General features: G+C 46.4%; 1 protein-coding gene across 3 annotated transcripts; it reads right to left on the reverse strand.

The window, feature by feature from the left end:
- Window positions 1-506: 506 nt before the first annotated feature.
- On the reverse strand, window positions 507-39,095 carry SYNM (synemin). Of its 3 annotated transcripts, none has more exons than XM_084817397.1 (4): window positions 38,143-39,095; window positions 23,073-23,197; window positions 13,623-13,696; window positions 507-8,960 (listed from the first exon to the last, which is right to left on the reverse strand). In XM_084817397.1, exons 1-4 carry the CDS (start codon window positions 38,908-38,910, stop codon window positions 5,026-5,028), a joined length of 4,902 nt encoding a protein of 1,633 aa, XP_084673523.1. In that variant the 5' UTR covers window positions 38,911-39,095; the 3' UTR covers window positions 507-5,025. The 3 variants fall into 3 exon arrangements, with proteins under 3 accessions (XP_084673523.1, XP_084673524.1, XP_084673525.1); XM_084817398.1 differs by lacking the exon at window positions 38,143-39,095 and adding an exon at window positions 25,503-37,909; XM_084817399.1 differs by lacking the exons at window positions 23,073-23,197; window positions 38,143-39,095 and adding an exon at window positions 19,453-19,625.
- Window positions 39,096-63,890: the final 24,795 nt, after the last annotated feature.

Raw genomic sequence — 63,890 nt, forward strand, 5'->3', positions numbered from 1 at the left:
GAAAAGGAGGACAGGGCTCCTTCATCTTTAGTAGCTGTGCAAAAGAGGGAATTCCAGCAGGTGTCGCTTGTCATTCTGCTATTAAAGGTGTAGGAGGAGCCCTGTCCTTTTTTTCACCTGACCATCCCACCCGCAGGGTTGTTGTGAAGCTAAAAGGAGGGAAGGGAGAAAATGCCATTCTATGGTCTTTGGAGGAAGGGCAGGATATTTTTTTAAAATTGCTATTAATACAGTTAAAGCAACAAAACACTGAATCTGTTATAGCCACAGTCTGACAGGTGGGCACACCAAAACTCACAGAGTTCAGCAAGCATAAGCACACCTGTGTGCTGAACTGTGGCATTTAAGTGCTTGCAGAACTGTTCCCCACTTATCCAAACAAAGAGTCTCAGAGCAGATATAAAACCTGTTTTTGTTGTTGTTCTGTAATTGATCTTTTAATGACGTTTTTTTAAAACAGACAAATATGCTGACATTTCTCAAGAGAGCCAGTGAAACAGTCTCAGTCATTTTCAATGTTTTAATAGTTGACAGAAGAAAAGTGCAAAGTCACAACAGCTTTTTTAAAACCATCACAGAAGCACACACTGCATTATAACTAACCAGGACAGAAACAGTCTACAAAATTCCACCTTACATTAATCCACCCAGTTTCAACATGTCTACAGCCTTTGAAAACACCTACTGTAGCAATCTTATAGAGTTGCAGCTTTCATACTAGAATTCGAATGAATTCCCTCTCCATTTCACTTGCATGGATATCATATACTTCAAGACTATGGGTAGTATCCAATGTTAGTCCTATGTAGAGTAGACCCACTGAAATGAATGGGGCAAGTCAGTCATGACTAACTTAGGCTTCATTCATTTCAATGGCTCTACTTTACGTAAGGCTAACATTGGATACTACCCTATGGCCCCAAACCAGTAGTTTCAGCTAACTCAGCTCCCATTGCTTTCAATGGAACTTAGTGCCAACTATGCTCGGCTGGATCAGGGCCTGTGTTATACTAACACATATTAAAAGCATTTCCTTGGAAGAAACCCTCACTTGAAAGGGAATTTGCTTTCAAAATGTGCTTAGGTTTGCAGCACTAAGAAGGGGAAAAAGTGCCCCACTTTTGAGGTAAATTACCTCAGGCATATATATTGAATAAAATATTTCCCCCCCAAAACTCCACGCTATTCATCTTCAATTAAAGAAAAAAAAAGTTTGAATAAACTGCCTATGAGTACCATTGCCTGAAGCAATGTTATTAATCTTTCTAGCTCCATGCTATTAAAATACAACTTTTAAATAAAACAGATTAGCATATATTCTGATATGTATAAAGACGGGTTAGACCCTAGTGAGTTGCATTCTCTCTGGACAAAAAAACCCCAACATCAAGCAAGTGCCAGATTGTGTTAATAGAGCTATATGAAAGCATTTTCAGTTATAGGTGTAGAAAATCTAAAATGAAATATGGTTACATCCAGTGGAGGCTGGTGGCTCCGGTTTCAGTGGGGCTGTGTATCCATTTTGGGTTTCAGTCAGAGCCAGCCAGAACTCTAAAGGAGCTATCCAAGGTTCTGCACCTATCTGAGGGATAGGAGCCAGAACTTTGGACAGCTCCTTTAGAGTTCTGACTGAAACCCAAAATGGATTCACAGACCCACCAAAATCGGAGCCACCAGCCTCCACTGTTTATACCCTAAATTTAAATCCGTAAGTTCATGTTCAGCTTTAAACAGCCCACTGTAAAATTCCTCTTGGGGGAGCCATAGCTTGCTCAGTGGTAGAGCGCATGCTTTGCATTCACAAGGTCCCAGGTTCAATCCCCAGTGTCTCCAGGTAGGGCTAAGACCCTTGTCTGAGACCGTGGAGAGCGATTGCCTGTTAGAATAGACAATACCAGGCTAGAGAGACCGGTGATATTACTGAGTCTATAAAGTAAAAACAAAAAGAGGAGATAGATTTGCATACAAGTTGCATATGCTAATTCACACGTATAGATGCAAATTTAGAAATAATTACTGTAATTAAAATAGAAATACAGTACACCCCAATGTTGTGGGGAATACGGTGACTAGATAGACTGTGCGCCTGCTGTCCAGGTGTTAATTCTGGATGGGCAATTTCAAGGGCCAGCTCTCCCTCCTTAGGGTTATCTCTAAGCTGGATTTGGACTGGACAGCCCTTCCAATAGTGGTAGGCGGCAGTAATGCAACCGAGACTCTCTCCCCACGACCTGAGTTCGATCCCAGCAGAAGCTGGTTTTCAGGTAGCCCGCTCAGGTCGACTCAGCCCTCCATCCTTCCGAGGTCGGTAAAATGAGTACCCAGCTTGCTGGGGGAAAGGTAGTTAGGACTGGGGAAGGCAATGGCAAACCACCCCACTATACAGTCTGCCAGGAAAATGCCGGGGAAAAACGGCGTCCCTCTAAGGGTCAGTAATGACTCGGTGCTTGCACAAGAGGAACCTTTCCTTTCCTTTCCTTTCTTCAAACAGAGCTGTCCTCTCACAGCCTTTCAAAGAGTACCATCCTCTGTAAAGTAGGGCATCGGGCCACCCTATATGGCAACCCAATGTAAAAAATATATCACTTTATTCCTTGAAGTAGCCCTAGAGCTATATATATGAATTTATTTATTTTTTAACATCGAGACTTTGTCTCTTTTTTCCACCAGGTTATTTTGGATGTTCTTTTTTTGTCTGACCCTGTACTCTGTAAGGCAGCCATATCAAGTCATGAGCCTGGCTCCTTCCTTGGTGCGTTTACTCTCTCGTAAAAAGTCAGCATTTCACTGGCTTAAATGGATTTAAAATGAAGGTTAGACAAATTCAGGAAGCTTAGCCCCGACTCAACATTCACTGACAACCAGTTGCTGGAGGCAAGAGGGGAACAGCACTATTCTCTTTATCCCCTATGTGTGGGCTTTCTGGAGGCATCTGGTTGGAAAGAGGAGGCAGGACTAAATGGACTGTTGGTCCAATCCAGCAGGACTGTTCCTAATTTACAAGCGATGCTGTAGCTTTGTGTTGGATTTTCTCTTTTCTCCCCTAACAAATTCCAAGCCAGGCTGTCACAGAGAGGAAGGCCAGGATCTCTTCTCCATCATCCCAAAGTGCAGGAGACAAAATCATGGGCTCAAGTGACAGGAAGCCAGATTCTGGCTGGACGTCAGGAAAAACTCCCTAACTGTTGGAGCAATATGACAATGGAGCCCATGACCGAGGGAGGTGGTGGGCTCTCCCACACTGGAGGCATTCAAGGCGAGGCTGGACAGCCACCTGTCAGGGATGCTCTGACTTGGATTCCTGCATTGAGCAGGGGGTTGGACTCGATGGCCTTGTAGGCCCCTTCCAACCCTACTATTCTATGATTCTATGAATGCATCTCACTACTCCTTGCATATTAATGGAATTAGAAATTTATATAAGAAAACATTCACATTTGGGCTGCAGTTTCTGTGATGATTCATGTTTATTTGCCACCACCAAATGCAGCTGCTCTTATGGATCGCGTTTGTTTTCTTCTAGTGAGGAAGCTCTAACCTCCAGCACTCTTATCACAATGATGTGCGTTATGGCAACTGGATACAAGACATTTAGTGCAGGTTAATGGTGAATGCTCCAAACTTGGCTACACCCATTTCAGCGAACGGGAGTTGTGCGGGGGTAGTGCTCAGTGGAATACACTTTGAACAGGGAGCCCACCTTTTTTACTGGCCCTGCTCCTGCCTTTAAGAGCAGCCTGGCCCACGAATTTAACAGATGCACTTTAATTCTATTTCTGTGGAAATGTATAAAGGTCCTAATAATGAAATGGGCATTACCAGTAAAATATGCCGACTATAATCTGTTTTGGCAAAGTGTGTGTGTCACTTTGTGTGTGTGTGTGTGTGTGTGTGTGTGAGAGAGAGATCGAGCGAGAAAGAGAAATAAGGTATTTCACCTCTGTCAACTCACCAAGTTTTCACTCCCCCTCTCTTATCCTGCATTAATTTGGTCTAGTGAAGGGTTGTAGCCAGAGGCAGCTCTATATTTGGGGTGAATGGGGCAGCGACCACCCCCTGCCTGTCCCCCATGCACTTGTGGCAGAGAGATCCCCCCTCCCCCTCAGGTATATTTGCTCCAATGCACGGCGTGCAGCTTCTGGGTGCCATCCATGATCTCCCATCCCCGTCTGACAGTAGAATATTAAGCATCTGCCTTGTTCTCTGCCCCACCAGCCCCAATCGGTATCAGCCGCCACTGGTTGTGACTTAGTGGTAGGGCACCTGCTTTGCATGCAACCGATCCCAGGTTCAATCCCTGGAATCTCCAGGTAGGGCTGGGAAAGACCCCCTGTCTGAAACTCTGGAGATCCACTGTCAGTCAGTACAGACCACAGTGAGCTACATGAACAAATGGTCTGACTTGACCTAAGGGAGCTTCCTGTATTCCTTTTGGTCACTTCCTTCTGAAAGGCATATTTGACACAGGAGTGATTACTTGGGTAGCCTGGCAACACAGTTGTGCTAGATATCTTTTAGAACCACCTTTGCGTAACTTGCAATCATAATGAGTTATCTCCAAAATAAGTATAATCTGTTGTATTTGAGTATCTGGAAATTAAACTAGCCTGTCTGCATGGTGTAGGCTGCAACACACTTACTCCAGACCAGTCCCAAGTAAGTAGGTTTCTCCAATCTGCTGCGGCCACTGATATTTCTAAACTTAAATGAGATACTCAAATACTCTCTCAAACCAAGAAAACATGTGTGTGTGTGTTTTTAAAAAAGGGCAGCCTTTCAGACTCTACAGCATTAGCCCAAAGAAATCTAATGTCATGGTTTAACAAGTGAACACACGTGCATTCAAGAGCTCCTGCTAAAAAACCCATACTGCTGTATAAGAAAACTTATGTTCAAAACCACAAGTTCATTGTTGATGGCCAAAGTGTAAAAGTATCCCCTTGCTTTTTTTTTTTTTTAAAGACAACTATATATGAATGGTATTTAAGCTCCTAGATTTAAAAAAAAAACACTTGAAAATCTTTTTTAGAACCAAGGTCCATCATCCTCATCTTCCCCCTCATTCTCATTCAAGTAGAGAAGGGCAATCTTCTTCTCATCAGAAATAACCGATCTTTGGTCTACCATCCTTTGCAGCTGAACAGTTTGATCAAATGTCGACTCCTCCGATATTTGTTCAATTCCAGTGTCTTTCTGGCCATCCTTCATGGCGCCCTCCAACTGATAGGTATCTGCTCCTTTCCTGTTCGGTACGAGAATTGTAGCTTCTTGTCCTCCCCCTACCACGTTAGTTACATCCATCTGAAAGGTAAAGGATGCTTCCTTAGGTCCTATCTTTATATGCCCAACAGACTGGCTGTTTTCAGAGGGCCCATCTGTCGGGGAAAGATCTGCAGTGCCAAAACTCAGTGTTTCAGAGACAGGACCGTGGAATACAATCTGCTCGGTTACAGTTTCACTGGGGCTCAGCTGGATGTGCTGCATTGATCTACTGATCTCTGTGGGACCTCCTTCTTCCAAAATGTCTTCCCCTGAAGAACTGACACCTGAAGATTCCAAAACAGAACCTTGGTACATGACATTCTTGCTACTCCGAACTTCCTTCTGCCCTAATTTAATGTGGCTTACTGACCCTTCAGAAGAGAAAATCTGTCCCTGTTCACTGAACTCCAGCTGCTGCTCAGAAGTGGGCCCTGTAAAAACAATCTGCTCAGTTACAAATTCCTTTGGACTTATCTTAATGTGCCTGAAAGTAGTATTAGTATCCCGCACCCCCTCCTTGCAAAGACCAGGTTCAGTTGTCTTGTGGGAAGATTCTTCATATACAGTTTGGTCAGATATTTGGGTGTCTTTCTGTCCTAGCCTAATATGCCTTAAAGACTCTTCAGTAGGAATAAAGTCTTCAGCGCTGCTGAGCTCCGCATGTCCAAAAATGGGCCCTTCATATACAACTTGTTCAGTATGTATTTCTTTGGGATCTATTTGAATGCGCCTTATCGATCTGCTGGTTTCTGCAGGCCCCTTCATCTGCAAAAGAGCCTCACAGCTCTTAACTGATGACAAGTCTGAAGCCTGCCCCTCAAAAACAATTTCTTCAACAATTTGGTTTGAACCCAATGTGATGTGTTTAGAGGACCTAATATCAGTTGAAAACTGTGCCTGAGCAGGACTTTCAGAACTGCTCAGTTCCACAGTTTTATGAACAGGCCCTCTATAAATTACTTTTTCCATGGTCTGAATTTCTTCAGGGCCGAGTTTGAATTCCTTTATGGACTGACTGACATCTGCTGATGCTCCTGTCCCAAACTCCAGTGTTTCAGACATAGGACCTTCATATAGGATGTGCTCAGTTCTGCGAATTTCTGTTGGACCGACTACAATTTGCCGTATATGTCTGTTAATATCGAAGGACCCTTCTGAAGGATATTCTTCTTCTCTGCTATTAGCTTTCACACTTTTGAGAGCTGGGCCTTGATGGATAACTTGTTCATCAGAAAGATATTCCATCCTATCACTGCTGCTTAGTTTGGCTGAGCTAGAAACCTCTTCTATAGTCCAAGGTGTGGAAGAAACATCTATTCCAATTTTATTTTTACCATCACCACAGCTTTCCGACTCTTGCTTCCTGTATTCATCAAAACCACCTTCACTTCGTGACTGTGTTGGCAACTTTAGCTCATCAGCCACATCTTTGCCAAGAAATTCCATGTTGAACTGGTCAGAGTCAAGGGTCTGGGACAGATTGACTTCTGCAACTATAGTAACCAATCCACCTTTTTTGGCATGCTCCACTTTTTTAATATCCACTTCCAAGCTACTTGAATCAGCCTGGCTCTCTTTTGTTAATGCAGAGAGTTCCTGTTTTACACTTTCTGGGAGAGTGTCTTCAAGCTTTTCCAATGCCTCCTTCAACTGATGTTTAGGGTCCTTTGACTCCTGAGAAAAGAGACCCTTTATTGACTTATGAAATTCAGGCGGGATTTTTATCTCTTTCTCAATAACAATGGATTCAGCATGCGCCACCTGTTCCTGCAGAGGGTCCTCCTTTGAAATAAAAGCACTTTCCTTTCCTCCCATCACTTCGTAAATCAGCTCTGGTGAACCCATACTTTCATTTATCCTTGTTTGAGATCCCTGCAGAAATTCATCTTGCCAGGAATACTTAACGGTTGATTCTTCTTCAATATGGATTTGACCATAGATGGAGCCTTCATCTTGCTCATGACCCATGGGGTATTCATCTGGAGTCGACACAAAGTACTTTTCTTCATCAACTACATCATCCCCCTCGGATACTTCTTCCACATGAGACACAACCACACTAGGTTGTTTTTGTTTAACATCCTTGGCAGCACTCATGGCAGCTTTCTCTTCATCACCATAGTATCGATGTCCTTCCATAATGGGTAATGTATCTTCTGCTTCCTCTACTTCAAACGGTGTTGAAAATTCCATTTTTTCGTCAGCTGTAGTTCCTAGCTGTTCCTCAACTATCTCAACTTGAACAGTCCTTTTTCCTTTGCCTTCCATTCCTTTCACCCCAGCGTTAATGATATCTTCTATTACACCTTCAGCTAGAGTTCCTTTATTTTCTTCCAGCACTTTTTTAACATCTCTCTTTAAGACACTTCCCAGATCAAGCTCATCAGAAACATCCAAGTCATCTTGAACTGTGGACTGTATAGTGATCTCAGTCTTCACTTTTCCATCCTCAGAAACTTCTTTCTTTTCAAAGGAGGAGTCTTTGGTCTCAGGGGGAGGTTCTGCAACAGAAGATTTCTGCACAAAACCTTTAAGAATGTCAGAAACTATGTTTTCTGCTATACTTTCTGTAAGCAAGTTACCCACTTTAGAGCTTTCTTCTTCATTCACTCCATCTTGATTAGGTTCTCTGGTGAGTTTAGATGCAGCTTCATTCTTCTGTTTTCCAGAAGGTTTCAAGTCTTGTAATGTTATTTCTACATTATTGTTCTTCAATATTTGGCCATGAGTATACACTTCTGCATGGATGGGGATCTCAGCCGCTTGGTTTCGTCTTCCCATGCTCACATTTTTCTCTCTTTGAAAAGCACGACTTTCCTCCAACTTTACATCTGCTGGAAGATTTTTTCCTGATGTATCCACTCTAATCTGTTCTTCCCATCTTAAATAACTTCCTTCCTTGGGTGTTTTATCACCCATAAACCTGTCTTCCTTTCTGTTATCTTTAATGGTAAATTCTTCCACTGTATGCTTTTTTTCATCCATGCCTTTAATGTCAGTCTTCTTTTGAAAGTTAACATTTATTTCGGCTCCAGCCAATTTCTCAGTAATCTGAACTGCAGAAGCTGTCCTTTTCTCGGCCAATATTTCTTTTCTCTCTCTTCCTTCTAGGAAAGTAGGTTTTTCCTCTTTCGTTGACTTACTGTCTTTGATTTGTTCATTCACTCTAGTATGAATACCTTCTGTGGTTCTCTCATTTTTAGTTTCTTTAGAACTGGAGCTTAGGCTGTAAGATGGTAATGTAGAAATACCCACTTTTGCTTTCACATTTTCGGAGATATTTGCCATGTGTTTCTGGCCTGCTGTTGATTCTTTTGAAAAAGTCACAATACTCCCAGCTCCAGCTCTCTTTCTTTCAGGAAATGTTCTTTGTAGAACTTCACTGTCTCGGCTAATAAGATAGGGTGGAATAAAGGTTCGAATCTCCCTCTGTTCTGTCAGAGTTCTCTCACGAGTTACATCTTTTTTGGTAGCTGCTGAAGGCCTGAAGGTGTCTCTTCTTAATATTTTCCCAGGAGCAGCTGCCTGCATTCCACCACTTTTTGTCCTTGATAAATAAGCTTCAGAGCTGCTAATATTTGTCAGAGGAAATTTATATCTTCTGTCAACATTTTGGATTGCAGGAAAAGTTCTCTTGCCTTTCTCTTGTTGATAAGCTGAGTGGCGGTTGTTGTACTCATAAAGCATGTTCCGGACACCTGCCAGTAGATAAAACAAATGAAAACCAGGGCTTTTAACATAATATACTTAAGTAATGTTCAAACACGGCAACACACAATTGGCTTAAAGCTAATCACAACATTAACATATCTAAAAATGTTAAAAAATGGATGCTGTTTTGTGGTCAAACCCATTCATTCTTGTGTATCTTCAGAAAACATAGATGACAAATATGAACAACTATATAATCTTGGGAGGTTCCATTTCTATACACTTTGTTACAAGGCCCTTCATTCATTGACCACCAAAGCAAATGAGATTTGCACCTGCAGAGCAACAACCAAATGATATTTGTATGCATGCAGGGTAATGGAACCACAAGGCAAATACCAAATTCGTAATTATCAACAGCAATTTGCTAGGAAGCCCTGGTATTATGTGCTACCAACTGCTAATCCTAAGCACACATTTCCTGTGGCTTTCACAGTCAGCTGTGACAGTGAAAGCAATCAGTCAAGACTTTACAAACTAAAATAAGGTCAGAATTCTGCACCAATGTGACCAGAAAAAAAACTGTGGCAAGAAAAGCTGAATTGTACAAATTTGCATGATTTCTCTTTATTTTGCGTAGTGAATCCTGCAACAGATACTGTTTTCATCAATAATAAACGTATGCTAATTCATTCTACCCACCCTTATCCCTGGATACACCCTGCTCATGATCAGCACTCCTTCACATCCACCACCCTCAAGGGTCCGAAAGCCTCCTGCTGCCTTCAGCCAACCTTGGCCTTTCTCCCTTACTGATCTTTGTTCCTGGAACTCCTCCTTCAGCCTCTCCTCTCACTCTTCCTCAAAACACAACTTCTCCATGAGTTCCTTGGGTGACCCCTGACCCCCAGACCCCTTACTCTACTGAAACTGAGCCCAAACCCTAGAGTTTGTGCATAACCTTCAACTCTTCCCCTCACCCCTGGCATCCTGCCCTCCATCTGCTGTTTCCCTCTCTATTAAAATATAGATGGTAAGCTCGTTAGGGAAGGGATCTATCAACCTGATGTTACTTTGTAAGGTGCCCATCTACATATATGGACATGATGCTGTACAGGGGGCACTAAGCCCCTCCCTCTCACCCCTGTAAATGTCATAAAGGCAACTTTTTTTTTTTTTTGCTTCCCAGACTTCACCAAGCATCGCCTATACACATTCAAACATATCTTCACAAGCATAAGAACTAGTAACTTGATTTTTTAAAAAAACTGAAAGTAGGAATTCTCAGGGACGGGAACAGGTCCAACCCTGTGCTGCTCAGTGATTGGTATAATCCCCAATATTTTTGTGTTTAGGGCATGAAAGAACAAGTGACTGCAATTATGAGATATTACTGCAGCTGCCAGGGAGGGAAAGTGCAAAACCCAACTGAGACTGTACACTCTTAGGGCTTAGAGCAGGGATGCCTGGGTTCCCCATCTGGCTCAGCAGCTTCTTCCACTGGCCCCACCCTCTCTGCCACAGAGGGAGAAGCTCTTACCTCCAATCAGCATCTGATCAGAGATAAGAGCTTTTCCCTGCTTAGCCCTGAAAAAGGCTCCCTTAGCAGAGGAAAGCACTTATCTCTCATCAGCAAAGGCTTCAAGGAAAAGTTCAGTTTTGAGGAGAGGTTGTGAGGAAGAGAGAGGGGAGAGGTTCAAGGCGGAGTTCCAAGCACAAAGATTAGGGACAAGAGCTTTTCCCTGTGGAGCAGAGGGGATGGAGCCAGAGGAGAAAGCTGCTGAGTGATTAAATCCTCCTTCCTTCTGAGCCTTGTCCTGAGGAGGTGTGTCCTGCTTGCTTCTGATAAGTCATGATGCTCATCCTTACTTCTGATTAGAAATGCTGTTTGAAAGTGCTACGGAGTGATTCCATCCTTCTTCTTTCTGAGCCATGTCCTCCAGAGGCTTGCCCTACTTACATATGAGTAGGTGTGCTGCTCATGCTTACTTCTGAGTAGACATGCTTCTGACTATAAATTGGTAACACTGGCATTTCTGGGCTTTAAACGCTTTTTTTGTTCCTGCCCAGCACTGGAAAAGCAGCCCCCGAGAGCTTCTTCAAAATGTAATCTGGCTGTTGGGCTGAAAAAGGTTTCCCGCCCCTGTCTTAGAGGCTGTTTTCTCAAGTCCAGATCCCCAAAGTGTGTTTCTGTCAAGGGCTCCTTGGAGGCCTCTCTCAGTCTAATCCAGTAGCCAAGTCCAGACACAGACAAAGGGATTCCTTTCAAAGCTTTATTCTTCTTTTACAACTTAACAACTCTACCGTTTGCAACTAGATCGGAGCAGCACAGTACCTATGCCCTAAGTTGGAACAGTTGGTCCCCGTTTGAAAAGGAATTACTGGCAGACCCCTGAACTTAAGGACTAGGGAGAGTCCCTCCCCTTTTTCCTTGGATCCTCTGGGCACAGCCGTTGTTTGCGTGCCAACCGGGCACTACGCCTCCTTTCTGCGCCCTCCGTTTGGCGCCGCTCTCTGCGTTGGCATCGTGTGTCCACCAAGTCTGCTATCCGCGCTCTGTCACTCCCTGGACTGCTATCTAAGCTAGGAATGCTGGTGGGAGGAATCTCCGTCAGCTGTTGGCCCTGGGAAAGAGGAGCGTGCTCCTCTCCCAGGAGTGACTGCTCTTCCTCAGAATCAGAACTACTCTGGGATTCTATGGGCTCAGTGTCCACCCTGACAATTTCTAGAGTGGGAAAATCTGGGGAATCAGGAGCCTGAACTACAGCAGGCAGAAAGCACTGCTTTGCTGACCAGACAAACGCAGAACGCCAGAGCCTTTGCATTTAGTACCAGGCCTAGCCAACCCACAGGCTTCATCCTGCCATCCAATAGCAAGCATTGGAGTTGCACCCCCACACCCATTCCCTTCTGTGCCTGAAGAGGGCTTTGTGTTTGGCGCGCAAACCACCCCGGCAGCTCACCAGGGCAGTCGCCAGCCTCAGACCATGAGCCCCCGATGGAATGTATCATGACCGCCATCATCCTCTGAGAGATCTGCACTGAGCGGTCCAGGGAATGCATATACCCCTTTGCGATTTAGGAATCTTCCATTCGGATGTTAGGGACGGAGATGGCATTAAGCCATTTAAGAAACAAACAGGAAATGGCCCCTAGAATTTCCATTTCACTCCACTGGCAAAGTTACAAAGATCAACTGAATCAAGGGCGAGGTCGGTCAGCATCCGGTTCCTAACAATGGCCAGCCAGATGCCACCGGGAAACACGCAAGCAGGCAGAGCCAGCTCCAGGTTTTCGATGGCCCTTGGGCAAGACACCCTCACCCGCCCCCTTCCCTCAGGGAGTTTCCCTCCTCACCTCCCTTCTCATCAGCTGCTGTTGCTCCTCACTCTCTGCCTCATCAATGCTTCCACTTGCTTGCTGGACAGGCAGAGAGCCTGGCGTCCGCTGCTCCTCCTCACCACCACCACTGGTTGTTGGGGCTGGTGGGGCAGAAGGCAGGGCAGAGATTGCGGGAGGAGTCCAGAAGACCACGTGTGGCCCTTCGAGCAAATGTACCTGGCCTGGTTGTGGAGGGATCTCTCTGCCACAAGTGGCTGGCGGACAGGCAGGAGATAACAGCCACATTTCCCCCAAATAAAGTGCTGCCTCTGCCACTGATGTCTGGGCCAGAGCAAGAGGCAGGTGAACAAGCAGGTTGCAAGGGTGAAGAGGAGGAAAAACTCCAGTGGACTCTTGTCAGTGGGTCCCTGCTGGGGTGTGGGCCGTAGGTAGGAGCCCAACTACGCCTACCCTTGGTGCTGGCCTTGCAAGCAGGGCTCGAAAGCAATAGCTCTTTCCTGCTGTTAATCTCCGGTAACCGGCATTTTAGTGGCCTCTGAGCACAGGGGTTCCATTTAGCGCTAATGGTTGATGGCCACTGATAGATCCCTCCTCCATGAATTTGTCTAATTTCCTCCTAAAGCCCTCTAAGCCACGTGTCACAGCACCATATTCCATTACATGAATTATGCACCTTGCAAAGAAGTACTTTATTTTGGCTGTCATGAATCTTCTGCCACTCAATGCCACTGGGCCACTCCAAGTTCTTCTAATGCAGCTTTTCCCAAGCTGGGGCCCTCCAGATGTGTTGGACTACAACCTCCATCACCCCCAACCAGCACACTGGGTTGGCGCCAGACGTAGTTATACTTAGAGAAGACCCACTGAAATCACATTACTATAAGTCCCATGGATTTCAATGAATCTGCTCCAGTCTCCCCCAACCTGGTGCCTTCCAGATGTGTGTTTATTATTTTATCTATTTATTACATTTCTATACTGCACAATCGCCGAAGCTCCCTGGGCAGTTCACTATAAAACGTAATACGCAAGTTTAAATGACGGTATAAAACGAAAATGAAAAAATAAAAACCAACATAAAACCTAGCAGCAGTGCAAAGAGTTAAAATACAGTAACGTATTTCAAAACAGAAACTGAAAGACTATGCTGGCTCGGGGATTATGGGAGTTGTAGTCCAACACATCTGGAGGGCACCAGGTTGAGGAAGTCCATCCTAGTATTATGAAGGAGGGGAGGGATCTCTATCCACTTTCTCTGTATCATACGTACTTGTATATAATATAATATGAAACACAATACAGTGATGCTGCCATGCTGTTCCCCTTCCCTGCTCTTAAATGCACAAATGCAAGCTAGCAACTCATACCTTGCGGTAATTTCCTTCCGTGCTCTTCATCCCACATAAGAATCCACTGACTGCTCTCTCCTTCTAGTAAAGCTCTGTAATGTACAAAAACAGGATTTTGTAAGAAAGAGAGAGAGAGTTGGCATTTCACATGGACTATGGTCCAAGGCAGACACATTATGTTCCTCATCTTCTAATCATCATTATGAATTCGGAAGAGTGCTGTGGACTCACATTCCTTCCGTTGCCCCCACCTCAAAAATACAATTTTACCACTTGTCTTCCCTCATCCGAGCAAAGTGTTATATCTGCGTCGCCATTAACACGAACCTTGTTGACCTTTGACCAGGGCCTTCTCTAACCATGTCTTTGAACTCTGATTTAAAGCTAACCATGGTTAGCTAATCGGGAATGTTTTAAAAATTGTAAGAGAGATGGAGGTTAGATTTCTAATGTTACTAGTATGAATGTTTGAATTTCAGCTATGTACTGCATTTACAATCTTTCACATTCAGTTTTTAATAAGCTGTTAATAAGAACAAAAATGTAGGATTCTAATACATCCACTTCTAGGAACATGCATGAATCTTTACAAGCTAGGAAGTACTGGAATTTCCCTTTTTAAAAAAGGCTGAATATACACTATTTATAATAAAAACTTCATTGTCACTGCTGCTACTGTCAGGATATTACAGTTGTTTTTTTTCAGACAGTGTTCTCTCACTTGCCAACACACACTGGACTCATGGTCTGGAACAATGGAAAAAAGTCTGTCTTTATGTCACTTTTTAACTGTCCCAATGGTGAATAAAAAAGTGTGCTTAAATAAGGCTAAAGGACAATAAATCTGCCAAAAATGATGGTGTGAATGCCCTCACAAGCTAAAACTAAAAACTGCAGCCATGTGGAAATTCTCCAAGAGCTGATGGTAAATGCAGAGTTCATTAAAGTCAACAAGAACTATAAGCTGCCCTGTTTCTCTTTCTCTGTTGTTTTCAGTTTCACTCTGCCAAATGTTCTGAACAGATAACACAGGATGGCTACTTAAGATCCATTAGTGGGTCATCTGGAAGAATCTGATAGCATGAGCTCCTAGTTCCTGGCAAGCAATATGAAATCCCAAGACATTTACCTTTTCAGAGATAAATAAACACACTCTGAAACATCATCATCAATTGCCATCCCTCTAAATCTGATTATTTTTAGGTTGCATAAAGAGGTATCGTAGCCACAGATCTTCATGAACTTGTAATCAATGTAATAGTGGCTGACTGAAAAACTGATGGGGCTAGAAAGTGGCAGTGGAAAGATCAAATGTATCTGAGTGGGGAATTAACAAGTGGGAAGTTCTGTTTATGATGAAATGGACACATCTGGTTGGCTCTCCTTTGCTAGAGATATTTAAGGAGAGACTGGAACTGGAAAGTCATCTGTCAGGAATGTCTGCGTCCTGCATTGCAGATCCTGCACTGAGCAGGGGCTTGGACTAGGTGACATCCAAGGTCCTTTCCAACTCTATGATTTTATTAGCAGGGTTGGTCCTACCATTACATAAGCTGATGCGCCCGCATAGGCAGCAGAGCGGTGAATTACACCACTCTCACCTGCCCCGCTCCTGCCAGGAGGGCCCACCACCACCTCCCCGCCGCCTTCAGTGGGTGCTCTGGAGAGGCCCGCCAGCTGTTCACCTGCTGTGGCATTTGCCACAGCAAGAGAGCAACTGGCGGGGCTCTCTAGGGCAACCTGCTGGGTGCACCATCAGCCACTGCTTCTTCTTACGATGGGCAGCCAACGCCACCATCTGCCCACCCTACCTTCTTGGCCAGGCAGCTGGCCGGCTGCGCCCACCCACCAAGCCACTCCCACTTTGTATCCCAGCTGCAAGGCTCCCGCGGGAGCTCGGACAACCACTGGTGATAGTTTGGCCCATCTGCTGCAGAAGCCCTGCAACTGGGACACAAGGTGGAAGCAGCTGCATGGGCAGGAGTGAGTGGCCAGCTGGCCAAGCAACTGAGGGAGCAGCTGGCCAGCTAAGCAGCCAGCCACTGCTGCCTCGCTTGAGCTGACAAAATATGTTGGGCCAGGCTTGTCTATTAAAACACACACCCTGTGAAATAGTTAATAGTGATGATATTTAAAACCATCAGATGTAGGTTATGGGTTAAACCACCTATTGAGACAGAAGCAAGGAACTCATTCAACACATTCAAACCTTATGGGATGTGCTTCACATCCCCTATGTAAAGTGATCTCTAAAAGCACGTACCAGCTTTTTCCAATAAAGGCTACCTTCCTAATGATAAGGAAGCACATATATCCAAGTCCCCCATGGCTTGTTTTAAAGTCAGCTAGATTTCCTCTCAACAGCAGCCAGAACAGGCAGCGGAGGATGGGGAGGCTTCTCAACTCTCTCCTGCACTCCAAAACATGGGGAAGGACAGGAAGCAAGGAAGCCCCTTTAAGGGCTCCTTCACACCAGGCTTTCATCTTGCTCTTTCACGGAAGTTTACGGGCTCTTTACATGACGCCATGACCCTCCAGGGTGTCTCCTGCGCTAAATGCCCTTTGTTTTGTTTTTAAATAGACTGCAGATAATGAGCTATCAAACGTGTTCCGCTTGAGTTCCCTCCATGAAAAGAGGGAAAGCGGCAAGAGGAGGAGTGAGATCAATGAAAGAGAATGGAAGACTCAGATACTGGGAGAAGGAGGGGGAAAGGGGAGGGTGGAAAGGAAGCCGGTGAAAAAGGGAGTCGTTGTGATCTTGCATTTAAAATGGAAGCAGAAAGCCCCGTTTTAAATGCAGGATTTTAGGCTGGCGTGGAGATGCCCTAGGTGTCACTGCCTGTGCCGGCCACCCTTGGAAGCCAAATCCTTTTATCTCAATTAGAGTCACTATGATGATGATGATTTTTATTTCTATGCCACCCAATAGCAGAAGCTCTCTGGGTGGTTCACAACAATCCACAAGATAATAAAATACAGCATAAAGTTTCAGTATATAAAATGTAAATCAATTTAAACAGCTAAAATCAATTTCAATAAAATACTGGACCTGTTAAGACAGCTGACGTAGATGCCCCATCACATGCCGTTAAATACCTGGGAGTTGAGAAAAGTCTTAACCTGGCGCCGAAAAGGTGATAGTGTTGGTGCCAGGTAGGCCTCAGTGGGGGGATCATCCCATAATCAGGGGCCACTACTGAAAAGGCCGACTCCCTTGTTGTCACCTTCTGAGCCTCCCTTGGAGGTGGCACTCAGAGGAAGAAAGGCACCCTTCGTATTAGCTTTTCATATGCATATCTGCACTATGGCTTAAACTCATTCCCCTTCCCTGTTTATTATTTATTTATTACATTTCTATACCAGCCAATAGCTGAAGCAACCTGGTGCCAATGGTCCGGAATTCTGGGAGTTGTAGTCCAAAACACCTGGAGGGCACCAGCTTGGGGAAGGCTACCCTAGGAGATTCTAAGGGCAGTTGTCCTGAAAGGGGTACGTGGGAAGCAAAGGATCTGCCACAGGTAATTCTCCGTACCCTCTCTCCACTGCAATTTCTAGGATTCTTCAGAGGAAGCCATGACAGTTAATCTGGTCTGAAAACTGGTATTAGTTTGGAGCGTCCATGTGCCTAGCTAGCCTAGTAAACATTCTTTAACTTATGCTTCTTTTCTCCTCTTCTTTCAGCAGCATCAAATATTATAATGGGACCCACAAAACATAAACCCAAAGCAAATTTTGGCCATTTATTCTGAGCCAAGAATTTTGGTTTATTTATTTGATTTGTACCCTGCCTTTCCACCAAGAAAATGGCACTCAAGGTGGTATTTTCAATAAAATTATGTATTTATTTTGTTACATTTATATTCCACCTTTTCTTCCAAAGAACCCAAGGTAGCCTCCTACATGGTCCTTCTCCTCTTCATTTTATCTTCACATCATGAGTTAGGATATGCTGAGAATCAATGACTGGCCCAAAGTCACCCAGTGAGCTTCCTGGCCAAGTGGGGATTAGAACCCAGGTCTCCGAAGTCCCAGTCTAACACTCTAACTGCTATACTACACTGGCATGTTTGAAGATTTTTTCCCCAAAATACACAAAAGAGCCCTTATAGCAGTTCTTGCAGTCATCTGCAAGCTCTGGGACAAAGCACACTTTAGAAATCTGCACTGAAGATTTTCCTTGCACTCTTTGATTTGTTTCATTTTTTAAAAAAAGTTTAAAGTAATACTGTGCCAAAAATTTAGATTCTTCCATTTTCAGCATTTCAGGCAGGGGATGAGGGAGAAACAAAAACTCTGGCGAAAGAGGCTGGGAGAGGTAAAAATTTCGAATAACTTTCTCCCTGGGGAGGAGGGCAAGATTTCAGCTTACCGTTTTAAGTGTAGGCAATGGCTGAGGGGTGTTCTTTCTATTTTTAATTAAAAACAGCAACACACACACACTCAACTTGTGGGAGCCCAGGACTCTTCTCCAGCCTGACAGCTCTTTCTGAACACCCAAGAGACCTCTCCCTCTCCAATGGGCATTCAAGAAAGGCTCTGGGGCTGCAGAAGCTTGAGCAATTGGGGATTTTAGAGCTGTAGAAGAATTCTGCTCTCCCTTGCAGCAACACAGAGCAAGCATGATAAGCATTTTTTCTAAAGCTTCAAAAGCCCAATTTGTTCTTTGCAAAGAAGCTTCTGCAACCTGGCATTCCTGAATGCCTCTTGGAGAGAGCAAGGTCACGGGGTCTCATGGGAGTTCAAGAAGTGCTCCTGGGCTGGAGAAGTCTCTCGTGCTGGAGGCGTTTTTCAAGTAAAAACACTCACACACCCACACCAAAACCAAAGAAAGATCTTTCAGCCACCTCCCACACTTAGAATGGTAAACCCAGTCCCCTGCCCCAAGGAGAAAATTCTTTAAAATTCTCTCCCTCCCTGTGAAAGAGGCAGAAAAAACAATGCCTCTTTTGCAAGGAGAGGGGAAAAAATCCCAAAAATATTTGGGGCAGGATTCGGCACACCACTGGTTTAAAGCATCCTGTTCTCTCGGGGTCAGAGAATCACAGAAGAGCAGGGTTGGAAGGGGCCTACAAGGCCATCAAGTCCAGCCCCCTGCTCAATGCAGGAATCCAAGTCAGAGCATTCCGGACAGATGGCTGTGCAGCCTTGTCTTGAATGCCTCCAGTGTGGGAGAGCCCACCACCTCCCAAGGTAGCTGGTCCCATCGTCATATTGCTCTAGCAGTCAGGAATTTTTTCCTGATGTCCAGCCAGAATCTGGCTTCCTGTCACTTGAGCCATGCTACTATTCCAAACCAAAGTCCCCAACACAGCACAGAAGACCTGTGTATATGGTGCTCCAGAAAAGATGAAATTATCTCCCCCACAGATGACGTCCCTGAAAGTGTTAACAGCGATGATGGAAAGTAGGAATGCGGGAAGTTTGACTAATGATTTTTGGCTGCCGATAAAACAACAGTTTGCTCAGTTGCTGGAGCAACGAATGAAGTCACTAAAAATAAGTTCCAAGCAATGCACTGTATATGGCAAAGGGCAGCAGCTCTCGGCAGCAAGCCGGGTCCCAAATCACGGCTGTTGAAAACAAGCTGTGCATTAAAATAAAGGCAAAACCTACTTAAATGTTTTGTTGGGGTTTTTTTAAGGGAGGAAAAAGGAAGGGACAGTGGCTCATTGTTTCTAACCGATGTGTCATTTTTGCCACCAATTCTTTCTCCTCACAGTCTTCATTGCTTACTCGCCTGCCCCAAGCCCCATGCCAAGTAAACCAGCTGTACGCTGGCTAGTTTTGAAGCAATTTCTTTAATCGTGGCAGAGCTTTTTGGAGGTGGTTAAATTGCTGCGAAGTGTACCTGCGTGTTGCCAATTCACACGGATGCGTTTCACCACGTGACTGCAAACCCAAGTGGAGAAACCAATCAAGACTGAGTGAACAGGCCGTTTGATGAAAACAGATAGCTCCATGAAGTCACTTCAGTGCTGCAGGATATTGTACTGCTAAAATGAACAACTCTCTAGTCCTCGTGACTGCTGAAAAACAAAACACCAACAGGCTAGCTATGTTCAGGAAAAGCTAAAGAGCTAGGACCACTTTTCAGGATCAAGCTTTACTATCAACGTCTTTTTTGGAATGTAATTACTAGGAGACTACATTAAATTTCAAGGGAAAAGAACCAAGCCAATACTGCAAATTCTCACTCCTCAGATTTTACAGGTTTTTTTTTAAATGACTATTATTAGGATTCTCCTAATAAATAGGGCATATTTCAGTAGCGGGCAGGGCCAAGGGCAAAGGGATGTGGCCAAAGGCAAAAAAGTGGGACCAAAGCCATAAAAAATACTCAGATTACCAACATATTTTAGTTTAAAGCTCTTACTGTCAGTAACGAAGCTTTCGGAGAGGCATTTCAACCTTTTCGAACTGGAAAAAAAACTGCGCAAAACCCTGGAAAACAAGTGGAGGCTGGGGAAAGGGGGTGTGGTCATTAGAGGAACCCCAGGTTGGGACCACGTGGGGCGGATGGGTCAGATTTGGCTCATGGACCTGAGCTTCCTCACCTCCGTATTAAATCATGGAGGGATTTTATTATTCAAAGAGGCCGGAGGCCTCTCCATGAAAGATTTTTATTTTCACCTCTATTCACAGAGATCATGGTGGATGCCAGCAGAGAGAAGGGGCCAAGGGAGAAAACTGCAGTCAATCAATTACCACTCTGAAAAATGTATGAGAGGGGCTGGTATCCTAACGAGATGATAAACGAACTTTTGGAAACTTCTCCCTCCCTTGCCCTTGTTAGGGAAAACAGAAAAACGTCACACACAATCAGCTATTCCAAAGTTGATTGGCAACACCAGCCCTGAATGGAAACCTCATTATTTAACATTCTGGTGGCGTTCATAAAAAATCAAGTTACAGCGGGTCCTGTTGATCTATTATCCATAATATATAAAACAGGTAGATATGTGGGCAGTCCCTTAAACCACCCTGATCAGAAAAAGGAATAAATAGCATACTATTTTACAAGTTAATTTTTCCATCTAAGGTGGAGTGTCCTGTTCAAAAACTAAGTCCGTGTAAACTTGACATGGAACCCACATCATAAGTGATGTTATTTCCAATCAATGAGATTACTTGGCTTCAACCATTCTTCCTAATACCACCTTTGTTACCTTGCAACTTTGCTGTGTATTTAATTGCTTATACTCCATTCAACCAAATGAAATAATCTATTAGGTCAGAAGCTAAAGTGCTTAATGAACTAACTTTATACTTCCTTATATATTACATCAGGGATGGAAAATGTTTCCTCACTGGAAACTTTGCCTTTTTTTCCTGCTGTGGAAGTAATTTATGACTACAGATGTGCAGAACCTGTCCAAGAAATTTCACTAGTCCTATTGAAATTTCACAGAATTTTCCTGCAAGCAAGAACCTCCACATTTGAGATTTTTAACTCAGGCAAACCTTGGCAACAACTTATGTTCGGTTTGTTAAGTCTAGTTTATTTATATCCCCTTTTCTGATAAAAATAACATTCAAAGCAGCGTATAAACGTAAAAAATGCAAGATCAAATACAACAATTCAAAAACAATACATCCATTAAAACTGTAAAACGGCTGCTCTTAAATATCAAAAGACAGCAGTGCTTAAACTTCCTGCAATTTTAAAATGATAAAACAGAGGATCACAGGTTACAGGCCAGTTAGAATAAAAGGGTCTTTATCAGCTATCTAAAGATAGGCAGAGAGGGCACCCAAAAAATCTCCCAGGAGGGAGTTCCATGACCATGGCCCACCACTGAAAAGGCACTGACTGTCTCTTATACCCACCTGCCTGATCTTATGTACGAGTGGCATACGGTGTACAGCCTCCATAGTTTATCTTAAGGATTCATATGGGTGCAAGAGGTTTCTAAGGCAGCCTAGTCCTAAGCCATTTAGGGCTTTCAAGGTTGATACCAGCCCTTTAAATTGGGCCTGGAAACAAATGGGCAACCAATGCCGATGGAATATGATCGGAGTCATACTCTCTAATCTTTGAGCACCAAATTACAAATGAACAGCACCATTAAGGATTCCAGACAGTTTTCAAAGGCAGCCCCACATAGAGAGCAGTGCAGCGATCTAGCCTGGAAGTAGCAGTGCATGGATAACTGACACCAGGTTCTTCTTCTCCAGGAAAGGATGAAGCCAGCAAAGGGCGTTCCTTGTCACTGTTTATGCATCCATGGAAAGTGACAGGTCCAAGAATACCCCCAACCTGCACACCTGCTGTTTCAGTGGGAATACATCTATGCCTGAAACAGATTGAATATCCTCACCCAGTTTCCCGGACTCTCAGCGTGACCGTCCCTCCATCTTATCAGGATTAAGTTTCAGCTTGTTCACACAGACCCCCAATCTGTTCCTGAACTGATTTCAAGCATCAGTTTGCCACCTTCAACTTAAGAAACTGCAGCCCCACATATAAACACACGGTATGTCATTTTGATACTTATCAGTGGTTTTTAAATGTGTTTTCTTCTAAATTTCTCAACTGTTTCCCCCAAGTAAGTTTGGGCCTCCAAACTTGCCCTGAATTTTTGCTTTATGTGAAATTAGGCTGAAACTCCCTTTACACCCCCCCTGCAGTGTAAAGGGCTGCATTCATTGTCAGTGGATTTCCGAGTCCATTTTAAAGTGCTGGTTTTAACCTTTAGAGTCTTAAATGGTTTGGTCCCAAGTTAGCTGAAGGACTGCCTTCTCCTGTACCAGTCTGCCTGCACTGTGAGGTCATCAACAGAGGCTCTTCTCACCTGCCTGCCTCCAAGGGAAGTTCGGCTGGTGAGTACAGGGGAGAGGGCCTTCTCAGTGGTGGCCCCACTCCTTTGGAATTAGTTTCCATCAGGGAAGGATGCCCCTTTGTCAGGCCTCTTCTTTGCCAGCCTTCAGAAAGGCTCTGAAGACTCACCTGTTTTCACTGGTCTTTGCATAATCAGTGTGCTGCAGGTTTTATTGGTATTATCTGTTTTTCTATGGATTTTATTAGCATTTTATTAAATATTTATTTATTGCTTTTCTATCTTCTTTGCATGTTCTGGTATTATTGGGTAATATCCAATGGGGTCATTCTGCAAACTCAAATAGCACTAACAGAGCTCCACCAAATCTTTCCATTGCCCAAGGAGCCCACAACTGGTTGCTCAACAGGTTGCACAACCATAACACACAACTGGTCACACAACCTCGTTTGTGCAAATGTCACTTTAGTTGGTCTCTCCTCTTGCATGATTCAGAACCTAGTCTCTGCTAGCGCAACATCATTTGCACTAGTGGAATGACAGAGTTGGGTACTGTCCTTGAACCCGTACACCGCCTTAAGGGTTCTACCTTTAAAGCCAGCCTAAAAGCCATTTTAAATTTCAAAAAATTAAAAAGGGAGAGGTTTCACATCCTTCTTAAAGGCACCACCCACCCATTTATGATCCTTACCTGTACGTTTCGATTTCAAGGCTGAGACCCGCTTTGACTTGCAGGAGTTCATGGTAGTCCTTCAGATACTCTGCGATGGACATAGTTAGGAAGTGCTTTTCTTCTTCAAGGGCTTCAATTATCATCTACACCAAAACACAAAGATTGCTATATAAACTGTAACATGAGTGAGCTTATGGGCTGGCTAGCTAAACCTCTTGCAATGGCCAGATTTGTATGGCTCAAAGACTGATCTGAAAAGATGATTGGGTATCTGGTCCTGTTTAAAATCTCCAGGGAAGGAGGTTCACCATTGACATCTGCTTAGAAGAACTGTCAGCAACAGTCCTGTGCCTGACTGTGTGAGAGTTAAAAGTGGGGAAGGGATATGGCCACGCAGGCTAGCCCTGCTCCAGAGGTCCTTCTCCCCTCAATTCCCAAACTTCTTGCACAATTAGGAACCCAACTTTTATCTGGGTTCTAGATACGGCTAGCCCTTTAGACAGAACACTGGCACATCTTGTATTTATTACATTCCTACTCCACTTTTTTTTCCAAGGAGCATCATTCTTCTCCTATTGTATCCTCATAACAACCTTATGAGGTAAGTGAGGCTGAGGGTTAGTGATTGGTAATCGGTGGCCCAGTGGATTTCATAGCTAAATGAAGATTTGACCCTGCATCTCCCCAGTCCTAGCTTGACACTCTAACCACTACACCACATGACCTCAGAGACTGCTGCCAGTTCTGGCTGGTATCAACTCTTAAACTCAAAAATTGGTTCTTCCCATCCAGTGATGTGAGATTCATTAACTGGAGATGACAGACTATTTTCTACATGAGGCTTTTTAACCCACTCCTTTACCAAGGCTTCTGCTTCCAGATTCTTTGTGGGATTAAGACCGACTCCTTTATGCATGTTTTTTTTCTGTGTGTTTTTTCCTCTTCCTTTCTATATGTTCCATTACACAGCCACTAGGTTGTACTGTGGTATAGAGGAATTGTACAATTACACTACATTTCTATAACACCCTTCAGAAAAAATACTAGACTTTCCTTGTTAGGAAGAAAAACACAATAATGTTTGCAAAGCACAGGAGAGGCTCCAGAGGATGACAACATCATGTAAAGGACCAGCAAACTACTGTGAGGGAGGAATCACAAGTGCACAATAAAGGCCTCGTATAGAAAGGCTCAGGATGGGTGACAATTTTGTTTGGTTCATTTTTTGATAAGAACATACCAAACTTTGCAAATGTCTTCGTAAATGGGATGGAAAGAACTTGAGATTTAAAAGAATGTGTGTGGAAGAAAGAGAAACTGACGGATTCGTCCATCCAGGCAGAGGCCTTTGAGTACTTAGCTCGTAAAAGTCTGGGTTTGAATCCCTGTGTATTCAGCCATGTTTGTGGTGCTGAATTACGGTTGCCACCTCTTTCCTTCCTGACAGGCTCCTCATCTTTAACAGTGACATGGTAGACAGGTCCAATAAAGTCCCCTCCATGCTGGGAATAGCTGCATCTATTGAATCTGGCTGTTGCAGATGGGTGTGAATTTCATTTTGGTTCTTTTTTGATAAGAATTTACCAACATTGCCAATGTCTTCAGAAATGGGACATAAAAAGCCTTTACTTGACTTAAACATTTTGAACATGGGAGAAAGTGAAACTGACAGATTCGTCCATCCCTGCTGCATGTGGCACACACCTTGTACATGCAACAGCAATAAATACTCTCTGGACTATAAGGAAGGCTGAGCGCCGAAGAGTTGATGCTTTCAAACTGTGGTGCTGGAGAAGACTCTTACGAGTCCCCTGGACTGCAAGGAGGTCAAATCAGTCCATCCTAAAGGAAATCAACCCTGACTGCTCATTGGAAGGACAGATACTGAAGCTGAGGCTCAAATATTTTGGCCACCTAATGCAAAGAGAAAACTCCCTGGAAAAGACCCTGATGCTGGGAAAGACTGAAGGCAAAAGGAGAAGGGGACGGCAGAGGATGAGATGGCTAGATAGCATCACGGATGCAATGAATATGAACCTGAGCACACTCTGGGAGAGAGCGGAGGACAGGAAGGCCTGGCGTGCTCTGGTCCATGGGGTCACGAAGAGTCGGACACGACTGAACGACTGAACAACAACAACCCAGTGATCTATGGTACCTCACACCAATATGTGGATCCTGGACAAGACAGACATATGCAGGACAGGACACATAACTGTGCCAGGAGCCACATCTTGTCCTCATGTTGTCTTCCTCTGCTGTTTACTAAGGCCTTTAGACTCCAGAGAGCACCAGTTAGTTTACTTATGGCACAATCCTATGCATGTTTAGACAGAGAAAAGGCCTACAATTCCCAGCATGCCCCAGCCAGCTCTGTAGGCCTTTTCTCTGTCTAAACATGTGTAGGATTGCACCCTTAATTCTGCAGCTGAAGTAAAACACACTCACACAGCTTCGCGAGAGGAAAATGCTTGTCTCCTGCTGGCTGGCTTGACGGGAATTCATGCAGTAATTCACTGTGATAGGCGAGTGTTGAAATGCAGATTTTACCCATCTCCTTTAGAACACTACTGAATAGATTCTCTAAGCTCACAGAAGAAGAAGAAAGAAAAGCAAGTCTCCAGTTGACTCCAAGGGAGAAAATATAGCAATGTTCAAACTACAGCAACTTGGGGTTTTGTTTTATATCCAAAAATCCAGGACACTCTTCCTTCAGTTCTCTCTGCTCTAATTTTTTCCCCCAGAGCGTTGAGGGTAGTTTGAAAGTGGGATCACCACTCATGGGGCATCTCTACACCAGCCTAAAATCCTGAATTTAAAACGGGAGCTTTCTGCTTCCATTTTAAATGCAGGATCATGACTCCCTTTTTCACCCGCTTCCTTCCCTGCTCCCCTTTCCCCCTCCTTCTCCCCGTATCTGAGTCCTCCATTATCTTTCACTGATCTCGCTCCTCTTCTTGCCGCTTTTCCTCTTTTCACGGAGGGAACTCAAGCGGAACTCAAAAGGGTAATTGGATAGCTCATTATCTACGATCTATTTAAAAATGGAACAACGGGCATTTAGTGCAGGAGACGCCTTGAATGATCACGGCGTCATGTAAACAGCCCACAAACTTTCATGAAGGGGCAATCTCAATCACAAGATAAAAGTTCCGTGTGAAGGAGTCCAAAAGCTCAGTGTGAAGGAGCCCATGGTGGATACATTCATCCCACTTTTACGTCTGGTTAACAGGTTTTGTTATTTGAAAATCCCTGTAATGCCTGTTTAACTAGAGGCAACATCAGAACAAAAGAAATGGGCAAACATACCACAGGAAGTAACACCTCTCTCTAACCACAGTCAAAACTCTTAGGGCGCATCCTACGCACGCTTTGGCAGAAAAAAGTCCTACAACTCCCAGCATGCCCCAGCATGACTGGCTGGGGCACACTGGGAGTTGTAGGACATTTTTCCTGCTTAAACGTGCATAGGATTGTGCCCTTAGAAACTCTTGTTTGTTTCTTGCCATAGAAATGTTGGCCACTGTGTGAACAGAATCCTGGACAGGAACAGCCCTTGGTCTGATCCAGCATGGCTCTTCTTACGTTGCCCCAGTGATGTCCTGGTAGTGTCATAAACATCATTCATCCATCTTGAACAATGTAAAGACCTGAATTTAAGTATAACATTAATCAAAGGCACAAGTACAGGACGGAGGAGACTTTGCTTGGCAAATCTAGGTCTCTTAGTTGAGCACAAGCTGAACATGAGCCAGCAGTGTGACGCAGCTGTTAAAAAAGCTAATGCAATTTTAGGCTGCATTAACAGATGTATAATGTCCAGATCACAGGAAGTAATTCTTTCACTCCATTCTGCACTAGTCAGGAGTACTGTGTCCTGGTCTGAGCACCACATTTTAAGGAGGACATTGACAAACTAGACCACATCCGGAGAAGGGTGACCAGGATGGTGAGGGATCTGGAAACCAAGTCCTATGAGAAATCGTTGAAAGAGCTGGGTATGTTTAGCCTGGAGAGAGAAAAAAAACTGAGGGGCGACATGATAACTCTCTTCAAATACATGAAGGACTGTCACACAGAATATGGCACACGCTTGTTTTCTGTTGCTCCACAGGGCAGAACTTGAAGCAATGGGTGAAAATAACAGGGAAGCAGATTTTGGCTAAATCATTAGGAGAAACTTCCTAACGGTACAAGCTTTTCAGCAGTGGAGCAGACTGCTTTGGGAGATGCTGGGCTCTCCTTCGCTGGAGGGATTCAAGCAGAGGCTGGAAAGCCACCTGTTAGGAATACATCCAGCACTATAGATCCTGGACTGAGTAACGGGTTGGACTAGTTGACCTCCAGGGTCCCTTCTAACTCCACGACTATCATCAGGAGAAAATAAAAATTACACCCTCTCCTTCCAATATGTGCTTTTATGCACATATGCAAATTTTGCAAAACACGGCCCCTCCAAGAAATTCCTGACTTGTGTTGCAGATAACTTCCTTCTACAGAAGGTGGAGGAAGGAACTAGAGTATTGGCTATCCTTGACTTGATCCTAACCAACAGAGATGGCTTAGTGGATAAAGCAGGAGTTACAAGAACTCTGGGGGGAAGTGACCATGTTATACTTGAATTCTTGGTTCTAAAGGAAGCAATAGCCGAGTGTAGCCAAACACATACCCTGGATTTTAGGAAAGCCAATTTTAATAAACTCAGAACAATAAGTAAGGCCCCATGGCAAGTGACTCTAATCAGAAAAGGAGTCCAAGATGGGAGGGAGATTTTTAAAAAGGAAATTCTCAAGGCATAATTACAAACAATTCCACCAAGAAGAAAAGGCAGAAGACAACAGAAGAAGCCAATGTGGCTTCACAAAAAGCTTAGAGATGACCTGAAAACAAAAAAGGACACATATAGGAAGTGGGAGGAAGGACAAGCTACAAAGGAAGAGTGCAGGCAGGTAGCACAGAATTTCAGGGATGGTGTCAGGAAGGCTGAAGCGGAGAACGAGCTGAGGTTAGTGAGGGATGCTAAAAGCAACAAAAAGGCTTTATTCAGATATGTGCATGGTGCTGGAGAAGACTCTTACGAGTCCCCTGGACTCAAGGAGGTCAGATCAGTCCATCCTAAAGGAAATCAACCCTGAGTGCTCATTGGAAGGACAGATACTGAAACTGAAGCTCAAATATTTCGGCCACCTAATGCAAAGAGAAAACTCTCTGGAAAAGACCCTGATGCTGGGAAAGACTGAGGGCAAAAGGAGAAGGGGATGGCAGAGGATGAGATGGCTAGATAGCATCACTGATGCAATGAATATGGACTTGAGCACGCTCCAGGAGAGAGTGCAGGACAGAAAGGCCTGGCGTGCTATAGTCCATGGGGTCACGAAGAGTCGGACACGACTGAACGACTGAACAACAACAACAACAACAAAAAGACAGAGGAAAGAAATGGTGGTTCAACTATTAAATAAGGATGGCAAAATGATAACAGATGACAAGAAAAAGACAGAAGTGTTCAATTCCTACTTTGGCTCAGTCTTCTCCCAAAAGAGGGTCTATGAGCCCCCTGGCAAAGGCGAAGTACAGGCTGAAGGGGCAGGATTGCAGTTTGAGATCGATAGGCATATGGTCAAGGAACACTTAATTACTTTGAATGAGTTCAAATCTCCAGGGCCAGATGAACTGCACCCTAGAGTAATAAAGGAACTGGCAGAAGAACTCTCAGAACCGCTGTCTATTCTCTTTGAGAAATCATGGAGGATGGGGCAAGTGCCAGATGACTGGAGGAGGGCTAATGTTGTCCCTATCTTCAAAAAGGGCAAAAAGGAGGAACCTGGGAACTACAGACCAGTCAGTCTGACATCAATCCCTGGGAAAATTCTGGAGCAGATGATAAAGCAACCCATCTGTAAGCACCTTGAAAACAATGCAGTGATTACTTGAAGCCAACATGGATTTGTCAAGAACAAATCCTGCCAGATGAATCTGATCTCATTTTTTGATCAGGTCACCTCCCTTGTGGACTGTGGGAATGCTGTGGACATAAATACCTCGACTTCAGCAAAGCTTTCGACAAAGTGCCCCATGATACCCTGATGAGCAAACTAGCTCAAAGTGGGCTAGATGAAACAAAGATCCAGTGGATCCACAGTTGGCTACAGAATCGGACTCAAAGAGTGCTTATCAATGGGATCTTCTCAAACTGGGGAGAAGTAACGAGCGGGGTACCGCAGGGCTCAGTCCTGGGCCCAGTGCTCTTCAACATTTTTATTAATGACTTGGAGGAAGCGGTGCAGGGAATGCTGATCAGATTTGCAGATGACATAAAACTAGGCAGGATAGCTAATACCCTGGAAGACAGAAACAAAATTTAAAGTGATCTTGATAGGCTGGAGTGCTGAGCTGAAAACAACAGAATGAAATTTAATAGGGATTAATGCCAGGTTCTGCACCTAGGGAAAAAAAACCCAAATGTACAGTTACAAGATGGGGGATATTTGGCTCAACAATACTACAAGCGAGAAAGATCTTGGAATTATTGTCGATCACAAGTGGAATATGAGCCAACAATGTGATGTGGCTGCAAAAAAGCCAAATGCTATTTTGAGCTGCATTAATAGAAGTATAGCTTCCAAATTCCAGGAAGTACTAGTTCCCCTCTACTCAGCACTGGTTAGGCCTCATCTGGAGTACTCTGTCCAGTTCTGGGCATCACACTTTAAGAAGAATGCAGACAAACTGGAAAAGGCTCAGAGGAAGGCAATGAAGATAATCAGGGGACTGGAAACAAAGCCCTATGAGGAGAGACTGAAAGAACTGGGCATGTTTAGCCTTGAGAAGAGAAGACTGAGGGGAGATAGGATAGTGCTCTTCAAGTACTTGAAAGGCTGTCACAGACAGAAAGGCCAGGATCTCTTCTCGATCATCCCAGAGTGCAGGACATGGAATAATGGGCTCAAGTGACAGGAAGCCAGATTCCGGCTGAACATTAGGAAAAACTCCCTGACTGTTAGAGCAGTACAATGGAACCAATTCCTTAGGGAGGTGTTGGGCTCTCCCACACTGGAGGCATTCAAGACGAGGCTGGACAGCCATCTGTCAGGGATGCTCTGACCTGGATTCCTGCACTGAGCAGGGGGTTGGACTCGATGGTCTTATAGGCCCCTTCCAACCCTACTATTCTATGATTCTATGTCTAATTCAGTTGGACTACAAGAGTGCAATCCTATGGCCCCTGGGAAAGCATCCCAGGGACCATAGGAATGTTCAGAAGAACACTTCCAAAGTCAGAGACAGTGCTCCAACCTCGGAAGGGGGAGTTGGAGATATGTCCCCACTCCCCCACCCCATCACAGCTGGCGTGGAAAGAACCAGACTGGCTGCCCTCCGAGGTTGTAAAATTGATCCTGGGTGTGGAGGAAAGGCAGTGTTCTGATGGGCATAGAGGGGAGGAATGTTCAGAAGTTATCCTGAGCCTCCTTCAGCCTCCTGCCCTCCCCCTCCAAAGCTGAAAAGCCCATCTGGCAAAAGTCAGGAAAGACGAAGAAAGGGAGGCGAAGATCGCCTCTGTTGCTCCTCCTGACCTGCCAGCTTCAACCTGGCAGGGCACAGGAATCTTGAAAGCCTCAAAGTTCGGAGGCTTCTGAGCAGCAAGGACACAATTGAAAGGATTGCACTCCCAATCTACCTTCTTTAGTAACAATCCTCAGTAGTGAGTGCAGAGAAGAAGAAGAAAAAATTATGCACACACAGATTTATTGGTAGTTCTTCACATTTTCTTTATCTTTGAGATGCATTTCATTTCTCATTTGTAAGCTGCACTGGATACCTTTGTAAGAAAGCAGGATCAAAATAATACACTAACCTAAACTAACACACATGCGACACAGGATAACTGTTAAATCTGATTCAAGGGAGAACAGCAATTAAATAAAAGCCAGATAAGCTTACTTGAACTTCCAGAAAAATACGTATTGATGAGCAAAGCCGCTGCACTTTCCCAATAAACAGCATTTATAGTCAACTGGCTCCTTATGAAGGCATAAATAAAAGTAAACTCTGGAACAAGCCATTAAAGCTCTTTCCTTCTTAGGGCATCCTTCCATGCAAAGTGCAGGGTTTATAAAAATGCAAATTGCATCAGCTGGTGGGGGTGTGGTAAAGGGATTGGAGCAGGCCTGGAGAGGGAATTTAACACTCTCCTCTGCTGCCTTGGTCCTGGGAAAAATCCCACTTCGTGCCAGTGGTGGTGAGGATTTGCTCCCAATGCAAATACTGGCCTTAGAAGAGGGATGTTCCTCAGGACAGAGGCAGCTGAGAAAAGGCTTACATTTCCCTGTAATTACACACCCAGCCACACACAGCTAATTTAAAAAACATGCACTTCAGCTACAAAGACATATTTAACGTCAGCTCTTGTATGGCTCTTAATCTTTAGGACAGTAGAATTGTAGACCAAAGGCCTAACTACTCAACCATTCTCTTCACACCGTAGCCAGCCAGATGCCCCAATGGGAAAGCCACAGGCAGGACATGAGTGCAATAGCACCCTCCCTCCCACGTTTCCCAGTGACTGGCCTGGAGAGGCATGCTGCTAGGAATGGATCACATGAAACGGGAAGTGAGCCAGGTAAACCCTGAGCAGATCTTGAAGTATTCTGTCCATGCCGAGTCCCATGATCCAAGAACTGATACTACTGGAGGTAGTCCTGAAGATAACAGATATATATAGCCATCATGACTAGTAGCTAGCCACAGGAGGCAGTTGGGGATTTCCATGCGATGGCTAAGGGGAGAGGAGAGGTATGTGTGAGTGTGAGAGAGAAAACAAGGCATCTTGGAGTTTTGGGAAAGAAAAGTGGAAGCAGAGAGAGAGAGAGAGAGAGAGAGAGAAGAGAGAGTTAGCTGATGGCACCTTAGAAGTGTGTGTCTCTCTTTCAAGATCTGATGTGGTTTTAGCCGTTTAAATTATTTATTGTTTTATACTGTTTAAACTGATTTTATCTGCACGCTGCCCTGAGATCTTAATGATATAGGGTGGAATACAAATGTTTTAAATAAATAAATAAATAATAAAATACATGTGGGCCAGCGTATCAGCTGCCTTGTAAGACTGCCTACAGTTTGCCTCTACTTATGCCAGCCTTATAACATTTCTGGAAATTTTTAAGCCACGGAGGGAAAAACCTAAGATCTTTTTGAAAAAACCCAGATTTTTTTTTGAAAAAAATGAAAAATATGCAATATGTCTTTTAAGCCCTCTTTACACATCTAAAGCCCTCTTTACACATCTTTACACATTTTATGTCCCTTTAGGGACATAAAATATATTAGGTATAACATGGTTTGCTCATAAAGTTATCATTAACATTAAAAACATTGAAAGTAAACTCAGTACACTAGTAATTATTGTCTGAATAAACTACACTTTCAAATGTAATATACCCAACACGACAGTGGTAGCAGAGATGCTTTATATGTGCCACAAAGTCCCTAGGTTTGGTCCACGGCAGATCCATATAAGTCTTCTTAAGTACCAGGTGCCGAGAAAGATCTCTGCCAAAGAGTGGATGCCAGCCACAGTAAACAATACTGGTTTAGATGTGGAGGAGAACGGGTAACAAAGAAAAGAGGGGTAGGCACCTGCCAGGGGACACTTCTTATCAGATCCAATCTCGGGGGCTTACAAGTCTGCTCTTCATAGGACGAAGACCAGCCACTGAAACTGAAGCCCATGGAAGCAGTGAAGGCATCATCTCCCAAGAACCACCAGGTGGATCCAGATGTGGTCTTGGCATCCAAAAATAAATACATAAGGTGTATTCCTTGGAATCAGATATTGGCCTAATGGAGTCATACCTCTTATCTATAAACAAATAAACATTGATGTTTTGTTTACTTTAACCATGTTTAGGAATTACATCTGAATAGCTGAACCATCATTGGCTGCAAACCAAGAGATAAAACCATGGTTTGAAGAGGGTTTGCAAGCCATCACTTGCAGAAACAACTGCTAACTTTATAGCTGCATCAAACAAATATGTGCAAGGTGGTTTTCCAGCCTCTGCTTCCAGGGTGACAAGAAGGTCCAGTTGATGTCCCCCTCTACAGTCCCACAGGGAGGACCAGGCCATACAGAACTTAGCAAAATAAATCATGGTTCCACTGTATCTTGATAAATCAGGGTTACAATAATGAAGCATTGTTGGTGCTAACCATGGTTAAGCGTTATGCTTAACCACTGGGCTATTTATTTATTTGATAGATTGTCATGCTTTGCATCTTTCAAAAGTAGACAGCTGGTTCTGTTAACAGTTTGCAACCTCAGCAGACCACTCACACAAGTGGCATTTTGAAAATCCAGGAACACAAAATCCCAATACATCGCATGCCCGTAACTCCAATGGCCTTTGTACACAAAGCATTAACGAGATGAGCACAGACAACAGAGATCTACCAGTGTGTGAATAAAAGGACCAATAGGAACAAAAGAAACGTCGCCTTCAGAAAACAGAGGGACAGTTCTGCATGCTGGATCAGTGAACTCTAATCACCTGCATATACTGATCTAACTACACACACACGCACAAAATAACACCAGTTGACTCAAGACGTTTTGCCACCCTAGGAAGGGTGGCTCACCTGAACACTGCAAAGCATTCTTGGACACATTCTCCATCTCAGCTGAGTGCTGGCCATACCAGGAGCAGCACAAGGATAGAGACTCGCAGGCTATTTCTGGGACGGGAAACGCCCCTTGCAAAGTACTGCCTGAAGCAGCTACCTAGTTTGCCTGCATGGCTGACCTGACCCTGCACAAGCATTAAGAAAAAGCAGCGTTTTAATGCTAAGGGACAGTAGGGATGTACTAATTCTGTTAAATCCATTCCTACCGTGTTTCACAGATTGTCAGCCAGCTTTCATCCCGCTGTCTGCTCATCGATATCATTGGAATTTTTTTCTACTTGCTCTACTTTGCAGTAGTCCTAACGCGCACTTGAGAAATGGGCTAGCGCTGATTAACTGATGTGCATTGGCACAACTGCACATTGGTGCAAGTGCACATTAGTGCTAATCCCCCCCCCCCGGTGAAAAACTGGTCCGCAGAATCCACACAACCTGGAAAAAGCTGGTCCACTGTAGAATCCGCAGGTCAGACTGATAGAAATCCGAACTCGTCTGAATTTGTTGCGGATTTCTTCGACATCCCTAAGTAAAAGGGTAGGGGAAGGTGGCCATAATCCAAAAGCATGTGGGGCCTTGCTCTTTTAAGACATTCAAGGGGGGGGGACACATTCTATAAGATGTAGCTTTCCCTTCATGCCACTTCAACTCTGCTTCAGAACTCCTAGGGCTGGGATCATATAAGTACATTCATCACTTGATGACTGTGGCATCAAGTGAGAACTTGCACGGAATAATACCTAGGGAGGTGGTGGGCTCTCCCACACTGGAGGCATTCAAGACGAGGCTGGACAGCCATCTGTCAGGGATGCTCTGACTTGGATTCCTGCATTGAGCAAGGGGTTGGACTTGATTTATTTATTTCATTTCTATACCGCCCAATAGCCGAAGCTCTCTGGGCAGTTCAATGGCCTTGTAGGCCCCTTCCAACCCTACTATTCTATGATTCTATAATGAGCTACCACAGATTATGTGACTAAGGCAGGGGTTGTTGAACCTCTTTCAGCCCAAGGGCCAAATTCCATTTTGGGGGCTGCATTCCAGTGGTGGGTGGGGCTGAAGGCAAAAGGGGTGTGGCCAAAAAGCAGCATATTGAAGCTCAAAGTTCAGCCTGCCAGTCACTAAGCCTCAGGAGAAGTATTTCAATGGTGTAGGATGGGGGCAGGGGCTGCACAACAGCAGGGAAACACCCAAATGATCACTGGTCAGGGGAAGGGGGCATTGCCAGCCGGGGAACCCCAGAGGGCCCTGGACTATGGCAACTAAAGTAGGATGTAGCAAAGATTTGTAAGATTATGAATGATGTGGAGAAAGTGGATAGAGAGGATTTTTCTCCCTCTCTCCTAATATTAGAACTCAGGGTCATCCAAAGAACTTGGCCAGCAGGGGATTCTGAACGTATAGAAGGAAGCACTTTTCACACAGTGGGTTGGCTCCAGACTCCATGGACAACTGGTTGGCCACTGTGTGAACAGCATGCTGGACTAGATGGACCTTGGTCTGATCCAGCAGGGCTCTTCACATATTCTTACCATGCTCTGCCGCCCCACGTTCCTGATTAGTGGCAGAGGTGTTGTAGCACCCCTCTTGCCACATTGCAGGCAACTGGCCCTCCACAGAACAGAAAGCTGCCATTCCATCCTGCCATTCCCCATACTTGCACTGTAGCCAAAAGCCCTGCAGGAACAACATGGCAAGATGCCGCTAACTGAAATTTAGACCTGGCTATGCTATTCTAGGCACCCTCGGGGAAGGAGTGTGAAAAGGGGTGGTGCTCGGTCTGTCTCGTTCTCCCCCCCACCCTGCAGAGGGAACATCATGTCCTGTGCTGGGACTCTGGAAGCCAAACATTTTCAGACCTCTGATCCTTTTGTTTTATAGCATCTTTCCCCAACCTGGTGCTGGCTGGAATGATGGGAGTTTTAGACCAAAATCTCTGAAGGGGATGTCAGACTGGGGGCGGCTGTTCTACAGGATGAGGAAGCAACATTTCCTGCCTTAGTTTGATTCTGCACCACTGCTTGAAAGTGTGCGCCACGGGGCATAGTGCGAAGACAGCCACAGGTGCAACCACCCACAACACGGTGAAATCCAAGAAAGACCAAAATGCGGTTATAAAATTGCAATGGTGACTTTTGCTCAAAAATGGAAAGGGGGTGCGGTGGAGAGAAGAACTGTCTTAAATGTCTGCCCAGAAATATCTCCGCACAACTGTGCATGCTTTTCACCCACCCCAGACTCGCACCAAAAACTGTCTTCAGCAATGCTGAAGCGAAGGTGGTGTGGGCCTGACGAGCAGCAGCGGCACAAGGTGTCCCGCCGACTGAGGCAAGAGGACACCCTGCCTCATGGGAGAGCTGGCCCTGCCCGTCAGCTCCTTGAATGGGAGAACACAGGGAGCCCCATGAAAGAATAGGATAATAAGTGTTTAAAACCTTCTTGCCCAGCTCCTCCCGCTGAAGATAAAGAGAGACCTGTACCACAGAAGCCCCTAATTAAAGGAAAACCAACGGATGCGTAAAGCGAGTCAAATTCCAAACAAAATCCTTGTGCATTAACTAAATATATAATTTAGTGGTTATCTACGGGAAACTTAACAGTGCAATCCTGTGCACGTTTATTCAGAATGAAGCCCCACAGTGTAAATGGGGCTTACTCCCAGGTAAGCAGGCGCACAATTGCAGCCTTACCTAACTATCCACTGACAAGTTTGGAGATGGTGGGAACTTCCAGATGAGGCTTTTACTGTGTAGGCGGCGGACGCCTCGTCCATGGAATTTCACAGAGGGACATCTTCGATTTGTAACCCTCCCACATTTTCCCACCGCTTCGTCCAACTTTTTTCTTACCACAATAAAAATCTGTTAAGCAGGGAAAGACTGAATAGCTCCACAAGGCCTTTTAGAGAGCAATCCTACCTGGATAGGTGGCCGCCTCCTAACTCAGAGGTGACCGCCTATCCAATGCAGGGCGGGTGGAGTGTGGAGGGGATCTTCTCCTCTGTGCTTTGGCCGACCTGCATTTGCGGCTACATGGCCGATTTTGGCTGTCTAGCCGCAGGGCTTCAGAGCGGGGTCAGGGAGGTCAGACGAAGCATAGAAAACCTCATACTGGCACTTCGGCACTCCCCGCCCCCAGAAATGCCCCCTTTTGCCCCGCTCTGCGCTGCTCTTCTGAGCCCGGAGCCCAGGGATGATCCGTGCCACCTATGAGGTGGTGAGGGAAGGGGTGGGGAGGCGGTTTTCCGGGAATTGGTTGGAGGTCGGCTCCCGAAAACCAAACAATCCTATGGCCGTCTAGCTGCTGTCTAGTGGCTGTAGGATTGCACCCTGAGACAAATAACTCTAGGAGTCCTCCCTCCGGAAGCACCCCATAGCAGCCTGCATGAACTGTAAGCTAAACGGATCTTGTTCGCTCTAGAAGCAGGAGCTACTGACTCTGAACTTGGCGAGGGTGTTTTGTTTGCCTTTAATGGCTATGTGATAAGCAGGACAGCCAGCTAGGATCTCCCCTATCACACCACCCTTACACTGAGAAAAGCCACACACGTCAATGCTGATATAGTGTAGGGGGCCAAAGTGTAAATTCAAATATCACTGAAGACATTCACTCGCCAGATAGCTTTGGACCAAATGTAATTCTCTCTCAGCCTCCCTCTGCTGCCATTTCGGGGTAAAACCCAACAAAAGCCCTACTTAGGGTAGACCCATTGAAATGAATGGGACTCGAAGTTAGTCATGACTAACTTAAGTCCCATTCATTTCAATGGGTCTACTCTAAGTATGGTTTATGTTGGGTTTTACCCTGGGAATGCTACTAACCTACCTGACAGAGTTGTTGTCAGGTTTACTAGGATAACGTATGCGGAGTGCTTTGGACCATTTGAAGCACTGGATGAATTCAAAATTACTACATAACTGTCTGGCATCAATTCAAGGCACAGGAGCTCTCTGCCACGAGGGAAGAAGAGCTGGCAACCCTATTGGAGCGGATGAGAAGCAGTAAATGAACTATCCCCTTCAGAACAGGATATGGAGAGGCTGAGCCCCATTGGATCAAGCCAAAGGTCTTATCTAGCCCACCATCCTGATTCCTACAAGGGCCAGACGGATGCTTACAAGCAGGCCTGGCAGAGGCTGGTGGCTCTGATGTCAGCGGGGTGGTGAATCTGCTCTGGGCTTCAGTCAGCACCAGTCAGTACTCTGAAGGTGCTGACTGAAACCCGGAGCGTATTCGCCCCACTGACACTGGAGCCAGCAGCCATCCTCTGAGCAAGGCATCCCCTTTGGCTTCTCTCCATCATGGCGACGAGGTATACTGCCATGGTACACGGAGGTTCCTTTCCTCTCCCTTGGCTGCTGGGCGCTGACAGCCCGGCCCCGCTGCACGAATTCGCCCTCCCCGGCCGCCCCACCTGGTACTCGGCCAGCTCCGCGCCCTGGCGCTCTTGCTGCGCCAGGCGCTCCTGCGCCAGGCGCTCGGCCAACGCGCTCAGCTCCCGGCAGCGGCGGCGCAGCTCGTCGAGGTGCCGGCGGCTGCGGTCGTTGCGGGCGCGCAGCTCCGCCGCGTTCTCCCGGCCGAGGCGCCCCTCGAGCTCCTGCGCAGCCCGCAGCTCGGCCTCGTAGCGCTCCAGGCTCTGGCCGCAGCTCCAGCTCAGCACCAGCGCGCAGGCGTCCTCCGGCTCCCGCCGGGCGACGCGCCCGGCCTGGGCGGGCGGCGGCAAGGCCGGCAGGGGCGCGGGCCGCCGCCGCGCCTCCCGCAGCCGCCCGTGCTCCAGCAGCAGGCGCTCCAGCAGCGCCTCCAGGGCGGCGCAGGCGGCCCGCAGGCGCTCCAGCCGCTGCCGCTGCTCGGCCAGCGCGGGCGCCAGGCGGCGGCGGCGCAGCTCCTCGCACCGCGCGCCCCAGCTCTCCAAGCGCGCCCGCTCGCGGCGCAGCGCGTCGCGCTCCAGCTCGGCCGCGCCCTTGGCCCGGCGCAGCTCGGCCACCGCCCGGCGCAGCGCGGCCACCTCGCCCTCGTGCTGCTGCGGGAGGCAGACGCGCCGCTCCCGCCCGCGCAGCGCCGCCAGCTCCTGCGCCAGGCGCCGGTTCTCCAGCTCCAGGGCCCGCACCCGCGGCACGTAGAGCCGCAGGCGGGAGTTGAGCTCCCGCAGCTCGCTCTGCTCGTCCCACTCCGCCCGCTGCATGGTTGCTTCTCGCGGATCAGCCTCGGGGCGACGCCGGCCGGCCGGCTGGCTGGCTGGCTCCCTGCTCCTCGCAGCCGGCCGCGGGGCGCTCTGCCGCTCCGGCTCTTCGCGCGGCTGCGGCTGCAGCTGCTCGCCTGGTTTGGCCGGGGACGGCCGGCGAGGCAGGGCGCGCAGGGGGTGGGGACAGAGAGCCGACGGCACGGGGAGCGGAACGGCGCCCCCGGCTGGCGTCCCTCGCCCCGTCGCGGTTTCCCTGGAGCAGGGCCGGTTGAACTCGCTCTGCTCGCCCAGCGCGTTTGGGGTTGGAGAAGAAAAATCCGAAGCGCCCACCCAGGGCTGGGCCTCGGAGAAACACGGGCCAGGGCGCCCCTCCCGTTTATAGCTCTGTTTTTGTTCAAATAAAGACATTATAGTGCTTTAAAAAATATTGTGAAATTTCAACGAAACGCCAAAGGAAAAAAAATGCAGCTATATACATTTGAAATGCGTAGTTGCTTACAGCAGCCTTCCCCAGCTGGTGCGGTCCAGATGTGTCAGACTACTGTTCCCATCAGCCCCAGCCAGCAACGGCTGTGCTGGCTGGGGGTGATGGGAGTTGTAGTCTGACACATCTCGACCATGCCAGCTTGAGGAAGGCTGGCATTGCTTTATTTATTACATTCCTATACTGCTCAATAGCCAAAGCTCTCTGGGCCGTTCGCAGAAATTAAAACCACAAGTGCAGCACAAAAACACTATAAAATATAAAAGCATTAAAACTATAGCACAAAAGTACAACCAACATAAAATCTAGCAGCAATGCAGAGATTTAAAACAGCAAGAAATTTAAAACGGTATTGCTAAAAGACTAGAATGCTAAAATGCTAAAATTCCTGCGAAAATAAAAAGGTCTTCACCTGGCGCCAGAAATAGTACAATGTAGGCGCCAGGCGAACCTCTCAAGTACTGACCATTGTGTTCACGGTATTTGTAGTGCACACAGCAGCCAGTAACGTCACCTCCAAGTGAAGCCATGTTCCGCTGAATTTGATCTACAATGAAGGAGAAACTGAACACTGAAAATGAAACATACTTTAAAGCAGGGGTGGGTGATGTGTGGCTCTCCAGAGGTTGTCTATGTTGCCCCCGTTGAACATGCAACTGTGATTCCTTTTGGCTTCTGTGGGTGGAATAGAGGGGAGGTGCCATCTTGCCTTTTGCCCCAGGTAGCAAAAGTCTTGGGCGGACCCTGTCTAGAAATTGAGCCTTTCTACATGAGGCATTTATTGTGCACTCTTGAGCACGCTCCGGGAGAGAGCGGAGGACAGTAAGGTCTGGCGTGCTCTGGCCCACGGGGTCCCGAAGAGTCGGGCACGACTGAACAACAACATGGTAGTTTGCGGGTGTTTTACATGATGTTGTCATGCTCCAGGGTTGCTGCTTTCCTAGTACTCCAGTTTAACTTTTGAAGATCAGTCCATATGAGTTAAAGGATCTATCTTTCTGGTTTTTCCTAGGATCTGGATTGGTTATTATTATTATTATTATTATTATTTACATTTCTATACTGCCCGATAGCTGAAACTCTTTGGGCGATTTACAAAGATTAAAAGCATTAAAAATACAATACACAGAGATTAAAAACCATTTACATAAAAAAAGACAAATAGACAATATACACAAAAGAAATCTATATCTAAAACAACTTCAAGCAAACAAACTCAAAAGCAAACAACCATAACCACAAGACATTCCAGGATGGATTAAAACTTATCATATGCTGCTGAATGCCTGGGAGAAGAGAAAGGTCTTAACCTGGTGCCGAAAAGATGACACCAGGCAGGCCTCATCGGGGAGATCATTCCATAATTTGGGGGCCACCACTGAGAAGGCCTTCTCCCTTGTCACTGTCTTCCGAGTTTCCCTCAGTGTAGGCAGCCAGAGGAGGGCCTTAGATAGTATACGGGAGAGGGAGGCACTACGTCAGGTATCGTGGTCCCAAGCCGTGTAAGCCTTTATGGGTTAAAACCAGCACCTTGAATCGGGCTTGGAAACATACAGGCAGCCAGTGCAAGAGGGCCAGAGTCGGTCTTATATGTTCGGACCTTCTGGTTATCAGTCTGGCCAGCACATTTTGCACGAGCTGCAGCTTCTGAACTGTCTTCAAAGGCAGCCCCACGTAGAGTGCATTGCAGTAATCTAACTTGGAGAGAACCAGAGTTTAGACAACTGAAGCCAGGTTATCCCTGTCTAGATAGGGGTGTAGCTGGGCCACCAACTGAAGGTAGTAGAAGGCACTCTGTGCCACTGAGGCCACCTGAGCCTCAAGTGACAAAGATGGCTCAAGGAGAACCCCCAAGCTACGGACCTGCTTCTTCAGCGGGAGGGCAACCCCATCCAGAACAGGTTGAGCACCCTCCATCCAGTCAGCAGAACCATCCACAAACAGCATCTCAGTCTTGTTTGGATTGATCTTCAGTTTATTAACCATCATCCAGTATATTGTTGCAGCCAGGCACTGATTCAGCACATTCACAGCCTCACTGAAGAAGATGAAAAGGAGAAATAAAGCTGTGTGTCATCAGCATACTGATGACAACACACCCCAAAACTCCAGTTGACCGCACTCAATGGTTTCATGTAGATGTTAAATAGCATCGGGGACAGAACTGACCCCTGTGAAACCCCATAGTGGAGAATCTACAGGGCTGAACAATATTCCCCAAGCACCACCTTCTGGAGCTGACCATCCAAGTAGGAGCGAAACAACTGCAATGCAGTGCCTCCCACTCCCAGCTCAGGCAATCATCCCAGAAGGATACCATGGTCGATGGTATCGAAAGCTGACGAGAGATCAAGGAGAATCAACAAGGTCATGCCACCGTCTCTCTCCCGACATAGGTCATCATTCGGGCGCCCAAGGCTGTTCCCATGCCAAACCCTGGCCTGACCCCCGACTGAAATGGATCTAGATAATCAATCCCATCCAAGAGTGTCTGGAGCTGGTTGGCAACCGTCTGCTCAAGAACCTTGCCCAGGAAAGGAACATTTGCCACTTTGTTGTTGTTGTTCAGTTGTTCAGTCGTGTCCGACTCTTTGTGACCCCAAGGACCATAGCACGCCAGGCCTTCCTGTCCTCCGCTCTCTCCCGGAGTGTGCTCAAGTCCATATTCATTGCATCGGTGATGCTATCTAGCCATCTCATCCTCTGCCGTCCCCTTCTCCTTTTGCCTTCAGTCTTTCCCAGCATCAGGGTCTTTTCCAGAGAGTTTTCTCTTCGCATTAGGTGGCCAAAATATTTGAGCTTCAGCTTCAGGATCTGTCCTTCCAATGAGCACTCTGGGTTGATTTCCTTTAGGATGGACTGATTTGACCTCCTTGCAGTCCAGGGGACTCGTAAGTCTTCTCCAGCACCACAGTTCGAAAGCATCAATTCTTCAGCGCTCAGCCTTCCTTATAGTCCAGCTCTCACAGCCATACGTTACTACTGGGGAAACCATAGCTTTGATTTGACAGACCTTTGTTGGCAAGGTGATGTCTCTGCTTCTGACTATGCCGTCTAGGTTTGCCATAGCTTTCCTCCCAAGGAGCAAGCGTCTTTTAATTTCATGGCTACACTCACCGTCTGCGGTGATCTTGGAGCCCAAGAAAATAAAATCTGTCACTGCTTCCATTTCTTCCCCTTCCATATGCCAGGAAGTGATGGGGCCAGATGCCATGATCTTAGTTTTTTTAATGTTGAGTTTCAAACCAGCTTTTGCACTCTCCTCTTTCACCCTCAACAACAGGCTCTTTAGATCCTCTTTGCTTTCTGCCATTAGGGTGGTATCGTCTGCGTATCTGAGGTTGTTGATAACTCTCCCGGCAATCTTAATTCCGACCTGTGATTCATCCAACCCGGCGTTTCTCATGATGTACTCTGCATATAAGTTAAATAAGCAGGGCGACAATATGCAGCCTTGTTGTACTCCTTTCCCAATTTTGAACCAATCGATTTGCCATTTATCCTAATTCAATTATGAAAAAAAACCCCTTAAATTACCTTAGATAATCTAATCTTTCAACATGCATAGATCTCTCTTGTGATCCAAAATATGTGTTAATTTCTGTAAGTTTATAATGTCTCTCTGCTTACTGGTTGTTTTGTAACCATTATACCATGTTTTTTTCATAATGAGGGAAGTTTGGTATTTCTGTGAATGCTTCAAACCCTGGTGTATTTGCACAATACCATAGCACCACTTAGTGGTTGTGTAATGGAACATATAGAAAGGCAGAGAAAGACACACACACCCTGGAAAATCCCACAAAGAATCCGGAAGCAGAAACCACAGTAAAGTGGCAGGTTAAAAGCCTCATGTAGAAAAGCCCCCTGTGTCAAAAACCATAGCTTTGGAATGGGAAGTGAGAGCAGCCCATAGGAATCAATGGAGACATCCAAGATTTTAATGTAGCTGGGATTGGGCACACTGACCCACCCCATAAAATTCCAAAGGGGAACATTTCTGCTCTAACTCAGTTCTTATTTAATGTGAAGCATTAAAACAACACCCTGCTAACTGTCGCAAACTTCAAAGCAAATGCAGTTTATTGTCCCCATATTGAAGGTTGCGAAGGACTGCAGCTGGGAGAGAGTGACTTGCGACAGCCCTGCAGTGTAGTTGACGTCGTATCCTGCAGGTTAGGCTCTGAGGAGTTTACAACTCCGCAGTGTTTTGCAGTGGCATTAGACCCTAACTGCAGGTTAGGGTTGTGCTGAAGCAGAGAGTAGCTTGCATTGCTATCCATTGATTTTATCATATTGCAGGTTGGACTGAGAGAGTAGCATAGAACAACCCTGCAGTGCAGTTCACTGATATATCCCTATTGCATGTTAGAGCAGGGATAGGCAAGGTGGTGCCCACATACACATTTTTTGGTCCCACCATTGTGCCCTAACTCTCCCACTTAAAAAAGAAGAAAAAATTAAGGGCACAACCCTATGCATGTTTAGACAGAAAAGAAAGTCCTACAACTCCCAGCATTTCCCAGCCAACAATAGGATTGTGCCCTAACACATTTTCTTACTAGCAGCTGGGATCATTTCAAAGCAAAGTGATGTATGTATATGCATGCATGTATACAGAGTTTGCCTTCGGTGAACTATTTTTGTTGGTGCTGAAAACTGTCAACAGGGAGGCTTTTTTTCTCCCTCGCTCCTAATACTAGAACTCATTGGGGTCATCCCATGAAGCTGAATGTTGGGAGATTCAGGACAGATAAAAGGAAGGACTTTTTCACACAGCGGATAGTTAAACTATGGAATTCGCTACCACAAGACATAGTGATGGCCACCAACTTGGATGGCTTTAAAAGGGGGGTTAGACAAATTCCTGGGAGAGAAGGATATCAATGGCTACCCTGGAAAAAAAAACGTGTAAAGGAGCCAAGCTTAATCCCGTAAAGAATCCGGAAGCAGAACCCTTGGTAAAAGTGTGGACTAAAAGCCTCATGTAGAAAAGCTCCTATTAGGTTAAGAAGGTTGTGGCAATCCTCTTCATTCTGACTGCCATCTTGGTAGGACAGCCATGTGTCCTATTTTACTGAGAGCAGTCCTTTAAAGAGAGGACAGCCCTCCCTTTAAAGGCATCCTTGGTTTCAGGGGTGGACAACCTGTGGCTCTCCAGATGTTGTCAGACTGCAACCCCATCAGCCCAAGACAGCATAGCCAAAAGTGAAGGATGATGGAACTTGCAGTGCAACAACATTGGGAAGTCCACATATTGTCCACCCCTGGCCTATTTGAAGGGCTGTCCAGTACAAGTCCAGTTTAAAGATAAAAGCCCTATATGAAGGTAGAGCAGAGGCCTTGGAGTTGCCCATCAACAGCTGGCCCAAATCTACACAAAGATGGTTTTTGAGGAGAATCTATTTAAATATGGATTTTCATGAAATTGGGTTAGTTCCTCCCAGGGCAAACAGTAGCCAGTAAGAACATAAGAACTGTCTGCGACAATGGACTGGATGAGGACTAATAAACTGAAACTCAGTCCAGACAAGACCGAGATGCTGTTAGTGGGTGGTTCTGCTGACTGGATGGAGGGTGTTCAACCTGTTCTGGATGGGGTTGCACTCCCCCCGAAGAAGCAGGTCCGTAGCTTGGGGGTCCTCCTGGAACCATCTCTGTCATTTGAGGCTCAGGTGGCCTCAGTGGCACAGAGTGCCTTCTACCAACTTTGGCTGGTGGCCCAGCTATGCCCCTATCTGGACAGGGATAACCTGGCTTCAGTTGTCTATGCTCTGGTAATTTCCAAGTTAGATTACTGCAGTGCACTCCACGTGGGACTGCCTTTGAAGATGGTTCGGAAGCTGCAGCTCATGCAAAATCCAGCAGCCAGATTGCTAACAGGGACCAGAAGGTCCGAACATATAAGACCAACTCTGGCCCACTTGCACTGGCTACCTATATGCTTCCAAGCCTGATTCAAGGTGCTGGTTTTAACTTATAAAGCCCTACATGGCTTGGGACCGCAATACCTGATGGCATGCCTCTCCTGAAATGAACCTACCTGTACACTACGTTCAGCATCTAAGGTCCTCCTCCAAGGGAAGCTTGGAAGGCAGCAATGAGGGAGAGGGCCTTCTCAGTGGTGGCCCCCCATCTGTGGAACAAGCTCCTCAATGAGGTACGCCTGGCACTAACATTATTATCTTTTCGGCGCCAGGTTAAGACCTTTCTCTTCTCCCAGGCATTTGGCAGCACATGATGAGTTTTAATCAGTCCTGGATGTGTCTTTAGTTATGACTGATAGTTAAATGTTGTTTTTAGTTATATCTTGTTTGTGTATATTGTCTGTGTGCTTTTTTGTAAATGGCTTTTAAACTGTTTATATTGTATTTAATGTTTTAATTTCTGTAAACTGCCCAGAGAGCTTCAGCTATGGGGCGGTATAGAAATGCAATAAATAAATAAATAATAAATAAAGAAGAAGAGCCCTGCTGGATCAGACCAAGGGTCCATCTAGTCCAGCATTCTGTTCACACAGTGGCCAACCAGCTGCCCAGAGGAAGCCCACTAGCAGGACATGAGTGCAACTGCACCCTCCTGCCCACATTCCCCAGCAACTGGTGTGCATAGGCATACTGCCTCTGGTACTGGAGGTAGCATGTAGCTATCAAGACCAGTAGCCATTGATAGCTTCAGTCTCTGTGAAGTTGTCAAGTCCCCTATTAAAGCCATCCAAGTTGGTGGCCATCACTATGTCTCGTGGTAAGGAATTCCATAGTTTAACTATGTGCTGTGTGAAGTTCTTCCTTTTATCTGTCCTGAGTCTCCCACCAATCAGCTTCATGGGATGACACCACTGGGTTCTAGTATTATAGAAGAGGGAGAAAAATGTCTCCCTATGTACTTTCTCCACACCATGCATAGTTTTGTAGACCTCTTTCAAGTCTACTCACCATTTTTCTAAGCAAAACAGTCCCATACGTTGCAACCTTTCCTTATAGGGGAGTTGTGCCAGCCCTTTGATCATTTCTGCACTTTTCCTAACTCTACAATATCTTTTTTAGGTTTCAAAAGAAGTAGTCTTATTTAATTAAGAACATAAAAGGAGCCCGGCTGGATCAGACCAAGGGTCCATCTAGTCCAGCATTCTTTTCACACAGTGGCAGACGAGCTGTTGACCAGGAACTACGAGCTGGACATGAGTGCAACAGCACCCTTCCACCCATGTTCTCCAGCAACTGGTGTACATAGGCTCACTGCCTCTGGTGCTGGAGGTAGCACATAGCCATCAGGATCACTAGCCATTGATAGCTGTCAGGGTGGAAACTGAGCCCATAGAGCCCCAGAGCAGTTCTGATTCTGAGGAGGAACAGCAATCCGTGGAGGAGGAGCTCGCTCATCTCTCACAAGTACAGCAGCTGGCAGAGATTCCTCCTGCCAGCATTCCTGAGAGAGATAGTGACCCTGGCAGTGAGAGAGCACTGGAGGGGGGCTTGCTGGACGTTCAGCGCAGACGCAGGTAAGCGGCGACAGATGGAGGGCGCCAAAAGGAGGTGCTCCGCTTGTTTGGCGCTCAAACAACGGTCGTGTCCCAAGGACCCAAGGGAAAGAGGGAGGATATCTCCCTAGCCCATAGGTTCAGAGTCTTCCTGCGGTTCTCCTTCAAACGGGGACCAACTGCCTTACCTGGAGCTTAGGCTACTCTGCTATCTACCCCAGTGCAGTTCTTTGCTTAGTCACTAATGATTAGTATCTGTAAGAGTAAGTAATAAAGGAATAAAGCCTTGGAAAGAATACTCATCATCTGTGTCCTGAGTTGGCTATTGGAGGGGACTGTAAGAGGCAGCTAGGGTGCTCCTGACAATAGCCTTCTCCTCCAGGAATTTGTCTAACCCCCTTTTAAAGCCATCCAAATGGGTGGACATCACTACATCCTGTGGTATACACTGCAGTAATGCAGCGTATACATAAAAAAAACCCCTTGCATGGTGTAAACCCTTGCATGTGGCTAGAGTGTTGGACTGGGAGCTGGGAGATCCGGGTTCTAGTCCCCACTCAGCCATGGAAGCTCACCGGGTGACTTTGGGCCAGTCACAGACTCTCAGCCCAACCCACCTCACAGGGTGGTTGTTGTGAGGATAAAATGGAGAGAAGGCGGATTATGTAAACCACCTTGGGTTCCTTGCAAGAGGAAAAAAGGTGGGATATAAAGGCAATAAATAAATAAATAATGGCACCTGCTACCTCACTAGTTCAGGGTTGGGTGGGTGGAGTCCTGTGAGTAGAGCTGAACGTCATCAACTGTGTAGGTGTGGGGCAGTGAATGAGCGGAGGTTTGCTCTCCGCACCTCCCCGCGCCTGTGCTCAGTAAGGCACAATGGAGGCTGAGTTACTTCCAAGTAGGCATGCTTAGCAGACAGCTCTTTTCACTATCCAGTCCTTCTCTGTGGGATTCGGGGTCATTTGGGGGCCATCGGTTTTTAAAACCAGAAAGGCTCTGCATACCTACGCACCTGCATAAGGGCATACCTTCGCACTTCCATAACAGCGTAGTCTTACAGCAACAGGCTTGCTCTCTGCCACTCCCCACCCCGCCCCGCCCCGCCCGTGGTCACTGAAGTGCAATTGGAGAGAGTTACTTCCAAGTAAGCATGTTCAACCAGCACATGTTCACAACAGCGCAGTTTCAAAGCAACAGGGCTGGCTCCCCGCCCCCTCCCCCCTCCCCACTCCCGTGCTCAAGCAACAGGTAAAGGAATTATCCCGCCCCCTCTGCTCCTGTACTTGGCAAAGCGTAATTGAAGGCAATGAGTTACTTCCGGGTCAACATGTTTAGGCCTCTGCTCTCCCAACACCCCCTGCCACATGCAACTTTCCCTTCTGCCAATCAGCCCTGCTTCCACCAGCCCGCGCCGAAGCCAGCCGAGGTCACATGGACTGCCAGACTGCACTGAAGCTGCTGTGATGGGAAAATCCATCGCAATATGAGTTTGGAGGGGAAAAAATGGATTTAGGGCAAGAAAAGCTGCGCTAGGCACAGGGAGGGGTGTGTGTCATCTGCCATGATCGTTTTGGGGGCGTAGCAGAACCAGAGTAAAAACCCTATGTAGCTACCCCCCTGGACAGCAGACTGAGCAAGGCACACAGGTCAGCTGGTCACAGTCTTCCTCAGAATGGGAAGGTGTGCTGCATTTATGTTTAAAAAGGTAAAGGTGTCCCCAACCAGTCGTGTCCGACTCTAGGGAGTGGTGCTCATCTCCATTTCTAAGCCGAAGAGCCAGCGTTGTCCGAAGACGCTTCCGTGTTCATGTGGCCGGCATGACTGAACACCGAGGTGAACGGAACGCTGTTCCCTTTCCCGCCGAAGCGGTGCCTGCTTATCTACTTGCAATTTCTTGCTTTCGAACTGCTAGGTCGGCAGGAGCTGGGACTGAAGACTGGAGCTCACTCCGTCACGCAGCACTCAGGTCTCAAACTGCTGTCCTGCCGACCTTCTAGTCTGCAGTTCAGCGTCTTATATTATAGTTATTTCTGAATTTGTGTTTAGACGCATAAATTGGCATGTGGAAATTTTATGCAAATCCATGCCCTCTTTTGTCCTTTTTGTGGGTGATGCATTTCCTCTTTTTCAGTGATGCCAAAGTGATAATCCTACATGTCAGTGCATCGTCAGAAGTAAGAAAGGCAGTTAGTATTTATATTCCTTTCAACTCCAATGGGTGGGTCTTTCAAAAACTTGTATCTCCCTTCAATACAAGATTTTTCTGGAGTGGCTAATCTTTGCTTTTTTGCGCGTGCCTGTGTGCTACAGTTTTCTCCGTTGTTGAAATTGCCTGCAAATTCTGAGCCCACCTCTAGATGGTGTGTTTTATTCATTTTAGTTTTGCAATCAGCGGTTATATCACATAACCTTTTGAAAGGTTAAATGGCACTCGAAGCAATCTGGAAGAATGTGTGTGTGTGTGTGGGGGGGGGGACAGTAAAGAGTGACCAAAACAGAGTTTTGAAGGCCTTTCATTTGTAGTAAAAAGAGACTTAACATTAACATCAAGCAAATGATTTTTTTAAAAACAGCAGTTAGCTTGTAGTTTTGTATTTGAAGTGAGGTTCTTGTGTAGGGCACATGAATTAGAATTTTCTACAATTTTCTAAATAAGGGTGCAATCCTATGTATGTTTAGGCAGAAAAAAGTGCTACAACTCCCAGCACTCCCCAGCCGACTGGGGAATGTTGGGAGTTGTAGCACCTTTTTCTGTCTAAACATGCATAGGATTGCACCTTAAATATGTTTAGAATTAGAATGTGAGAGAACAGCACAATCCTATGCATATCTACTCAGAAGTAAGCCCCACTGAGTTCACTGGGGCTTACTTCCAGGTAAGGGTGTATATGGTGGGGGTCAGTGGGGAAAAGAGGACATCGTTCTGTTCCTCATGTGTTATGTCAGGGGTGCAAAACCTTAGGCCCAGCATCCAAATCCTGCCTTCTCGGGGTCCCCAGAAGGCCACATCCTTTCCTTTGACTCCACCCTCTTTCCCCCAACCACCGACTGTTTGGCGGTCTCATGGCTTTTGTGCAGCCTTTCCCCCATTCTGAAAGGTTGAAATGCCTTTCCTAAAGCTTAGTGCCTGGCAGCAGGACCTTTAAGCTCAGATTTGCTGGTGGTTTTGGTTTTGGCTCTGTCTCTTTTTGTCCTCGCCCTGCCCACCACTGGAATGCAGCCCCCGAGAGCTTCTCCAAAATGAATGCGGCCCTTGGGCTGAAAAAGATTCCACACCCCTGGTGTATAGCACTGTAGCTGGACTGAGATAATTAGGAAGAAAGTTTCCTAATTAACACAGCAGTTCAGAAATATTGTCAAGCTTCCTGTGGAGAATGGGTAGGTAACCTGGTGCCCTCCAGACACTTTGGTCTGCAACTCCCATCAACCCCAGCCAGCATAGTCAATGGGCAGGAATCATGGGAGTTGTAGTCCAAAAATCTAGAGGGTACCACGTTGCTTACAGAACCTCTCAAAATATTTTAGACACAGGGTGCCAAACAGCATGGCAATAGGGACCCAATTCTGTGGCTAAGCTCTGCAACAGCTCCTGAAATTTGGCACATCGAAGGCAAAATTAGGGCTACAACATTCAGTTGATGAATTGTTTAGATACATTTAAAAGAAAGATGCTCCTAAATGACTTTTTTAAATTGCTTGTTCAATTGTATTAATTTATTTATGCACTTCCTAAGCCTCCTGTCAAGACTGTAGTCTTCCCAGGTTGTCTTACAAGAATAAGACAAACATACTGTTCAAATGTTTAATGCCACAAGTTACCATTTACAATAAAACAACCAATTTAAAAATTAGCCAGCTGCAGTAAAATACTATTTCAAACACAACCATGCCCAGAGAACCTAAATAAACCCACCATGAAGAACAGCATATACATATAAAAACATCTCAGTTAAAGGCAAAGAAAATAAGTACATTTTAAAAGCCCTCTGAAAAGCCATGATTGCTGAGGCCAACTGTATATCTCTCGGAAGGGAATTCCACAGAGTAGGGGCCACCGCTGAGAAGGCCCTGTTTCTAGGCTTGCCAGTCTTCAGAAGAGTGTAGCAGGTGGTCCTTCAGATAACTGCAAATTACTGTAAGTACTTACAAAAACAGTTGGTGGCAGAGGCATCAGTTGTCTTGCACACAGGAAGAATGCCTCTTCCACAATGCTGCTTCATGAGACAGGTGCATACATCATCTTAAAAATAAAGTGTGCTTCCCCACACAGACTTCAGAATCATTTTCCTGTACAAATGTATGCAGTGTTAATCAGTGTTTTAATTAATTAAAACTCATACAATTAATATAGTTATTATTATTATTATTATTATTATTATTATTAAATGCAGCACTCAGGACATGGTAAGAGCAAGGGTGGACATTTAAATATCACTAAAAAAGAGAGTGTTGATTTGCATAAAATTCGCATGTGCTAATGTATATGTATCGATGCAAATTCAGAAAAAATTACTGTAGTTTAAATAGACATGCAATACAGCTCACCATACTGGGGAAGACTGGTATGTCTGCTCAGTTTGCTCTTCAGGTGCTCACTTTTGATGGAAAACTTTGAAGGGTCCTGCTCTCCCTTCTTATGAACTTGGTTCTCTGTAAGGTAGGACACATGGCCACCTTAGGAGCTCAGTACTCCAGACCTGCTGAATCTGTTCTCTCCCTGCCCCAGGGTACACTACAGCCATAGTTTTCAAGCTTTGGTCCAGGACACGTTGAGGTTCGTCATAAGCTTATCAGAAGTTCCTTGTTGAGAAAGTAATGGAGGACACAATTCCGTTGCTACCACCACCACCACCACCACCGATCTTCTCCTAACATTTGTTACCGAATGTGCGGCTCAAAAGGGCTGTCCAGCACTCAATGTGAATTGAGTGGGTGCTTTAGAATGTCCCAGAATCCTCTGCAACATGCTGGTGTTGTGTTGTAGATGTGCAGGAGTTCCTGGATGGACAATGGAGAAAGATTGAAAAACCTTCCTGAAGGCGAAAGAAAGACTGAAAAATACCACATTACGGTAAGTCCCAATATATTAATGTATGGTCTTGCTATACACTTAATGCCCTTCCCTTCCCTTGGGGAAGGGACCATAGCTCACAGCACCTGCTCTGTATGCAACAGGTCACAGGTTCGATCCCTGCCATCTTCAGGTAGGGTTGGAAAAACTCCTGCCTGAAACCCCGGAGAGCCGCTGCCAGTCAGTGTTGACAATACTGGGCTAGATGGAATGGCAGTTTGACTAGATATAAGACAGTTTCCCATATTCCCTCTCCATTTCCATCTGTGTTCTGGACGTCCTTATAATTTCAGACAAATTTATGAAGGAAGTCATCTATGCATCGATCAGTATAAAACCAGAACAGGAAAAGTGATCTAGAGAGCAAAACTAATTGGGAAGGTTAGTCATAGGATTGCTATGCTCCCAAATCAGTGGCGTTTAACCCAAATCAGCCTTCCCCAATCTGCTGCCCTCCAATTATAGTGTTGGACTACAATTCCCAGCATACCTCAGCCAGCATATCCAACACATCTGACCCAAATTCTTTTAGTTTAAAATGTAAACTCTAAATGTACAATTAACATAATCTTCTTGGAACACTGGGTATACCTTACAATTTACTTCGAGCTTAAGTGGGCATCAGTCAAAGAAAGAGCTGTTTGCAAAAAGGAAGACAATTTCCACTAAAAGGCTCTTGCAAGACTGGATTTAAAGAACACAAGAAGAGCCCTGCTGGATCAGACCAAGGGTCCATGTAAGCCAGCATGCTATTCACACAGTGGCCAACCAGCTGCCCACGGAAAACCCACAAGCAGGATACGATGGCACCAGCACCCTCCCACCCATGTTCCCCAGCAACTGGTGTACATAGACTCATTGCCTCTGGTACTGGAGGTAGCACACAGCCATCAGGACCAGTAGCCATTGATAGCCTTCTCCTCCAGGAATGTAAAACAGTCTTTAAGTCCCAGGTGTATAGAATGCTTCTGGCTATAAACAGACTTGTTACGTAGAACTTAAATATCTTGCTTGTTTGAACAGAGCGGCTTAATAAAATTTAGCGGGTGCCATGTGGAATGTTTCGCTGCGGTGTGTAAAATTTCACATTCCTGTACCAGGTTCATGACAGAAAGGCTTACGCGGCTGCTCACCCTTTCATGTGGGCTTCTCAAGGTGTTGCAAAAAGCTTTTAGATAGCTTTCTCATTTTCCCCTCCCCACCGCCACCCCCGATTCTAAATTCTAGGGAGCCATAAAGATTAAGGTGTATTTAAATGGCTATAGGAATGTTCCCAGCGGCAGACTTACACATGGGGAAAGTCAGTGTAGTTGCAAAATATGTTGTTGCCGTGTTTTTTTAAAAAACCCATTTAATAAGGAAAAAGATACATCTGATCAGAAACTTGCATCTTGTGTGTGTATGCATTTTTAAAAATGTGTGTGTATATATACAGTATATTAAAATGTATTCAAGCTGATATATGTGCGCGCATGTGTATGTGTATATATATCTCTCAGCATAAATAGCATATGTACATAAATATTCATGATCATTAACAATAGTCCTAATAAAATTATTGCTATAGTTGATTCCCAGCACGCTCCCATTTTTCTATAGTCACCCATTTGTCTTTAATACATTACAGTATCAAATTTTTTATTAAAGTTTTACTAAACTAATCACTTCCAATGTTTGTTTTTAGAACCATGCATTTCTTGTACATCTTGCAGAGTTCTTCTACTTTTTTGCAACAGTTAATTCAGCAGTTGCTATTCAGTATAGCATCCCTGTTAGTGCTTCATGTCTATGTTTTTATTATTATTAGTAGTAGTAGTATATTTCCAGATGTGTTGGACTACAACTCCTATAATCCAACTCCCATGGATTATGGGAGCTACAGTCCAACATATGAGACTGGAGATAACAGCGGGAATTCCTCATAGGTGGATTCCTCAAGGGGTGGGACTTGGGGTTAAGCCAAGGAGCAACTTGTGGGGTGGATGCTCAGTTCTCATGGGCGGGATGAGGCATGCGGGCTGGAGGTTCTTCATCCCTGTTATAGGCAGTTGTGTGCAACTTTTCCTTATTGTTCTTCTAAGCTCAAAAGTAATCTCAGAGGCCACAAGTTTAAGGGCGCAATCTTATCAATTGCTCCCTTGCTGCTCAGAACTCTCCCAACTTGGAGGCTTCTGAGATTCCTATGCCCTGCCGGGCAGTGCAGCAGCAGTGGCAGAGGTGATCTTTGCCTCCCTGTCCTCCGTCTTTGGTGATTTTCGCTAGACAAGCTTGTTAGCTTTGGAGGGAGAGGGAGGGAAGTCGGCTGGAGGATGCTCAGGATATCTTGTATCCTGGCCTCTCCAGTCTCCTCCCCCCCGCCACTGGAACACCACCTTTTCCCTCCCTCTGATGTCAATTTTTCTCCTCTCTGAGGTTCATTTTCTGACGTCAGAGAGGCAGCCAACATGGTTTTCTCCACACTGGCTGCAAGAGGGCAGGGGAGGGGACTCAGATCTGCGACTCCCCTTCTGAGGTTGGAATGCTGTCTCCAACTTTGGAAGTGTGTTTTGGAGCAATCCTATGCTCCCTGGGATGCTCTTCCAGGGACCACAGGGTTGCTTTCTAAGTGGCAAAATAACAAAGAGACTCTTTAAACTAGGGGTGGGGAATTTGTAGCCCCCCAGATGTTGTTGAGCTTCAACTCCCATCATCCCCAGCCAGCGTGGCCAAAGGCCAGGGGTGATGGGAAGTGTGGTCCATCAGCATCTGGAGGCCACGGGTCCCTTAATCTTTTCATTTCCAACTATTTTTCATGCATAGGATTGCACCCTACACCTTAGACTAGGCATTTGAACCTTTTAGAATGGGGGAGAAAAGTGCACAAAAGCCAAGAAGCAACTCAGTGGTCGGTGGTTTGGGGAAAGGCGTGGGGTCAACATAAGGGGGCATGGCCTGCTGGGAAACTGTGGAGGAGGGCCAGATTGGCACCCCAAGTTGGAGGTTCTGCACCCCAGTTTTAGAGCAAATGTGGCATTTGAATTTTTCTGAGGAACAGGCAAACTCTGGCTGTTGAAAGTAACGGGTGAATTGACACCATTATATGATGTGTAATGATGGAAGTCCAAGCAGGCCATACAAGTTAAGATCCCACTGATCAGCTGTTTGGCAGGAAAGGGAGAGCAGGGGGAAGCTGAGTCTATTCCCCAGCACCCTCTACAAAACAGCTGATCTGCAGAATTTGAACTTTTACTGAAAGGGCTCCATGGATGCACAATGGGCCACAGTGGCAATGCAAGCAGGAAATGCAGAAACGGGGGGCTTCACCAACTGGTCATGATCACGAACCACTCCCCTTGCCAGATAAATCACTAAAACACTGCCAAATTCGCACGTAAAATGGCAGAAATGTTTTAAGACAGAGGACATTAGAGAAAACACTGGAGTCCAACAGTTCCGCAGCAACATCATCTGAGTTAAGAACATAAGAAGAGCCATGCTGGATCAGACCAAGGGTCCATCTAGGCCAGCATGCTGTTCACACGGTGGCCAGCCAGCTGTCAACCAGGAACCCACAAGCAGGACATGAGTGCAACAGCGCCCTCCCACCCATGTTCCCCAGCAACTGGTGTACATAGGCATCCTGCCTCTGAGACTGGAGGTAGCACAGAGCCATCAGGACTAGCAGCCATTGAGAGCCTTCTCCTCCAGGAATTTGTCCAACCCCATTTAAAGCCATCCAAATTGGTGGCCATCACTGCATCCTGTGGCACTGAATTCCATAGTTTGACTCTGTGCTGTTTGGAAAAGTCCTTCCTTTGATCTGTCCTGAGTCTCCCACCAATCAGCTTCATGGGATGACCCCTTCGGGTTCTCGCATTATGAGAGAGGGAGAAAAAAGTCTCCCTATCCACATTTTCTAAAAAATTGAGTTATTCCAGAGAAAATTGCCCGTGAGCCAGCACACGTGGTGGAACTGTTTACCAGCAAAATGTTAATTAGGGAACCGAGGTTGTTTATGTCTGAGCCATTCCTCTTTCAACCAAGAGGTGGCGCTGCCCGCTAAGAGCTCAGTAAACACAGCCGCAGCGCTGCCGCTCTCCCCGAAAAGGGGGAGAAAAGAGGCCTCCAGATTATTTTTAAATGCTCAGGAACACGCCTGAGTTCTGGCTAGTCACGCACTTGACACCGATGAGCAAGTTTTCAAAAGCAACCTTAAGAGCATCTTTCTGCTTCTCTCAGATGGTCACGCTCATCATGTGCCTGTATGAATGTTGCTGATGCGAAACAGAAGAGAGCGCCAATGGTACCCAATGGGTTCCTGCCGTCCACCCGACCCATATCCCATCCACCGACCCAGTTAAGTAAGCCTCAGGTCCCTCGGTCCTCTCCGCTCACAATCACACACTTCAACGCACCAGGCTTCAGGCTCACCACTTTATTAGTTAGCTACCAGGTTCTTGCACCAGGCTTCAGGCTCACCACTTTATTAGTTAGCTACCAGGTTCTTTACAAATGCAAAGAACTGGGAGACTCTCAGGCGACAAAGGAAAACAGTTACTCCACACAATTACGAATATCAAAAGAGGAGCCAAGTGGGAATCAGAGATGTTGCCAGCAGTTTGAAACAAGAACTTGCCAGCCAGAATAATTTGGGGGTGGGGTTGCCCTTCCCTTACAGCTGTGCCCTCCTATGTAGGCTGTCCGGTGGACAGCCTACATAGCCAACTGGGTGGAACGTCTGAGCTCTGCCTCTAACTTTTCCTGCTTCGCTCTGCGCCGGACTCTAGCATCCTTCAGGTCACACCCCGCACTCTCCTCCTCCCCCGAGACCTGAGTTCTCATGGAGGAGGAAAGGGGGGCCTTCGGGTTGAGCCATCTGTGTGCCAAGGTCCTGAGAAGAACGCCTATCCATATCTGAGCTCACTAGGGAGGGAGCCTCCCCTGGTTCTGGCTGTTCCCATTCTGAGTCTGAGCTGCTAACTATTTCCACACGCTCAGAATCATTCCTGACAGTAAGTCTATCAGAGTCAAATGAACATTACTAGAAATTTTGAGGAGGTGCCATGGCATTTAAGAGGTGGAAAGTCTGGGCTACATCATCTCCGGTTAAAAAGGGTAGGAGGATTGGCAAAGACCCCACCTGAAATCTTGGGCAGTCCCTGCCAACCAGAGACCTGGTTGGCATGACACAGTAAAGCCACCACATGTCCTGCTCTAAATAGAGTACTGGCTCTTTGCTAATCAATACAGGGAAGTAAACAACAGTGGCCAATTAAGCAGGCAAATGGTCAAACCCAGGCAAGCAGTCAGATATGTGTCACGTTAAGGCAGCAGAGGTCAAAACATAGTGAGGCAGTCAGATGCATTACACAGTCCAGAAGCAGAGTCAAGAAGGAGTCCAAGGGTCAGTATCTCAGAGCATCAAGCACAGGGCAATGTCCAGAAGATGAGGTACACAGCACTGGAGCTGCTGAAACAGTGTTGTTTCCACCACTGTCTAGGCATACACTGAAAGCATTTTACAGTAGACGCTGTTCAGGCTCTACTGTAGAACCCAGGGCCCAGCTGCAGCACGTTAGACCTCCCTTTTATTTATTTATTATTAAATTTATTAATCGCCCATCTGGCTGGTCACCCAGCCACTCTGGGCGATGTACAACATACAATAAAACAGTCTAAAACAATAAAATTCTACAATAAAAACATTTCCTAAAATACCCTAACCCACCCCAAATGCCTGCCTGAACAACCACATTTTTAATGCACGACGGAAGCTCATTAAAGAGGGGGCATGACGGAGTTCCCTAGGGAGGGAGTTCCACAGAGTGGGGGCCACCACAGAAAAGGCCCTCTTCCTCGTCCCCACCAGTCTAGCTGTCCTGGCTGATGGGACAGACAGAAGGCCATCCAAGGCTGATCTTGTTAAGCGGCCTGTCTGGTGCTGCTGGAGGTGCTCCTTAAGATAGGCTGGGCCGGAACCATATAGGGTTTTAAAGGTCAAAACCAACACCTTGAATTTGGCCCGGAAAACAACTGGTAACCAGTGCAACTCCTTCAGCACTGGAGTGATGTGATCTTGCCGGCGGCTGCCTTTAATCAGGCGAGCCGCCGCGTTCTGTACCAGTTGCAGTTTCCGAACTGTCTTCAAGGGTAACCCCACGTAGAGTGCATTACAGTAGTCTAAACGAGAGGAGACCAGGGCATGTACTACCGATGGGAGCAGATGGTCGGGAAGGAAGGGGTGCAGCCGCCGTATCAGATGGAGTTGATACAGCGCTGTCCGGCTCACAGCTGACACCTGAGCCTCCAGGGACAGCTGGGAGTCCAAAATGACCCCCAGGCTGCGGACCTGGTCTTTCAAGGGTAGCCGTACCCCATTCAACACCAGGTCAACATCCCCCAGCCTCCTCTTGCCTCCCATCAAAAGTACCTCGGTCTTGTCAGGGTTCAGCTTCAGCCTATTCCTCCCCATCCAGCCACTCACTGTCTCCAGACATTTGGACAGGGATTCTACGGCCAACCTTGGTGAAGATTTAAACGAGAGGCAGAGCTGCGTGTCATCCGCATATTGATGACACTGCACCCCAAACCTCCTGATGATAGCGCCCAGCGGCTTCACATAGATGTTAAATAGCATCGGGGAGAGGATGGAACCCTGTGGCACCCCACAAGTGAGTGGCCACGGGTCCGAAACCTCCTCTCCCAGTGCTACCCTCTGGTACCTGCCGGAGAGGAAGGACCGGAACCACCGCAATACGGTGTCCCCAATGCCCAACCCCTCCAGGCAGTCCAGGAGGATACCGTGGTCAACGGTATCAAAAGCCGCTGAGTGGTCGAGGAGAACAAGGAAGGAGCATTCACCCCTATCCAGAGACCTCCTCATATCATCTACTAAGGCGACTAAGGCCGTTTCTGTCCCATGCCCAGGCCTGAAGCCCGACTGAAATGGGTCTAGATAATCAGTTTCTTCCAAGTGTGCCTTCAACTGCACCGCCACCACCCGCTCAATCACCTTGCCCCAAAATGGCAGATTTGAGACTGGGCGAAAGTTGTTCAGAACTTGAGGACCCAAGGAGGGCTTCTTTAAGAGCGGTCTTATCACTGCCTCCTTGAGGGCTGATGGCATCACTCCCTCCTCAAGGGAGGCGTTCACCACCGTCTTGATCCCTGGTCAGAGCATTACTCATGAGGAGCCTCTTTCCTTCTGAGTAGACATCTGCTGCAGCCTGGCACTTCATCGAGGTTCCCCGAGTTGGTCCTGCCTCCTCTGGCACCATCGCTCCATGGGACTTGGGGAGTGCTCAGGCTCTGAGGCAGAGCCCCCCTCTTCCCGAGCAGCTGGGACCCCAGCAGGCTCCTCCATGGATTCAGGCCCCTGTTGCAGAAGATGATGTCCCCGTTGCCCTGGCAGGAACTGGGCATCATCCTCTGTTGCGGCCTCTAACTCTTCCTCCTCAGAGGAGGATTCCAATAGGGGCATGACACCGTGAGGTGATTCACCCTCGTGGGCTCTGTGCCATGTGTCAGCTGCCATTTTGCATCTTCAAGCTGCAGTGGGTGGGGAAGCTTGTATATGCAAAGTTAAGAAGCCACCCACGGCCCATGGGCTGTTTTAGGGTTGTGGGGAGTTTGTTAGCCACCCCAACAACCCACCCTTGCTTGCATATACAAAATGGTGGTCGGAGCGTGTCACAGAGCCCCATGGATGAATTCACTGGTGGTGACTTATTGTGATGTGCAAACAGGCCCAGAGTAGAGAACACAGGTCTAAATGGACCAATGTCTGATACCTTCATATATATTATTTATGTAATACCTTTTTATCCTTGGCAAGGCCCTTACCTAGTCCTCCATTAGGAATGGCCAAATCATTTGTAAAGTAAAAGTGGAAAAGATGTGGCACTAGAAGCAAATTTTTCTATGCCAACCACCTGGAAGGACCAGTAACTGCCTGTAACGAAGCCTTAGGAGAGGTATTTCAACCTTTTAGAATGGGGGAAAAATGGCACAAAAGCCAGGAAACCACGAAATGATCGGTGGTCGAGGGAAAGCAGGTGGAGCCAAGTCAAAGGGGTGTGGCCTTCTGGAGAACCCTGGAGGGCTGGGATGTGACTCCAGGTGGGCTGGATTTGGCCCCTGGGGCTGAGGTTCTGCACCCCTGGCCTACAATGGACAGTGCAAGGGATGTTCTCTGATCATGTGGCGCAATCGTGACTTACAGCCCTGCATGAAAAGAATGTGCAACAATGGAATGTGCCCTGCTAACAAAAACAACACTGTTTTTATTAGCAGGGACGCTGATGTCATTTGTCACCCCGCCGCCCCTCAGACTTCTCTGTTCCCTCTGAGCTTAGCTGTAATCCTCACAGTAGCTGGGAGGAAATGCATTTTCCCAGCAATAATATATTTGGGGATGGATGGGCCCATCTCCGTCCGGGGCATAGGAGAGCTCGACGAGCTGCCCTCCCCAGCTCATGCAGCCCAGGCCTGCTCAGCAAGCCTCCTTGCTCACCCTGCCCGCATGAGCCGCCCCTCCTCTCTGCACCAAGGATTGTGGAAGTCAAGCCTTTGTGCTTTATGTGCACAAGGACTTGACTGCTGAGTCCTTGGTGTGGCCAGCCCTCAGCGCTCTCACCCTGGCCTTCTTGAGAGGAGGCCAGGGCGAAAGCACTGGGGTGCCACCAAGGCCCTTCCTCCCCGTGCCAGCTGTTTAGGAAGCCCTTGATAGCTGGAGGAGGCAGGATGGGTTCCAATGTGGCCAGCCCCCAGCTCTCTTGCCCTGGCTTCCTTGAGAGGAGGCCAGGGCAAGAGCCCTGGGGTGCAACTGATGCCCTTCCTCCCCACAACAGCTGTCAAGGGCTTCCTTCCAAGAAGGCCGGGGTGAGATCGTTGGGTGCTGCAGCACGCCCAGCTGCTTGCCGAGCTCCAGGGTGCTTGGCAGCCAGGTCCATTAGCACCCCAGGGCTCAAGAGAGTGGGGTCTGGGAGGCCGGATTGGGGGGGGATCCCCATCAGACTCCACCCCCTTTTCGGACTCCCGCACCATCCCTAAATATATTGTTACCCCTTTTAATGCTTGTGGGTGGCTTGGTCTTGAATGGGCAATTAAGACCCATGAGCTTTACAAAAGATCTGTTCCTGATAGAGATGAAAACTGCTGGAACTGGTTCGATGATATGGATCAACACAACTGCCTCAATTTTTGGACTTCCCAAAATTTTGGGGGGCATTGCTATGGGGATGAGCACCTCCACTTCCAAATTTATCACTACACCGCTGATGTGCATCCTAAAATCTTCCCAGAATCCACTGCAGAGGCTGCACAGCAAACCTGTAGGGATTCCCTTGGATGGAGAAATCTGTTTATTACTGCCTTGTGCCACTTTCGCATGATTTTATCCACAGTTCCATTCCATTCTGCATTTTTTAAAATCTTAAAATATGTATTTTAGTGCACATTTTCTCTCTTCGATGCATATTTTGATACGTCCAAAGTGCCAAGAACAATGCTGATGGATGGCTAAGTTCTGCACAGTAGTCCAAGAGATACAGGGCTTCTCCACACAGAGGATTTTTGTCCTGTGATTTTACTGGAGCTTTGGCTTCTGGAATCTTTCCAGGATTAAGATTGCCCTTTACATGCTCTTCCCCCCCCTTTTTCCTCTTTATCCGCGAGTTCTATATATTTAATTTATACAGGCACTAGATGGCGCTGTGGTCTAGCTCCTCTCATTGCAGGGTTTCCTCTTTTCACTGAGAAATGGAAAATGGATCTTTTTGTTGCTACATTATTTCTGTTTCAAATTAAGCCACGGAAATGCTTGGGAAGTATGGGAGAGGAGCTGGATGTTGATAAGGTCATGTAAAGGACCTGAAAAGTTCCGTGAGTGACCAGTCTCAGTCACAGGATAAATGCCCCATGTGGAGAAGCCCACAGATGATAACAGAAAGCGGGGCCGACCCAAGATACTTTGCTGCCTGAGGCAGGAGGAGCAATAAATGGCTCCTCAGCTTGAGGTTCAGAGTACCCCAAACCAGTCAAGTGGTTTAAGTGGTTTAGGCACCCGTGGCTGAAAATCTCACAAGTGCCTGTCCCCTTCCCTGAAAGTAACAATGCAATAATAAAAACTAACAACATGTTGCACTTTTATGACACTCAGAATGACACAGCAAGCTGCCCCACTCTGCCTAAAGGTAGGGACTGCTCTGGACATTTTCTATAGGAATGTGCAAAGATAAATTCCCCAAGCATCCCTAGGTGTTCCTCAGAAAAAAGACAATGTGGGAAGGGCTCCCTGAAGCTATGAAGTCTGAAAGCCACTAGAGGGAAGTCCATCCTGAGCTAGCTGAGTGCATCAAGCAGAAAACCATCAGCAGCGAGTTTGTCTCTCAAATAGTCGTTACCTTTTAGTCTTCATTTTATTAACTGCAACTGATTCCAGAGTTCCAATAACTTAATCTATACAAACCCCCCCCCATTAAATTACATTATTATGCTGTTCCTATCGATCTCATTCAGGGCCCATGACATGTGGTTTATCTTCATCGCTAGTAATGTATCTGTGCTGTTTATCTCCTCGCTCACGCACATAATATCCAGCACTGGCCGAGTAATTGAAAGGTGGCCCTTCATTATGACGCAAGCCTGAGTTTATCATTTCAAAATTGTATTGCCCTTTCTTCCGGTCAAGTTAAGTGTGACGGTTCAAAGAGGCTGAACTCTCGTTCAGAGGCTTCTGCTCTGAGCCTTGGCTTGAAGTAACAACCTCACAAACTAAAACATCAATGCCCAAATTACGTTCTTTTCCAAAAGCCTACTTTTCTGGGTCTTTTGAAGCTGTTGCTTCACTAGAACTTCTGTTGTCACGCTCCCTCTGGAGGACTTCTCTCCAAAGGATGAGCTGGAGGCCCTGGTGGCACTGATGGCCTGAAGCTGTGCTGTGGGTGGGGCTCAGAAGTCTCAGGCTTAAAGCCCTTCCGTTCTAGGCACAGAGTGCTAGAACAAAGTCTACGCACTAGCTCCCAGGCTCCTGCCTAGTTTTTTCCCCTGCTAACCATGCTCTTCTCTGGATCGCCTTGTCTTTCAACCTTGGCAATACCTACCAACATTGCCTTTAGAACTAACCCTGGCTAAATCCCTGGAACTCTGTCCCCATGCTACCGTAAGCAGGACAGTGTGGTGTAGCATAGTGGTTAGAGTAGTGGACTTAGCCCTGGCAGACTTGGGTTCAAATCTCTGCTGAGTCACAAAGCTCCTTGGGGTAACCTTGGGCTGGTTGTCTATGATGAGATTATTTGGTATTGCTGCCTCCTGTTAAAAAGGCAGTTAGCAGAGAAAAAACAAAAGGCAGAACAGAATGAGTGTTTACCAGTCTCACATGCACACAAGATTATCTTAGAAAAAAAAAAGAGACCACAGTCTTCCTTAGTGAAGGGGAAAAGAACAGCTTTACTCACAAGTATTCTTGCACCTACAAACGTAGGCACAGCGTAGGGTTTCAGGAGAGTTCGTTCAGTCCATTTTGTGTCCCTTTACACAGGCAGGTGCAAGACAGCAAGCCTGTGCTCTATCAATAGAGGAAGGTTGGAGACATAGAGAGAGGAGGAGGAGAAAGGAAGGGCAGGAAACCACTATAGGCTATAGAGATTCTAAGGCTAGCTATGCCCCAAATTCCCATGAATGAACTAGCTAATTGCAACACTGCCCCCTTCCTATAACTTGCGGAAGAGGTTACAGTATTCCCAACAGTCTAGTCACACCTACCTTACAGGGCTGTGAGGATGAAGTGTGTGTGTGTGTGTGTGCGCGCGTGCGCACGCGCGTGTAATGCTTGGAGTTCCCGTTGTATTGCTTGTGGGAGGAAGGATCACAACTCAGTGACTGCTTTGCATGCAGTAGGTCGCAGGTTCAATCCCTGGCATCTCTACCTTAAAACAAATAAAGCATCAGGGAGAAGTGATGGG

The sequence above is a fragment of the Heloderma suspectum genome, chromosome 11 (genome assembly GCF_057233095.1).
Source record: "Heloderma suspectum isolate Gila_16-S chromosome 11, 16-S_ref, whole genome shotgun sequence".
Lineage (NCBI taxonomy): Eukaryota > Metazoa > Chordata > Lepidosauria > Squamata > Helodermatidae > Heloderma > Heloderma suspectum.

Excerpts from the sequence above, each read along its gene's own strand:
- SYNM (XM_084817397.1), bottom strand. The coding sequence starts at position 38,910 with ATGCAGCGGGCGGAGTGGGACGAGCAGAGCGAGCTGCGGGAGCTCAAC. Across the intron at positions 13,697-23,072 it reads CTTGAAATCGAAACGTACAG|AGCTTTACTAGAAGGAGAGA; the intron begins GTAAGGATCATA and ends TGTACATTACAG. Across the intron at positions 8,961-13,622 it reads CGGAAGGAAATTACCGCAAG|GTGTCCGGAACATGCTTTAT; the intron begins GTATGAGTTGCT and ends ATCTACTGGCAG.